The following is a 61931-nucleotide window of genomic DNA, read 5'->3' as shown; positions in this document are numbered from 1 at the left end:
ACGTATAATTTCAAGTTGTGTTAGCTGCTTTAGGAAACAAGAAAAATCAATCTAAAAGCCCCCGAAATTAGAAATTGAATTTTTTTTTTTTTTTTTTCAAGAAACAATGACTATAAAAAACTAAGTAGGTTTAAACTGATCACTATGAGAGCATGTCCAGCGCCGGTTTGGCGCCCCGGGTCGATCCGTGGCGAGGAGAAGGCAGCCGCACTGGAGACCTGGGCTGCGTCGAGAGGCCGAGTCTTAGCGGCGACACGGGGCGAAGGCTGAAGAGTTATGGTGCGGACGCGCCCCCAATTTTTTTTTTCAAAAATCAGATTTTTTTCAAATTTTTGAACGTTTGATTTTTTTTTAAATCGACCGTTTGTAAAAAAGGGCTAGTTTAGGTTTTTTTTTTTCTTTTTTTCTTTCTTTCCCTTATATAAATACCACACTTCCCCTACAACAAAATTCACTTCTCTTCTTCTCTCAATTACAATTCTCTCAACTAAAATTTTCTTGCAATGGATCACGAGTTCGATGAATATATATTCAACAACACGTCAGAGGTTCGAGCGTCCCTCCTCATCTCCGGATGATGGGGTTTGCTCCGTTGTCACAAGCCTCAAATATCTTGGCTACGGAAAATCTTCCAACGCCGGAGGTGTTCCCAAACATCCAAGAAGAGTCGAAGAAGAAGCCGAAGTCCAAGACCCGCGCCCAATACTCCGGTGAAGAGACCGAGCTCGTAGAAATATTGTGGGCGGAGGCTATCCATAATCCTATTTTGGGAACGTCCCAAAGATTGCTCCAATATTGGGGTTCAATCACCGAGAAGTACAACGACCTCAAATTGGTGGGAGCGCCGAGGTGTAAGCCCGATCATCTCAAATCCCACTTTGCACGCGTCCGAAAGGACGTGAAAATTTGGGAGGGCTTCTACAGCGCTTTCAAGGATAATTGGGGCAGCAATATGAGCGACGACCAAATCATCGAACAAGCTCAGACGATGTACGAGGCGAATCACATGAAGAGATTCGGCTACATCAAAGCTTGGAAAGTCCTGCGCGAGTGTGAAAGGTTCTCGTCGCAAGCCGCGGATGTCCACTCCGCGAAGAAGTCGAATGGCTCGATATGCACTCCGCGGATGTCCACTCCAAACGAGCCACATCGCCGAAGCCAAAAAAAAACAAGCCGAGTTGAAAAGGGAGGAGCTCGATAGCTCCTCAGCACGGATACTACAAACATGACGGATGCACAAAGGACATTGCACAACCACATGGTCCAAGAAATGCTCAAGCGTCGTGGACTTATTTAGAGTAGGATTTTAATTTATGTAATTTTTTTTCTTTAGTTTAAATTATGTAATTTTTATTTTTATTGCAATATTTGAATTTTAATTTTAATGAAATTTAGAATTTAAAATTAAAGTGTAGAATTGAGAATTTTGTGGAAATGAAAATCTAAGACACAAGCCTAAGACACAAGGGCTGTGAAGGGCTTGTGTCTTAGGTGGGAACCGCCTAATAAGACACCACCTAAGACACAAGCATTGAAGATGCTCTGAATCTCTGATATAGTACATTAGAAAATTGAAAAATTATGTGTATTTTTCGACAATTACTCCTTCTTATTAATATGGTAAACTTTAATTTAAATTTAAATGTGTTATTCAATGAATTGTGTTGATTTAAAAATTGATTGTCGTTAACTTATTGATTGAGATAAAAATTTTAAATTTTAATGGGACAACTTTTATATAGAGGCTTAGATAGATGGTAGTTATATGCGCGTTTTGAAAATCTGAATGTGAATGAGAAATTTGAATGACAGTCTTAGGCCGCCCCCGCCCACGCCCAAATGCCTGCCCCATCAACTACACTCTCTACGGCCGCCTCATCCAGCGCTGCACCGACCACCGCCTCACGCGCCAGGCTGAGCAGCTCCACGCCCGCCTCATCCTCTCCTCCACCACAGCCGACAACTTCCTCGCCTCCAAGCTCATCGCTTTCTACTCCAAGACCCGCCAGCTTTCCCGCGCCCGCCATGTGTTCGACCAAATTCCGCACAAGAACACCTTCGCCTACAACGCCCTCCTTATCGCCTGCACCGTGCATAACCACCACGCTCACGTGCTCGACCTCTTCACCTCCTTGTTGTCTCGACGACCCGATCGTCTGGATTTGGAGGATGTCAATCCGGATAGCTTTACATTGAGTTGCGTGCTCAAGTCCATGTCAGAGATGGCGTCCAACGGGCCTCTCCCCGCTCGGATCGTTCATTGCTACGTGGTTAAATGTGGGTTTGATTCGGATGTTTTCGTGGGAAATGGGTTGGTCACTTACTACTCAAGGTGTGATGATGTGGCTTCCGCGAGGGACTTGTTTGATGAAATGCCTGAGAGGGACTTGGTGTCTTGGAATTCCATGATCTCCGGGTATTCGCAAGGTGGGTTCTTTGAGGAATGCAAGGCTTTGTATAGAAGAATGTTGGATTTGGATGATATAAGGCCTGATGGGGTTACAGCTGTGAGCGTTTTGCAGGCGTGTGCGCAGTCGAGTGATCTTGTAACAGGGATGGCAGTGCATCAATACGTGATTGAAAATGAGATTGAAATGGAGCTTTCACTTTGTAACTCGATTGTTGGGGTTTATGCTAAATGCGGTAGCTTGGACTATGCTAGGGAGCTTTTTGAGGAGATGAGTGAGAAGGATGAGATAACTTATGGAACGATTATATCTGGCTACATGGTTCACGGGTTTACTGAGGAAGCTATGAGTGTATTTAGGGAAAAGAGGAAACCGGGATTGAGTTCTTGGAATGCTGTGATTTCAGGCAGTGTTCAGAACAATCAGTATGATAGAGTTTTAGTCCTAGTTCGTGAAATGCAAGATTTTGGTTTCAAGCCTAATGCTATGACTCTTTCGAGTATACTTCCAGCTATTCCATTTGTCTCACACTTGAAAGGAGGAAAAGAAGTCCATGCTTATGCTGTTAAAAACAATTACCATAGGAATATCTATGTGGTTACTGCCATGATTGATGTATATGCCAAACTTGGATTTCTAAGGGGAGCGCAGAGAATATTTGATCTTGCAAAGGATAGGAGTGTGATAGTTTGGACTGCAATAATCTCAGCATATGCAGCTCATGGAGATGCTAACCGGGCACTTAGTCTATTCGAGGAGATGCTAGATAGCAAAGTAAAGCCAGATGCTGTCACATTTACTTCTGTTTTGGCTGCTTGTGCTCATGCTGGCCTAGTTGATAAAGCTCGGGAATTATTTGATTCTTTGCTGCCAAAGTATGGAATTCAGCCACTCGCGAATCATTATGCTTGTGTGGTTGCATGCCTGAGCCGAGTAGGTAAGCTTTCTGAAGCAGTAGAGTTCGTAAATAAAATGCCTAGTGAACCTACGGCTCAAGTTTGGGGCGCACTGCTTAGCGGGGCTTCAGAGGCTGGTGATGTTGAGCTTGCCAAGTTTGTCTGTGATCATTTATTTGTATTGGAGCCTGAAAACCCAACCAATTACATTGTTATGGCAAATTTGTATTCGAAAGCTGGCAGGTGGGAGGAAGCCGAGAGTGTAAGGGAGAGATTGGTAAAGAGGGGATTTAAGAAAGTTGCTGGCAGTAGCCGGATAGAAACCTCTGGAAGATCGGAAAGCTACGTGGGAGGAAGTGTTATGAATGAAAAAACTGACAAATATTTTTAAATATTACTAGTTTGCTAAAGTTGATGGTCAAAGAAGGTGTATGATGATTGATGAATTTGACGAGGGAAGTTATTAAGAGTTAGACATTTTCAGTTCATTGATGGATGGAACTCCTGGATGCCGGAAGAAATTTGAAATGTAATGGTGTCTGCTAGTGAGAATTGTACAGGAGCTACTATAACAATAATAAGCCTAGTTCTGAACTCAAAGGCCGAGTGTGAGAACTAGGCTCACGCATTCGGAGGTGCTATGAAAGAGAACTGACAGAATTTTATGAAAGTTAGTTTCCAAAGTTGGTGGCCAAAGAAGGTATATGATGATTGTTTAAGGGAAGTTATTATGAAAAGAGATTTCTTGTTCACTGAAGGTCGCAACTCTGGGGTTGCTAGAAGAAATTCAAAATGTAATGGTGTCTGCTAGCAAGATTTCTACAGGAGGTGCACTGCAGCAACGACAAATAAGTTCAGTCCTACTGAAAGGCCCAGTCTGAGAGTTTGGCTCGTGCACGTGAGGTATCTTGCTCATTTCCTTCAATTGGTTAATTTTTAATGCAAATAATCTCAAAGAATTCAATAATCCCAAAAAGTTTTAGCCTCAGTAATTTGGTGAATCAAAATCATTGAGTTTCTTCTTGCTTCCTAATCTTGATTGTTGAAATTGAGGCATGTGATTTGAGTTCTTGAATTGTCGAAGTATAAACAACAAAAGTTTTCATGTCTTCATTTTTCTTTTTCCCTTAAAGGGATATTGGAGTTCTTCACAAGTCATATGTATTTGCTTGAGTTTTAACCAGGTTGGATCAATTGAGGCTTAGCTTGTAGTTAGATTACCATTTTTCTTTTAATCATCTCTGATCCATCTAGCTACTTTCTTTATGCTGATGGTATATTTGATACACTTCAATAGTCGAAGCCTAATTTCACTGCCTGAATTGCATTCTCTGCCTAGGATTCTCACAGCAGCATATATATCTTTGTCTGTTTTATATACATTAACAGGAGAAAAGATTCATTGCCCTAAAACTTTTTCCTTTTGCCTTAATTCATGATTCATACTGGTCCCACGTTAGGCCTTTGCTTGAATCAACACCACAGCCTACTTAACTTTTGCATTAACATCTTCCTTCAATCTTCTGTATCACCATTCAACTATTGTTCGCACAACCTTTTGTGATAAACCCGCAAATGGTATGTGCAATCCTTTATCATACAAGACGTAGAACCACCACATGCCACTACCAAATCCAACTAACATATAGAACCACCACTGCATGATCCCTAGAAAAATCGACGTTCAGAGCTGAAAGGTACAAGTTGCATTAATCTGGTGCAATCCTGCATTATTATTTTCCTAATACACTTTGTAGGACCACTAAATACACTGAGTAGATATATGGGCCAACTTGTTTTTATTTTCTTGTTATTTGTTCTTTTTCGTTTTAGTAAACAGATAGAACTGAAAAGTAGAAAAAATGTGTAACTGGACACAAAGTTCAGGACAAAGAGGCAAACATTTCCAGACACTTCCCTTCCATGTTACTCCATCACCTCAAGTTCCAATGTTTTTTTCCCGCACAATTGTTAATCATACTTGCCATGCTCAATAATGCAACTAGATGTGCATCTTTTTTGTCGAATGTGTACAGCTCTTGTGCAGTTTACTAGTATTTGATATGGCGATAATTTGTATTCTCTTTAAACCCTTTTTGTGAAATAGCTTGCAAACGGGGCTTACTCCGTGACATGTACTAAATCGTGGTTGCCCTAGATTTGCAAGCTCATGGGTTCAATCCTCTAGCTTATTTTAACTATATTTTGAGGGTGTTTGGTTAAGCTTATTTTTTAAAGAGCTTATAAGCTCCAACATGCTTATAAGATGTTTCAAGATCTTATAAGATGTAGTTTCTTAAGATCTTATAAGTTGTCAAAGTGTTTGGATAATTGAGCTTATAAGTTAGAGATGAGAATTTTTAGTTAGAAAGAGATAATCTTTGTTAAAGAGAGAAAATCGAAGAGAGATGAAATTATAATAATATATCATGAAAATAAAAAAATTATATTCTCTCCGTCCACAAAATGTTATCCTAATTTACCATTTTGGTCTGTCCACGAAATATTGTCCTAATCTATTTTTATAAATTTGTGGGTCCATTTCTCCACTCACTAACATGTGAGCCTCATTCTCCACTCACTAACTTAATTAGCATTTCGCGAACGGAGGGAGTACTTGATTTATTTTTGTAAAATTAAAGTTGCTTATAAAAAAATGAGAAAATAAGTTGGGATAGAGGAACTTATTTTTTGGTGAGCTTATGAGCTCTTAGAGCTTAATTTTACAGTTTATAAGTTTTTTAGGAGCTTATTTTGCCAAACACTTTCAAAGAGATTATAAACTCCTAAACAACTTATAAGCTTAGCCAAACACCCTCAAAATCACTGTTGAGAATATGAGAGAGTCTACTTTTTCTATCTATTTATTTAGAGGCATTCTTGTGTGCTCCATGACACTAACACTTGCATTAAATGACACTAACACTAACGCCATTTTGAAATGACACTTACACTATTTTGTTTTACAAATGACACTATTGCATTAAATGACACTAACACTATTTTGTTTTACAAATAACACGAACACTAACATTATCTTGAAATGACACTAACACTATTCTGTTTTACAAATGACACTATCATGTTATATAAATAACACTGTTGCGAAATGACACTAACACTCTAACATGATAGTGTCATTTGTAAAACAAAATAGTGTTAGTATTATTTCAAGATAATGTTAGTGTTGGTGTTATTTAATGCAAGTGTTAGTGTTATGGAGCACGGTACTCCATGGAGCACACAAGAATTTGCGATTTATTTAAGTGTAGAGAAGGAAATTGCATAATTTCATGTTTCTGACTTTGCCAGATAATTAGAGGAAAATTTGTATGACTTCGTATTTAATTTAGTTTCCTTAGGGACTTCATATTTAATTTTACTTTTGTTTTGTGAATTTTCTTGAATTTATAATTATGTTGAAAGGGTATTAAAATTTTGCAACATATTTATTTGGTGTCCCTGACCCTGATATAGAAAGTGTGTGTGAGGTGTAACATTTATCGGACTGTGGAAGTGGGGCTCATGTTTACGTTCTTTTTTTGGTTAAAATATCCATGGCTTTGGATCTGGTGTTTGCTTTCAACAACATTCCTAGGCTATTAAACTTTTTTGATATCTTTTGCCACTTTAGTACTTTACTACTGCAAGAATCTGTTGCACTTCCCTAAAATCTATTCCCCTTATTTCTTTTGATGATTCTCACCAATCAAAGTGATAATATAAGATATCCAAAAACTATTTTTAGTACCTGAAATAAATGAAGCAAATTTGACACACTCAAAATACAAGCAATATGCTATTATGAATTGCGTTCTAATCGTGTACGTCATTCTATTACAGCATATTTTGTTTGCACTGATCATTTATTATTCAGTGACACTTAATATAAATAGGCAAAACACATTGAGGTTCCTTATACTTTTATTTTTTATTTTACTAGATTCTTGTACAATTTTCTTGTTTTAATAGATTATTGTATTTTTATTATTAATTTCGTTGGATTCTTATTTAACAAATCTTATAAGTCCGTCAACTATTCCATTATCTGTAAACTTATTATGCATTGCTCAACATAAATTAATAGATTTCAATCGTCGACATGCTTCACATCCTAACTAATAAGCCAAAACCTGAGAGTCACATCTTCATTTGCATATCCGTGAAGGTTGCAAAATTTAAAAAAATTAATAATAAATTGAAATTTGTACACGTGTATAACCTAATTTTTTTTATATGCATATATAGTTAGTGCTCGCTTGGTTCACGTAGAAGAATGAAAAATGAATGGAATCAAATAAAGGAGATGAATTGTAACAATAAATGTTATTTTTGTTGAGTGTTTGGTTCAACAATAGAAATGAATCATTTGAAAGAGATTTCCTTTCTTTTGTTTCTCCTCTATTTTAAAAGATAACAAATTGAGCGATTGCGTTACCTTCAAATAAGGGTAATGATTAATTCATTACTCAAACTAAATAATAAGTAATTAATTCAATTAATTGAATCCCTTTTCAAGCTCCAAAAAACGCTAACCAAACATGGGTTAATATTAATATATACTAGATCCTAATTTTTTAGAAAAATATTTAAAGTCATTTTCTTTCTTTAGCATGTAGATATCGATAGTTATATGTCGGTGCTTACGTCCTCTAAAATCTGAAGAGGGAAAAATTGCAAATAATTTACTTTACTTTCTCGTTATAGTCAAACACCCTTTATTTTTTTTCCTAACATAAAACTGATTACATATATTTTGAGAGTAGAGCACATGGTTTGCAAGTTGTAAGATGGCAAATTACATGAACTCGACAGAAACCATAATCATGGCGGCTCTCTCCACTCTCTCTCCTCCCCATCTCTCTCATCTCTCCCACTCGATCTCCGCCCTCTTCCGGCGCCACCTCCGCCGCCTGGTGACCCTCCTCTCGTACCCCACCCTCTTCACCCTGACTCTCCGCCACCTCCAATCCCTCTCCCTCCACCAAAAGTCCCTCCTCATCGCCCGCCACCTCCTCTCCAACCTCACCCTCCTCAACCACGCCATACGGAACCCCATCGCCGCCGCCCCGCCGCCGACCTCCATGAGACTCAGGGACCTCGACGCCGTTCTCCTCCTCCTCCTCCTCTGCGAGCTCCACCAACACGACCGCGACTTCCTCGACGCCCCGCCGCCGCGGTGGCGCGCCATGCTCGCCGCCTACGCCTCCGACGCCGTTTTGAGGCTGTCGAGTTTCGGCGGATGCTCTAACGGAGAGGCTCTGATTCAGTTCGTTGAGTCCGCCCGGAGATGCTGGAATCTGGTGGGCGTGATGGGCTGCGGGGAGGGGAAGGAGGGGAGGGACGAGGCGGCGTCGGCGGCGGCGGTGGTGGCACTGCCGTCGGTGGCGGTGAGCGGAGGGGAGGAGTGTGTGATATGTAAGGAGGAGATGAAGGAAGGGAGAGATGTGTGTGAGTTGCCATGCACCCATTTGTTTCATTGGATTTGCATACTGCGCTGGCTCAAGAAGAGGAATACGTGCCCTTGTTGCCGCCACCGCCTCCCCACCGACGATCTCCGCCGCGAGATCCACCGCCTGTTGGAGGAGCTCGCCGTCATCGGTGGTGGTGGTGGTGGTGGTGGTGTAGGATTCAGTCAAGAATGGTACTTGTGAGAGTACATGATTTTTCCTTGTCTTTTTCAGTGGTTAAATATTAATATGTGATTTCCTCAAAAAAAAAAAAATATTAATATGTGAAAGGATCTTATGAAATTAATAGCGAAATCAATGTAGAGGAATAATAGATGATGTAAAATGCAATTATTAGAATTAAACAATGTAGGTGTATATGTGATTTGTTTTTTTACACTCATAAGGTTGGAGAAATGATATGATCACTCATACTTTACCAATTCTGTGATTAATTAGTAACATCTGAATTCACGACCACTTTTAGTTAATAGTTAATTTTAATAAAGATTTTATTGTACGTGTGTAAAACGAGAATTTGTTGAAAGATAATTTATATGCAATTAAACATAATTTATACTAGTATAAGAAGGTGCTCCCTCCGTCCCACCGAGCTTGAGCCATATTCTTTTTCAGGCTGTCCCGCCAGTTTGAGTCATTTCATTTTTTGACAAAAATTAGGCAATTTAAAGTACTCCCTCCGTCCCACGAATCTTGACACGTTTTCCTTTTTGGGCCGTCCCACGAATCTTGACACGTTTCCTTTTTGGGCAATAATTATTACATTCTCTCTCCTACTTTATCACATTTATTATATTCTCTCTCATACTTTATCACTTTTATTATCTTCTCTCTCCTACTTTATCAATTTTATACTTTATTAATTACACACTTAAAACACTAATCTACAACTCCTTAATTCCCGTGCCGAACCCAAACGTGTCAAGACTCGCGGGACGGAGGGAGTACTAATTTACAAAACTAATTGCACCCTTATTACCTTCTCTCTTACTTTATCACTTTATTACTTTCTCTCTCTTATTTTTTCACTTTATTACATTTTCTCTCCAACTTTATCACTTTTATACTACACACTTAAAACACTAATTTACAACTTCTTAATTCTCGTGCCCAAAAGAAACGCCTCAAGCTCGGCGGAACGGAGGAAATAGTAAATAATATAATTAGAATTTGTATTATGTATTCTACTATGAGGATGGTATATATAATCTCAATCATCTATATAACACATATCGAGCCCTTATTACTGTATAAAGGGCCTCATATTTTGAAGCAAACATAATATTAGGATGTCATAAGTAAATTATACATCCTAAACACTCTTAGTAAACAAGCCCTTATAAGAATATGTTAAATTTTAGTTATTTTTTGTATAAAATTACAAATAACCTCCAGTAGTTATATCTTACATGATTTACGCAAGTTCATGAACTTATTTTTGGGTTGAAATTGTGTAATAGCTCAAAATGGATTGTTGCACGATTTTGCAATTTTCTTAAACTCTTAACACTATTAAATAATTATATGAATGTTTAAACGTGTAATCATAAAGATGTTAATAATAGTGTAATATGATTGCGATTGAAATTCTGATCGTGTAATATTTTAAATGGTTAAATACCAAATACAACCTCAAGATTGACCCGTCTTGAGCAAAAATATCCCCAACGAAACGTAAGTGGCATGACAAACCTTATTGTAATATTTTTTAAAATTTTCCGTCCACGGACGTCAACCGCTCCGTCAATAAATTTATTTTAAAAATTTTATATGAAATGGGCCCTACTCTCACCCTCTCTCAGTACAGCCGGTCTGGTAGGGGCTCCAAGCTAGCCATGACGGCGGTACCACCACCGCGTTACAGCCCATTCGTCAGCGCCCCTTCCTTCATCGGCTGCTTACGAGACCGTGTTCCTCTCCAACGATTTCGGATCCTTGGAGTTTGAGTTTTCCTCCAGGTTCTTGATCACTAATTTCTTAGCAACAAATACCGCAATTAACACGGTGCAATTGTAGCAAATAATCAGTAACCGAGTATCGTATCTACAGGGACTGATAAACGAAATTACTCTATGTAATCCTAATATTTCCTATAGCAATATTCAGACAACCAAAAATATGAAGGAGAATAAAAACTAAACTCAAGACAAAACAAATAAAATCAAATAAAAAACAGATAAATAAAACGACTGATCCTAGGGATATAAATTCATTAATCAAATTCACATAATCAACCTATTATCCTAATTACCAGTTTAATCCATTTATGATGAGAGATCACTTAATTAATCAATTACTCTCGCTAGAGCAGCAACGATCGTAGATTAGTAAATTCTCTATCTCCGCTAGGTCTCAAGAAAATCTACTAACTTCCAATAGCTCCTAAGAATAGCTCCCTATGATCCACCTATCTCCGCTAGGTCTCAAGGTTAAAATCATATCATACATTCCTGAATCCGCTAAACAGTTATCTCCGCTAGGTCTCAAACCGAATAGCTAAACATGCAAACTATTGATCAGATAATTCACAAGAATTCAAGCACCAGGAATTATGAATCATAAACTGGAAGGCAAAAAAGTATTAACAAATTAATCACATAAATTCAATCAACTATTTACAAACCCTAGAATCAGATAAAGAACTAGCTAGACATCATAAAATAAAATAAAAGCATAAATAAAATAAAGCAATTGAAATAAATAAAATAGATAAAACCCAGAAGTATGTTGAATGACAGCTTGAATCTTGTAGGAAAATAAAGCTAATCTATGAAACAATAAAAGTCTAAGTCTAAAACTGAAAAGATGGAGAAAAGAGGTAAAGAGATGTAAAAAGATGTGTCTAATAGGTTAGGGAAAGGACCTATATATAAGCACAGGAGATAAATACAGTGTAGAACTCGAAAATACTGATAAAATCCAAAAATTCCCGAAAATTCGGAAATTCCCGTCGGACACTATTCATTGCTGCGCGCGACTTTCTTGTTCTTGCCATATCTTTCTCGTCCGAACTCGAATTTGCAAACCGTTTGCACCTTTTTTTTTTTTTATCAATAAAAAATTCATTAAAAAATGCAAACCGTTTGCACCTACGAACTCCTATCGAGACGAAGTACAACTTTATTAAGACCACTCGTCCAAATTCAGACTCCAGTTTTCTGTAAAATTCATCAAAGTTCAAGCAACTAACATATTTCACAAGATAAAGCAATTTAAGCATAAAACAATCATCCAACACTCAATTTCCTATAAAATTGACATCATAAGAACATTAAAAACCATGGAAACATGAGTGTTATCAGTTCTCCCCCAACAGTTATGGTGGAATCGACCATGACGTCGGCGGATGAGCTATTCTTCAACGGCCAGATCAGCCCGATGAAGCTGTCATCGCACCTAGCGACGCTACAGAACGATTTCCCACCGCTGTCGATGAATCTCAAAGGTGGTACGGCGAGCTCCAGAGGCAGAGATGCTACGGGGCGCGAAGCTCGCGAACTGCAGAGCTAGTTCCATGTCGTCGCTCCGCTTCGATTAGTGGTGAGTCGCCGAAGGATTGGATTCGCAGTGTGCCTCCACCGCCGCAAGCGCCACCATCAAGGTTGTCTTCCTCTGGGAAGAACTCGAAGAGTTGGATATTCCTCAAGGACCTTCTGCAATCGTAGCAAGGAGAGATTTTGGTCGGTGATTTCGTTCTCGGCGGCGAAGGAAAAAAAGACGCCGCTGTCTCCTCTGGTGTTGACTCTGTCGTCCTCGCGCGACGAGAAAAAGGGCGGAACGGATACGAAGAACAAGAAGACGAAAGCTCCAGCGTCCAGGAAACCAAACAACGTGTGGAGGAGGCCATTTCATATAAAATAAAAAAAAATATTGAAGAAAAGATAACGGACGTTAGTAGCGTGGACGGAAAATTTTAAAAAATATTACAATAAGGTTTGTCATGCCACCTACGTTTCGTTGGGGATGTTTTTGCTCAAGACGGGTCAACCCTGAGGTTGTATTTGGTATTTAACACTATTTTAAATTATATCGTTACACAATTAAGAGTATCATGAATTTATGATGAATGTAGATACTATTTACATAATTTTTTTAAGGATAGATACTTTTTTCTTTTACTATGGCAAATAGGATATATATAACACTAGAAAAAAAATTCTATCAGTGACATGAGGTTTGGTAGCTAATATTCGTGTCATAAAAATTAGTGACGTTTGAAAGTGTAACTATTAGTGATTAGTTACATCATCAAATGTCACTAATTTTTATGACACACATAACCAAGACTCATGTCATTAGTGATTTTTTTTTTTGTAATACTCCCTCCGTCCCATGAAGCATGATCCATTTTTTTGGCACGAGAATTAAGAAATTTGTTTTTTCTGTGTTAAGTGTGGTAGGTGAAAAAGTGAAAAGGTGAATAAAGAGTAAATTTTTTGCCATTTTTAGAAACAGGTCAAGCTTCGTGGGACAAACTAAAAAGGAAACTAGGTCATGCTTCGTAGGACAGAGGGAGTATGAGTTTGCTCTAAAATGAACTACTATGATATAACATACTTAGAGTGTGTTCGAAATTTTCTCATCATTTTGATTGAAAAGTATCATGAACCAAAAAAAAAAAACTATAAAAGCAACATTTTTTTATTTTATTTTTCTTTGAGAGCTATAAACGCAACAAAATTTATTCCTAAACGCGATACGCAAAACCTAAAACCCTAACCATAAAGAGAAATTAATTTAATGTACAAAAATGAAAAATATACTAAGCCAAATAAATGTGGGAAGTTTATCTTGGTTTCAACGGTGTTACCAAACACGGTGTTATAATATATTAGTAAATGAATAGTAGATTAGTAAATGAATAGAAAGAAGGGTCGAGAAGAAAGAGTTGCAAAAGGATGCAACATCACTCATTGTAGATTACAAACAATGTGTCGTTGTAGTTTGTGGTTTGTGTCATTGTTAGCTGGTGGCCTAGAGAGCGATGCCCAAAAATCTTTGAATGTTGTAAGTGATGTCAACCACAATAATATATGTGTTCAGTAATTCACTCACCCATCTTATTTATTGATTTAGTTCAAACGAAAATACTTGACTATATGTAAATACAAATTTATGTATTCAAGTTAATAACACTTTTACAACTTTAAAACCTGTGAATTAAAATGTATTTACACGATGTTTATAATCTCTATCTTGTCCTTTCATTCTTCTCCTCAAAATACTTATGTGTTATTCGAATTTCTTGAAATCTTTGAAAAGAAAGTGTTATGATCTCGTTTGAGTTTGTATTTTAAATTTGATGATGTCAATCCAATTTTTTCTCCTCAAAATACTTATGTGTTATTCGAATTTCTTGAAATCTTTGAAAAGAAAGTATTATGATCTCGTTTGAGTTTGTATTTTAAATTTGATGATGTCAATCCAATTTTTTCACCTTATTTCTAAATTAAACGTTAGCTTCGAGATAATGAATGATTCAGGATGATAGATGATTTCAGTGAAGAACGCATTTGTATTTTTGTATAACACCCTGATTATCCAAAATGATTTCGTAATAATGAATTTTTTCTTCAATTTGATTAGTATGATTTGTTTGTAAAAGGAGTGGACTTGTGGACTTTTGGAAAGTCATGCTGAGCTTTTAGATATAAGATGACACAATTTCATTGGCTCCTCAAAATGTGTATATATACATCTGCATGGAATTTTTTATTTGTGTGCATATTTAACATTTGTCCGTCTTTCGGTTGGTCAATAAATTCATACAATCAAATATTAATTATATATAAATTTAATCTTAAAATTATAGTATTTAATTTAATGGAAAAGGTGTTGATCCACCCCTATAGTAGAGGCCCCTATAGCGTATTGCTCCCCATAGTCGACATTGGATCAAATAGGCCCCCGAAGTCCGAAAAATCGATCAATTAAGCCAGTTTGACTAACTGCAGTGGCCGAAGTGGTCGTGGGGTCGAAGAAGGAAGAGCGGCGATGCTTCGCTGGATGAGAAGCAGCCGCGGTGGTCGTGCCGTCTCAATCTCTCTTTCGTCGTTCGACAGTTTTGGAGAATCAGCTTGCGAAATCTTAGACCAGAAAATTGAGCTTTAGAAATAGAGAGAGGGAGATATCTCTCTCTCCCGTCTCACTCCTTCAGTCGAAAATTACAGCAGCCATTGCAGTCTGCCGGCGCCGTTCTAGCTTCATTGGAAAATGGAAGCTTCTACTTTGAAGAAGGAAGGTCAGTGTTGATTTGGACGGCTCATTTCAGGCTTTCAGCAGAGAGAGAGAGAGAGAGAGAGAGAGAGAGAGTTGGATTGAGGGAGAGGTGACCGGCGGTGACGGCCTCGTCGTCGCCGAAAGAGAAGAGAGGCCGAGGGAGATGTCGGCGATGGCTGAATTGGAATTGGGGTAGAAATTGGAAGAAGAAAGAAATTGGGAGTGAAAAAAAAAAGGAAAAAAGTATCAAATAAGCCCCAATCATAGTGACCCTTATCATGTTTAGATCCCTATAATTGAAGTTGGACCAACTAAACCATCAAAGTGCCTAATTTTTAACAATCGAGCCCTCCGCCCTAACGGCTGTTTAACACCGTTAAGATTTTTATTTTATTTTTAATTTCGTTAAAGTCGCCGGAAACTCGCCAAAAAATACATCTCTCATTTTCTCTTCCGCTTTTCCAGATTCCGGCGGTATCAACCGCTCATTTCCAGATTTTGCCATTAATATAGGCCTCTCTTTTCAGATTCGCAGCGCCTTCTCTCTGAAAATCCTTCCGCGGACCTTCCCTCCGGTGAGAAGCCGCTGCCTTCTCTTGAATCTGTGGCGAGCCGCCACCTCGGGAAGACCAGTGAGTCGGCACCTTCCATCCCTCGATCTCTATCTCTCTAAAAAATCGAATGAACAAGGAAAGCCCTCTCTAAAATCTCTTCTCTCCACACGACTTCCCTAGACAAGGGAGCAGGGGACGAATCGATGTGTTGGAGGAATGTGCCACCACCATTGGGAGTTGGCGACATTGTGATGGAATTCACGAGCTTCTCACCAAAAATCTCCAAGAGGTGGTCGTATTTGGAGTCGAGTATGGGGTCGAGGGCCTCCTTGTTGTTGTACTTGTGCCCGCGCTGCTGCTTGTCCTTGAAGACCTCCCACCACTTCCCTAGACGCTTGGCAGTGTAGCCGTGCATCGCACGTGCATCGCACGGGTAGGCGTACTTATATTTATTTAACATGTTTATTCTGATGCTCGCCGTGCATCGCACGGGTAGGCGTACTAATAAATAAGATGGAGAGAGTAGTATACGTCCAAACATAATATGCACGATAAAATAGAAGACAAAAAATGCAATACTATGAACTTTTGTTATTAGGCAGCACTAGAGTTTTAATTTTGCAATTCCCATTTTAGGTCTATATACGAGCATCAAAGCATGGTACTTCTGAAACATATTTGATTTTATTTGATTTAAAAATATATATATTCAAAAACCAAACAGCATATTAACTGTCAAGGCTTCATTCAAGCACACCTAATTGGGCCCTGCTTTAACATCATGCCACTTAGCCCAACTAAATATATTTGCCGGAAAGTAAATCCAAATAGTTCAAGCGTAATCAAGAGTAAATTTGTTATGGTTTCATATTTCCAATCTGGGTAAATTCTATTCGCCGCCTTTTACTCAGTAATCAGCCCCTATTTAAAATAATAATAATAAATAATTGTAAAATTACTATTTTACTCTATAGCCCCCAAATTAAATACCCTATAATCTATAACCCTCAAATTAAATACTCATATACCATAATAGCCTCTAAATAATGTTGGATTGGCTAAAATCGTCTGTGACCTGCAAGATTTTAGCCATGGACAAAGTATGTATCTTGTTGTTTGGGAACAATATTCAGGATCGACGTCGATGCCACTTGTATTAAGACCAAGTTTCTGATCTAGCCTTTTCTACCTCTTCTCTAAGAATAAATATAAAAGTAGAGACATGGTGAAAATGGATGAACAAATCACAAGTATTAGTACAACTAGTATTTTGCCCGTGCGATGCACGGGTATTATATTTTTTTAGATATTATAATTTTTATTTTTTTCTTTAAAAAAATTATTATATTTTTTATTTTATATTAGTATTAATTAAATTATATATTATATAAAAATAATGTAATTGTGATGAGTTAATATTTTTTTTAAGTGGTATAAATTTAAGAATATATCTTTGTAAGTGACATGAAATCACCAATCATATACTATATCAATAATTTGAAGTGAAATTGTCTAAAAAATGATTAAAGTGAAATTAACTAAACGATGAGTTGCGATCATATTTATTAAGCTTCACTATTATGTACACATCATTCATTTTATACACTTATTTTAAAATTTAATAATAATTATGCAAACAATAATTTATTATTGAAATCCATAAAATTAAACATATTTTGTTGTTGATTTTATCATAGCCATTAAAAATAATGTATTTACAATTTTTTCAATGAACACATGATCTGCTTTTATATATAAATGTAGCTTTCTGATTAGACGGTTGCACTCGCGTTCAAACTCTGACCCGCGCTCAAATACAAACCCGCTTCCTGATTCTAACTTTGTAAATGACACTATTCAACTATACAAATGACAGTGTCTGTAATTGACTCTATTCGGTTATACAAATACACCGCGTATAATTGACATTATAATATTGTAAATGACATTGTGTATAATTGACACTATTCATAAATATAAACGACACTTCATGTCATTGACATCATAAAATTGTAAATGACACTATAATGTTTCAAAATGTTATAGTGTAATTTGTATAACTGAATAATGTTAATTATAGGCAGTGACATTTGTATAACTGAATAGTGTCATTTACATGATTTGAATCAAGATGCAGGTTAAAGTCTGAGTGCGGGTATAACCCGATTCTACAGTGCACCCAATAGCACCTAAGTTTTTGTGTTCTGATTAATTGTTTACCTATTTTTATAAAGGACAAATTAGTGTTGCTGATTATTTTGTTACAAAATCTAAACAATTTAACAATTATCATCTAATTTCATGAAGAAAATGCATATTACCTAAAAAAAATACTCCATCTTAACTATTTTTTTCCATGTCATCGTTTTCAATTTTAGGGTGAAATTGATTTTTTAATTTTTTTAATCTTTTAACCTATATAAATAATTAAAAAAAATTAATTTTATTTATGTCTCACTAAACATATTTTCAACTAACTTCCTATCCATACAATCATTTTACACAAAAACAATTTTTTTATATATATTTTGACGATAATTATTAAGTTTAGAATAAATTAATGTGGTTTAAGAACCTAATGTTATTAGTGTATTATATGAGAGATTATTTTTTACCAAAAAAATATCATTATACTTTTGTAGTATTAATTCTTATGAAATCCAATATTTTAAGATAAATATAAATGCTAATTCAATTGAGCATTTATATTGAAAATGAGAACAAATTATAGTCGTAATTTAATAGATCACAAATAGAACTTGCTAGTATAAATAAAAATCAGCATTAATTATGTAAATAAATGTTGAAATTAATATTGAATTATGTAAATTAAGGTTAAAATTAATGCTACACTTTGGGCGGGAAAATAGTATAGGCATATTGGTTCCACTTTTATATAGATATATAGATATAGATATAGATATAGATATAGATGACTCTCTTCTTATTTCTCCTATCTTTTGCCAGAGGCAAATTGTTGGTCGAGGCGGCTGAGCAAGAATGCTGCAAGATACGGCCGCGTAGCTATGGATTCCCTTGGAAGCTTAAGATTGGGAAAGTGTCCTCTTGTGGGGATTGGGCCTTCAAGATTGTTGTCCGTAACACTGAAAGAGGAGAGGAAATGAAGGTTTCGGAGTGATGATGAGGTTTGGCCGGAGAAATGGTTTATATATGTCTAGTTTCTCCAAGTTCCTGAGATTAGAGATTAATTATTAAGAATATTGCAGCGATTTAATTTGGGAATTATGAGTTATAAGGTAAAATAGTAATTTTACATTTATTTATTTATTTATTATTATTTTAAATGAGGGGCTATACTGAGTAAACAGGGGCAATGAATAGAATTACTCTTCCGATCTTAATTCTGTAGTTTAATTAATAAATAAACATTTTTGTTAAAAATCAAGCACACAAAAAAAATGTAAGTAACTAGAAAAATCTATTATGCTAGATTAACAGACCAAAAAGAAAGACGATGAAGCGCAGTCTGTTGGTAAGACGCTTCTCCTCCAACCAATAGGTCGGAGGTTCGAGTCACCCTAGGAGCTAGAGTGTGAGTGAGTTTTTTTTCTTTCTTTGATTGTATTTAAAAAAAAAAAAGACCAAAAAGAAATAGTGAGATAATGTTTATTGGGCTTATTCTGAATTTATTTGTTCGGGTCCAATAGGATAGGCCACCACCTGCAATTTTGTCGACTTTATTTAACTGTAAGTTAAAAATAAAACAGTATGCTGATTAAGTGATTATAAGATAACTAAATAATACTACAACAAGTACAAGACTTTTTTTTTTTTAAGGTTGCGTCTATTTTGATGGAAAAGAAGAGAAAACAATATATTTTCATCAATTTTACATCATTTTCACATATTTATTATGATGAAAAAAAAAATTCGGGACAAGATGAAATATTTTTTCGGGTAACCTCTTTTCACTCATTTTCTCTCCAACGTTGGATAATATTATTCTACGGTAGAAGTGTGAAAATATTTTCCAATATTTTCTCATCTTTTTATCTCTAATAAAAATATTATTGATTGCAAAATATATATACGTGAGTGTGGTTGTGGTGGGGGATGTGTCCACCTGCATCTGAACTTCCTTTTGAAAAAATGAAGGAACTCACGTATAAATCCTCTAAGGAATTGTCTACCAAAAATATAGTAAATCTGCTTAAACTCTTCTTTTTCAGTGTGTGCGATCTAGCAATCGACTCCATCGTGATTATCGTATCTCAAGATCAAAAGACAATGAATTAAAATGGGAAGCCAGTGTGCTAGTCAGCGAATATATATTCCATCTGAATGTGCATAGAGTGAGTCCCCTCATTACGTACTCAGATGAAATTAATATTCACTGACTTGCATTAACCTTGCGGTTTTGAATCATTATCTTTTGATTGTGGGTTATAATACTTGTAAGCACCGGATACACGTTCAAACTTTTACTAATAAATGGAACGACAAACAGTGACGTAGCCAGGATTTTTTTTTTGGGGGGAGGGTGGCAATTTATAATAATTTTAATATATAATTAATTAAAATTTATAATAAATATTATAATAGTTTTTGAAATATTTATATATGACTATCACACGTCCTAATAACTTCCATGTTTAAAATTATAAATATTTAATAAAATTATAAATATTTATATATGACTATCACATGTCCTATTATATAAAAAATTCATAGAGAATTCAAGATAAAATAAATAAATTACAAGTGTGTTTGTAAAAGATTCAACATTTAAACTCAAATTTTATATTTTTATAAGTCCACTACAAAAAATTACCCTATAAAAAAGTCCACTATAAAAAATTACCCTATAAAAAAAATTAATTTAATCTCACCTAATAGATAAAGAAAAATAAACAAAGAGATATGAAATAATAATAAAACTACAGTATATAATACTATGAGAAAAAATTATAGTATATAATATTAATCAAAATGAATTCTCAATTAAATAATTAATAAAAAATACATATTATATATATACTATTCCCTCCGTGCCACTTATCTTGGCACATTTGCTTTGAACACGAAAATTAAGAATAAACGGTTAAAAGTGCAAATTTTCTGTGTAATGCTATACTTTCTAAACAGTTCTATTTATAGGCTGCTCATGCATGAGGGATATTAAAACTTGATTAAAAGAATTAATCAGCATAGGGATGTTACAAAATTCAAATGAATTGAATTCAGATGTTACAGAATTCAAAAGAATTCAATTTGGTAGTTTCAGAATCAAGACTGTGTCCAGATTCATTCCAGCTACGCGCATGGCTTGTGGTTGATATGCATGAGGCTTTTGTGATTGGGGGGTGTTACATAATTCTAGTTGGGCCAAGTAACCTAGCCCAAAAGTATTTTGTGCAAAAAAAAAAAAAATAGTTTAGATTTAAACATCAATTGTCAAGATCCAAGTCCTTGACCGTAATCCATAACCAACCCGTCGGCACGCGAGGCCAAGTCCTTTATCCAAGTCCACAAGTATCCAAATCCACAAGTTATTAAGTCCTTGCACTTAACAACTTATATACAAGAGTCAACTTCTCTTCTTTTCCAATACATAACATCCGAACTTTGACATACAATATATCACTCTCCGAAAATCAGTTTTGAGACTTCAAGTATACCACGTTCATTTAGTCACGACGTAAATTAACATTTAATAATTATTTTAATTAAATAATAAATATTTAATAAAATAATATAAAATATACTAACACAACCATATTTCCTAACAATACTCGTGATAGAGTCAATTACTAAATTGTGAATAACTATTGGGGAAGAAAGTGGGGATGGATGACTACGTTTAGGAAAGTTCAAAAGGGAGTCTATTTTGGAAGGGGGTTAGATTCTTGCATATATGTTTTTGAATTATGATCATGTGTAGTTTAATAAGTTATTCCTTCGTACATGCAGACGAGACGAGAGCAACTTCTTATTTCCGGAAAATAGAAGCACATACGAATCATTTTCAAGAGGCAGAACCACGTACGAATATAATCAAGTATTACAAGCCTTTTCCGCTGCAATTATATATGTTAGTAAGATAAATAAATTGTTGGGCCGAGGATCAATTCACGAATCAAATATTACAACCTATCAACACTTATCCTAAAATAGATAACAGAGGATTATGGCATTCTTTTTTGTTCGCACTATACAGTGGATTTAATTGAAGCTAATTAGACCAACAAACAATTAAATATTTCAATTAAAATAATAAGTCTTTTTGTCAGACAAATATAGAAATTAAAGTTGCTATTATAATATAGTACTCCCTTCCTCTGAAAAATATTTGGTGTTGTGGGTGACACTAATTTTAAGAAATGCTATGAGTGTATTATGAGTGGAGAACGAGTCCCGCTTTATATAGGTTTATGTTACTTTAACAAAAAGTAATGGTAGATCATGATGATCTTTTTGTGAAAAAAAAAAAAAAAGGTATAAAAAATAAAGGGATATTCAAAAATGAAAAATACATGATTTCATAAGATGGGCCAAAATAACAAAATATGCATGTTTTTCAAAGGCGGAGGGAGTATGTATGTATGTATGTATATATATATATATATATATATATATATATATATATATATATATAGGGTGCGGTTATAGTGAGAACCACACTTATCGTGAGAACATAAGAACCATTAAAATCAATGCATCTACTATATAAATTAATGCATTCGCTATTAAATTTAATGCATCCAAAAATAATAAATTTTTTGCTCCATTCAGGATTCGAACCTAGGATCTGCATTCATCCATCAAGATGATGCATCCACCGTAGATCTTGATGATCGAATGGTTTAAAATGGTTCTCTGTTCTAATTTTATTTAGTGGTTCTTATTTAAACCTCTCCCTATATATATATATATATATATATATATATATATATATATATATATATATAGGGGAGGGCTAGAATAAAAGCACTCTTAAGTGTATAAAATATAAATGATTTTCAGCCCTTAGATCATCAAGATCTACGGTTGATTCGTAACCCTTTTGGATGAATTTGTGGTCCTGGGTTCGAATCCCAAAGGTAGCAAAAATTTATTTTTCACAATTCGTAACCATATTGGATGAATTCGTAACCCTGTTGAATAAAATTCGTACATTAAAAAACGTTTATATTTATATTTTAAGAACTGTTTTTACTGTCGCCCTCCCATATATATATATATATATATATATATATATTAAATCAATTTACACATATTATATTAGTTAGATGCATCTAATTTTATTACCACATTTTAATACATATACACAGGTACATATTATAATTAAAATATATATACACCCTCCGTCCCAATAATCTTGTCCCCTTTCTTTTGGGCACGGAGATTAAGGAGTGTTGAGTTAGTGTTGTAAATTGTAAGGTCCCACTTGTTTTAGAAAAAGTAAGTATGAACTAATTATCTTTGTGTTTGACTTCATTAAAATATTGACTAACTTATTTTAAATTTAACAATTTAGTTTATTTTTAAATTCAATTAAATTATAAATATAATTCAGTTTTTTTTTTTTTTACTGAAATTCAATTAAACTCAAACTGAATGAAAGAGTGGAACATTTGGCTGAAACAGTTCTTTCGGCTGTAATGAAAAAGTGGCGCCAATTATAGACTTCAATCCCAAAAATAAAAGAGAGGGAACATTTGGCTGAAAATTAAAATTTCATTCAAGGAGCAAAGTTTCGGCTGACAAGTATTCCCACCAAAACACAAGTTCCAACATCTATAAAATCTGCCATTCACAATGCCTATTACATTCACAATCTAAAAATTGAAGAACCTACTACAAAATCACCAAAATCACTTCAAAATCAACCATAGTGAGGCGCAACGATCTAACCACGGGAGAGAGAAACTCCATCGTCCAATTTGTGCCTATTATATTTAAATGTCTAAAAAATTATTATATTTTGATGGGTTAATTTGTTTTAAATCCATAAACTTTACATAAATTTTGGTTTTTCCCAAAAAAAAATGTTGAAAATACACAAACTTTCACATTTTTTGGAATTTCCCACGAAAGTCAATTCATATAAAATTAAATATGTCGTGGAGTCGGATTTTGTTATCATGGAATATCTTAAAGGTTTAATTTGGTACAAATTATTTAGTAATAATTAAACTATCCAAGTTTTATAGTATATAACATCATATATATTTTCCACGTCAGCAAAATTAAACATCACGCCATATTTACTTTTATTGGAAATTCCAAAAAATATGAAAGTTTATGTATTTAGAGCTAATTTTTATTTATTTTGGGAAAAATAAAAAATTGTGTAAAGTTTATTTATGAATTTAAAACAAATTAACCCTACTTTGATTATTTACAAAATTCTATCTCTTCCAACTATTTTGAAAATATTAAAATATCCCGTTCCGTGAAGGTAGGAAGTAGCGGTAGAGGTAAAGATGACTTAGAGTGCAATGCAATCTATCAACTACTACTACAAATCAAGGGTAAGGATCCTCTACTGTGCACAGCATGGTGCTGTGCACAAAAACAGGGGGAATTGGTATTTTTGGATTTTTTATTTTTATTAAAATTTTAATTATTTACTTACAATTTGAATGCACTTGAATGCACATCACCCTGCTGTGCACAGCAGGGGATCTTTTTCCTACAAATCTATGATTAACTATAGAACCACGAAAAGTAAATATAACAATCTTCCCGAATTTTATTTCAAAGAAATAAAATTAATGATTACAGCAAGGCCCAAATTGTATTTTAAAGAATTGGAGTTAATGATTGCAGCAAGGCCCAGTTATACATTGCTTCTGAGTTAAGGCTGGAGCTCTCAAAAATTAAAATTATTACCCAAATCATAACAATGTATCATGCCCATTTCATCCACACGTCGCCAAACAATTGGGCCCCACATGCTTATTCATCATCAACTGTTATGTGCGCGCAACAAAATCGACAATCGATTGAAAAATAAGTATAATTTTCCAACCTAAATTATTATCCTAGACTCGTAGTTTCAATATTAGATTTCATTATAAATATTTATAAAAATAAATTCTACAAACCTAATTTGGTTCGGATCTAGAACCAATTCACGCTCTCATTGATGTAATAGCTCGAGAATTAAATACAAATTATTTCCACATCCACATGTAGGGGTGATGAATGAATAGTATATAAGTAACTCTGAATTTAAAATGTGCGTACTAAGAGCACTCCCAGCAGAAATCCCAAAATTATGCTCCTATATTCCTCCCTAAAGCTTCCCTATTTAATTTTAGGATCTCGATTTTATAAATGCATACACCAGATCTCCTATTTTCTATATAAAAATAATAATTATGTGTGGGCTCTACTAATTATAAGCTTAAAATAAATTTAGGGTGGGTGTAAATTTAAGATTGAATTTAGGTAGGTGTAAAAAATTTTGTGGGCCCCATCCAATTTAGGGGATCTGCTGGATGCATTTTTTATCTCATTTTCAATTGTTTTAGCCTAAATTTAAAGTTAGTGATGCATTTAAGTGATCTGCTGGGAGTGCTCTAATATTCAAATTTATTTGATTTTTGTTGTCCAATTCGAATATCCATATAATAGGCCGGGTTAAACGGACCGATTATATGGGTAACCGTTATACAGCAAGGAAAAACAATCACCTCAATTTATTTCGATTTTCCCACATCTTTAAACCCAAAAAGTAAACATCAATGTTTTATTAATTAATAATCAAACATTATTCTTAAATCGCAATTCACATCAACATATTTCAAAAATATTACTACAATTTATTCTTGAAAAGGAAAAACATTATAATCTATTCTTAAATTACATTCAATTATATACGAAATTATAATACTTTAAAAACGAACAAAAAAACTCATTAACACCTAATAATCAATTAGTCTATTGTCAATGAGGCCTAGCTCAAATAGACAAAATTGAGATATTTAAAAAAAAAATTGTGAGAGATTTTGGGTTCAAGTGATACGTTCAGATTGGACTAATTTTGCTTCAAAAGAAAAAAAGATTGGGTTAACCAAGCATAGCTCGTTCCAAGGCCTGGCCAATTTATTAGGCCCAATTAAATTAAATAATCCTTCTTCAATTTATATAATAACCTATTAGTCTATTCACCTTATAAAAGACATGTTTATTTAAAAATGTATTTTTCATATAAAACTTAAGAAAGTAAGTATTTTAAAATTGGAATAATTGCAACAAATTTTCACACTTTCCCGCATATAAACTTAAAATTCTAACTTTCAAATACACAAACTTTCATTACGTTATGATTTTGTACATGATGTATATTTTTGCGAATGATTCATTAATACATTTTTATATTTTTATACTGAAATTTACCTAATGTCCAATTAGATCATTTAGGAAAACTTTTGTTACAACTTCGACTTATACTTCAATATTTATTTGTCGAAAACGTTCATCGTACATAAACTAAGAAGGAAATGAAAGTTTGTACATGTAAAAACAAAAATATAAATTTATATACAAGACTAAAAATATGTGAAAATTCATATATTTTGATGTTATTATTTTTTTCAATTTTTTTTAAATTACAAGAGATATCTAATATATAATCAAATAAGAAACCTGCACGTAGACGGGACCTCTACACCACATAAATATAAGAAATTAATCGTACGCAGGCGGGACCACTACTCACATAAAAGTGAAAACAATACTCACATAAAAGTGAAAAAATATGAGATTGAACCTAAATTCTCTGACAAATGAGAGTTTTTGACTGGCTCAATTTATCACTTAAGCTTAGACCTCAAGAACTATCTTTTTCAAATTTTTATCTTTTACTAGTTATTTACATTTCTTTAAATTTGCGCAAGGGAAATGTAACACGGGCATAGAGTGAAAGAGCGGTGGGGCACCGGCTACCACGTGACTAAACGTAGTCTCAGATCTTGCCGGTATCTACTGTCATTTTCCTATTTAATACTCCCTCCGTCCCATTATTTATGGGACGTTGCTTTCCGGCACGGAGATTAAGGAGAGTTGAATTAAAGGAAATTTGTTATTTTAATTAAGCACACACGCACACAGTCACACACTCACACACACTCCATCTCTCTCGGCCCCTCTCTTTCGCCGGACCGGTACACGGCGGTGGCGCCGGCGAACGCCGCCTTGTCGGCCCCTCTCCGTGCTTCCCCTGTCCTCTCTCTCCCTTCCCTCTCTCCCTCTCTCCATCTCTTTCTTCGTTTTGGCAGAAAAGGGAACGGCAGCGGCTCTGCCACCATGCCCTCACCGGCATCGAGCAGTCACCAGGCTTTCCTCGCCGGCATCGAGCAGTCACCAGATTCATAATTTAAATTACCAGATTCACCGGCGTCGAGCAGTCACCAGATTCACCAAATTACCAAACCAAAAAACAAGATCTAAATTCACCAAATTCACCAAAAAACAAGATCTAAATTCACCGGCGTCGGAGCCCTAAATCCTTCATCCTCCAGCGCCGCCGGGCTCCGTCGTCGGCCAGCTCGATTCACCAGCAAAACCCACAAACCAAAAATCGAAACAAAAGCCACAAACAAAATCAAAACAAAACCCACAAAAATCGAAATTCAGTTATTGAAGACGAGACCTACACATCCCAAACCTACAAAAAAAATTCGAACTCCGCCGCCGCTGCTTCGTCGCTGCTATTCACCGGTGAGATGAGGCGGTGGAGATATGGGGGAAAAGACGGTGGAGGCGTCGTGCAGAGGAGGGAGAAGGCGGCGTGCAGAGAGGGGGAGCCGGTGGAGACGTCGCACAGAGGAGGGAGAAGACGGTGTGCAGAGGGAGGAGACGGGCACCGGCGTCGCACAGAGAGGCCGGCGGCCGGAACCCAAGAAAGCCGACGAGAGAGTGGAGGTTTCAGGTGGAACGTGAGAGAGAGAGGTTCAGATTTTGAAAACATTTTCAAGTCCCTAAACACATTTAAGAGTAATTAGCGAATATATTAATGCTTAAATGCCCCCTGATTTTTTCCAAAAAAGGAAATGTGTCATGTAGGTTGGGACAGCCCAAAAAGGAATACGTGTCATGAATAATGGGACGGAGGGAGTAATTAAATTCAAATATTAATGTTTATTTATTCTAATAATATTCTCATCTTTCTTAGTACTACTCTACATCGAGTCGTCGGGAAGAATGATCGAATAAATACGGATGTATACATAATTCGAGATTTTAAATCGTGAGACAATTTTACTAGCTAGATTGAATTAGATTCGACTATAGATCGTTCTTAATTTTATTTAATGATTTATAGAGCATGTTATGTTTTTGGATAAGAACTAAAAAGTAAAAACTATCTTAGAGGTTTCTAGGATAAGAGTCTAAATTAATAAGGCTATAAAATGCCTAGGCCTTTTGATGCCATAAAATAAAAGTATGTCAACTCCCTCTAGCTTCTATAAATATATCTTATCATCAAATTACACATATATATTAAGGGCTACAAAAATAAATATTACACATATTAAGAAAATAAAAGAAATTATTTATACAAAAAATATTATTTTGACGGGTGACAAAAAGTATTAAAGAAGGTAAAAGAAAGAAAAATTATACTCTTAACTTTGAAATAGAACACTTATTTAAAAAAATCAAAATCAAATAAAACAATTATTAAAAATATGAAAGATCCAAATCATGATCATAGTAATTTTTCACTCTTGTATTTTCTTTGAGTTGTACTTCAATCTTCGTACTAACTAAATAGTCCAAATTATATAGGAAGTATGTATAAATTTAATGAAAATCGCCATTTCAAATTTCACTAAATTAAAATCTAATTTCGAAAGAAAAAATCTAAAATTGGCGTTAATGCGGTAATCTTATCTTCATAAAGTTGTTCAAAAAAATTAAAAGTTGGGCAGTAATTGCTGCAATAAATGAACAGTTATAAGACTGTAGCGAATACAGTTACATCTTCATCTAATAGAATTGAAAACTTAAAAATAAAAAAAACCCTATAAATATTACTCGTAACATATACTATAATAATAGAAATATAATATGCGAGTTACTTCAGTGTGGATGAATTGTAACTATGTTATAGTAGCTAGTTTAATATTCACATCTATATACACTATTTACAATACGCATACATATTTTAAAAATTCAATATAATACAATTTTCGATTCTTCTCTAATTTCTACTGTCCCGTTTCTAGATTTTCGTTAAAAAAATTGATCATAACTTTGCGTTTAATATATTTTTAAATGATGAGATATAAAATTAATAGTAACATTAATGTTGAGAAGAGTCCAAAAGCTCCCTGACATGTAAAACCCAATGATTTTGTAAGCTACTTTATTTCTCTTTTAGAAATATGTATTTTATTTCAAAAGTTGATATTTTTTAAAAATTCTATAAATTCCTCAATATTTTCAACTGTATAACAGTGTAAGCTTTTTTTCTGCCAACAAAACCGGACAAAGCTACTGCGGAGATGGAGATGTTCAAGAACTGAAGTCAAGATGAGGTGGAGGAGGCAATGCAGATAAGTAATGGGTGAGTTTTTCTCTGAATTTCACGGCATTTGTGTGTGTGTGTGTGTGTGTGTGCTTTTTTTCAATCCACCAATGTGATTGTTCGTGGCTGCGGATGATGTCTGAGAATGGGATATTTCTTGTTTTAGTGAGAGAAAGATGGAAGGAGAAGATAGTGTGAAAACAGTAGATTGCTTGAGAGGAAGGCTGCTTGCAGAAAGAGCTGCTTCCAAAAATGCTAAAGCGGAGGCACAACAATTGGAAATTAAGGTCTCTCTCTCTCTCTCTGTCTCTCTCTCTCTCTCTCTCTATATATATATATATATATATATCTGTGTGTGTGTGTGTGTATTATAGAAATGCTTGAGGACTTTTCATCTATGGTGTCCGTGGGTGTGTGTTTTTGTGTGTGGATGTCAAATGTGGAAAAGCCTAGCAAATTTTGGCATTGTTTTGATGAGGTTGAATTTAACTGGTTAATGTGGTTTCAATTCATCCAAAACATCTCTTTCAATTGAATTATTTTTTTTTAAATGTCCGAAAAAATCACAGTTGATGGAACTAGAAAAACTGTTGACACAAGAGGCAAAATCAAGAAACAAAGCTGAGAAGAAGCTGAAATTCTTGACGAAGAAGCTTGAATCCATCAACATTTTTCATTTATCAGATGAGTCAGAATACATTTCCTCCATTTCATCCACAATTACCAAAGAAGAAGAAGAAGAGGGCAATCGAAATCAGCAGGCGAGAATTTCTGAGGCATTTGAAAATCAAGAATTGAAAGGGGAAGCCATATTTCAGAAGGATTTGGGAAATTTGAAGCAAATTGATTCTTCATTTAGTCTGAGTGATGACAACAGCTCCACAGCTGAAGGGGCTTCAACCTCTTGTGCATTTGAAGTCCATTTGCCTGAATTCAAAGGCCTCGAATGTGAAATGAGACGCGACAAAGATGTAAAGTCGCCAAGAATAGGCAAGATTGTTGAGCAAAGAAATGCCACATTTGAGGATTCTTTATCCTCTGCTAGTGGAAAATCGAGTTCAAACATGGATCAACAGAGGTGAACTTCCATTCAAGAAAGATCTTGTTGAATACCTTTGAGCTTACAAGTAATGCATATAGAAAGAATGTTATAGTGAAACTTGTTTCTTGCAGTGATTTCTGCTGGCGTAGCATTGACGAGGGCGAGGGCGAGGGCGAGGGCATCAACCAAAGAAATGCCTTATTTGAGGATTCTTTATCCTCTGCTAGTGATCAGCAGAGGTGAACTTCATTCATGCTTCATTTTGGAACTATAATCTTTCTTGAATATATATACCTCTTAAGCTTACAACTAACTAATGAATTTTTGGGTTATATACAATATAAGTATGTTGTAGTTTAAACTTGTACTAGTTGTTTTCTTGCAGTGGTGATAGCATTAGCATTAGATCTTGTGCTGATGAACAAGGCCAAGATTCCGACAGTCAAATAGATGATTCCATGGCTCTAGTTGTGGTTGATACGTCTCAAAAGATTCATAGGATTGATCCGGATGCTCTTGATGCTACGGTGAGGGAAGTGCTCGACACACTGAGGCGCGCAAAGGAGCAACTTCGGAGTTCAATGGAGAGACGACGGATGAAGGTGATCGGAGTTGGTCGGACCAATCTTGCTGTTAAAACTAGTACCATTTTCATATAGAGCTCACTATATGTATTTTGCCTATATTGTGTGTTTTTTTAGATGGATGAGTGATGGTATAGGTAGAGAGTTGGTGTTCAAAATGAATAAAATGGCACTTGATTTAGATATTGCTAAATTAATGATAAACCTTCTTGGATTATGCTTGGATACTACTCAATCAGTTTAGATCTTCAGTTTTATTTTTTTGAATTAAATTTTGATCTTCAGTTTTTGAATTTATAAGTGAGAAATTTGAAGTTGTATCTTCTACTTTCATGATAATATTTTCTAAAAAAAAAATCTTTCAAGTCTCCTGTGAGAGGCTCTCACGATTAGCTATTTGCCTTTGCAAATCATTTTAACACTAGTTTATAGGTTATAGCCTATCGAAAATCAATGAAAATTATTAGTTAATAATATTAATAAATTATTAAATATATATCATAAAAGAGAGTATTTACTGAAAATTATGACTTTCTTAATTTAAAAATAATATTTTTAATTTTTAATTCCATTCTTCAATATATACAACAAAATCACTTTCAAAATAATAAAAAAAATTATATATATGTAAATTAACATGTAAATCTTTCAAAATTTCATTACAGACACCACATGTAAGATTGAAAAATCAACAAAGAGTCCACATGATCCACTTATATATTAATTGCATCTACCAAAACTATTTATTGGGTTTGAGAAAATATACAATAAATTCATCGTACATATAATAATTCTTTGACCAAAATAACTAAAATAACATTGAAAAATATAATCATATCTAATTATTTCATACTCCCTCCGTCCCATTATTCATGGCTCGTATTCCTTTTTGAGCCGTCCCAAGCTACTTGGCTCGTTTCCTTTTTTAGCCATAATTAGGGAACTATTAATAACTTAATTAAGTTCACTATATAAAGATAATTAGAAACCCTAAATCTACCCAACCCCTCCTCAATTCACTCTGCCGCTCTCTATTCTCTAGTTCTTTCTCATATGCGTAGCCCTCCTGTGGCTGAAACCCTAAATTGCGCCGCCCTCTACCGCCTCTATTGCCGCCCTTAATCGCAGTGATGAAACGTTCCTTCCCTTGGAAAGAGTATCTGAGCGACGAGTACATCCCCGATACCGAAGATTCGCTCGGCTTCATCGACGATCCGCCGCCTGTGTACTTCCCGTTCTCCATGTCAGAGGCGTTGACGGCGGCCTCCCAGGAGTCGTGGCTCGGTGCATCTGAGGTTGAACATGAAGGAGAGCTTAGGTGCGACGAGAGTCCATCCCCTCCGCTTCGACCTCCGATCTATCGCCGCCTTTGTCCCGCAAGGCTCAGAAAGTATGAAACCCCCTCCTTACCTCTCTCATTTACTCAGTCCCCTGATTTAGGTCAATATACTGATCTTCTCTGTTACGAATCATGGGCATCGGTTTTTCTGAGCGAGGAAACCCCTAGATCTGATGCCAAATCAAAAGATTTGGCAGCGAAATCAGGGGTCAAATCGGAGGAATCAGGGGCCAAAACGAAGGAATTGGGAGGGAAATCCGACGAGTGGTGGCTCACGGCATCCGAAGGCCACCGTAGACTACTCGCCACACTGCTTCCTGCCTTGTTTTGGGTGAGATCTTCCATGTTTTTGGTGAATGTGTGCTGATTTGAAACTGTAATCTTGTTGGATTTTGGTGATTATGTGGCTGCATGTGAGAGTACTAGGGTTGATGGTTTATTTGGGATCTGAAATGATAAAAAATTACTCGTACTAAAAAATTAGTGCACATCTATGAATTTATCTTGAGATGTGTGAGTATGAATGTGTGTTGTAGGTGAATTGTGGTGAATGTGTGCTGATTAGGTTGGTGAATGGTGGTGATTGTGATCTGAATTTGGTGGTGAATGTGTGCTGATTTTGTTGGTGAATGGTGGTGAATTTGGTGGTGAATGTGTGCTAATTTTGTTGGTGAATGGTGGTGAATGTCTGCTGCCAAATACTTTTAATTCATCTTGCATATTTTATTTTTTTATTTATGCTAGAAACCACTTTATTAAGAAAGAAAGTTAAGGAATAAAATAATTGAAATAAATACTTTAATCTTGTGGTCCCTACTACTTTTACAACTACTTTAACTCTCCTAAATACCTGTGCCCAAAAGGTTTGAGCCATGAATGTTGGGACGGAGGGAGTAGTAGTTATCCAATTAATGAAGGCAACAAAGATTGAAATTCAAATAATGTTAAAAAAATACATATCATGCGTATATCCTTTGATATAAGTTCTACAATTGGTGAGGATATGAGGCTAATGATTTTAGATATACTCCTTGTTGAACTCTAAGCTAAACTAGGAGAAAAAGGATGAAAGAAGAGGAAGATCGAGGCAGTAGAGAGAGATGAGATACTTTGTGAACTGATTTCTCATTATGCAAAAACTGATTATAACTAAAGGAGACTCATACAAAATCTTGGGTACACCCGGGTGTACCGTATAACCGGGTTGACTCGTACCCAAAATAATACTATTTATATGATTTAGGTCAGGATATGTTTTTTGTTTCTGAGCTCTCCCTCCATTGGTTTTGGCTTTCCCGTTGAGTTCTCATGTTTGTGAGACTCGTGCTTGGTCTTTGTATGTTTTTTGTATCATTTTCTTTCTAATAAAATTTTCAATTCAACAGTATATGATTTAGGTCAGGATATGGGTTTAAATCAGGGTACGGGTCAAAGTCTAAGTGAAGGTGCAATCCAGTTGTACGGTATACCCGGGTGTACCTAAGACCACCTCGAAGACTCAAGCTCATATGCAAGGGGGAAAGGCGGAAGCTTCTAGCTACTTGCTTAATAAAGTTCCTAACTGTGAAACTGCATAACTATGTTTAACTAATTTTCAATGACCTGACTCATCAAGCTCATAACATAAACAAAAACTAAAAATATTAATATGCTCTGAATCGAATAATTCGAAAAGGACATCGAATATCAAATCAAATTTAATATTTGAAATCGAATCGAATACCCGATCGAATATTAGAATATTTTCATGAATACGAAGAAAATATGATGATATACGCTTAGATGGTCCCAAACAATACTAAAAACTACTCCCTCCGTCCCACTAATGAAGACACACTTTCCTTTTTGGGTTGTCCCAATAATAAAGACACATTTCTAAAAAAGGAAATAATTAGAGCATAAGATACACTAATTAATTGAACCTTAATTAAAGTATAAATAAGAGACAAAAACCCTAATCTTATTATTTCTGCCAATCCAGCTTCTCTCCGCCTCTCTCACTCTCTCGTCTCTCTCTCTCTCTCAATCCAGCTTCTCCGGCGAGCCTCCGACCACCGCCGAGCACCCCTCGCCTCTCCGACCACCGAACGCCCCTCGCCCCTCCGGTGAGCCTTCGATCGCTCGCGCACACACTGACGGGGGCAGAGGGCTGAGACCTAGCCCTAGCCCCGCCGAATAGCGTGGCGCCCCTCCCCCTTCTCTTCTCCTTCTCCGGCCGACAGACGGCTCTGGGGCCGCGCCGCGACCGCCTTCCTTCTTCCCCTCGCATCTCTCTCTGTCCGACTCCTCTCTCTTCCCCTCTCGGTTCTCCCTCATCTCTCTCTCCCTAGACTCTGTGTTTGCCGCGATTCGATTTTTGGGTTAGGGGCTAGGGTTTGCCACGATTCAATTTTTGGGTTCGATTTTGGGTTTGATTTCTGGGTTTGATTTGGGGGTTGAATTTCTGAGGTGGTGGTGGTTGTCGTAGGCGGCGGTGGTGGTTGTAGGAGGCGGCGGTGGTGGTTGTCGGAGGTGGTGGTTGGATTTGGGGGTTGAATTTCTGGGTTTGATTTCTGGGTTTGATTTGGGGGTTGAATTTGGGTTTCGATTTTGGGTATGAATTGGGGGTTGAATTTGTGAGGTGGCGGTGGTGTCGGAGGTGGCGGTGGTGGTTGTCGGAGGCGGCGGTGGTGGTTGTCGGAGGTGGTGGTTGGACAATTTTTTTTATTTAATTCATTTAAATTAATTAAAATTTTTGAAATTAATGAAATTACAAAAATTTAAAATTCATCTAAAACATTAAATAGAAATAAATAAATACACTAAATTAAAACTAATCAACTACACTAATAGTGGTGGGCCACAACACTTTAATAACTAATCTACCTCTCCTTAATCTCCGTGCCCAAAAGACCTATGTCTTTATTAATGGGACGGAGGGAGTAATACTCAATAATTACAAAAAGTTCAACTATTCGAACTCGTTTAAAATTTATATACATACTTTTCGCCTCAATCTTAATTAATAAGTGATTTTACCACTCGTTCTCGTCAAATTCATGTAGTAATACACACTAATTTGCCGAATCACTTTAAAATTTATAAAGATTTACACACACACACACACACACACACATATATATATATATATATATATATATATATAATCGAATATAAATTGTAAATTGTAATAGTTATTGTTGGGTCCCCTGAGGGTTGAAAGGACAGGTGTATGAGGGGGAATACACATGTAGGCTATTTTTGAATCAATGTTACTTAAAACAAACACCTTTTTACTGAAATACAATTTTATTGATTTGAAAATACGAGCTTCAGTTAACAAGAGGTGGCGACTGATACTGAAACAGAGGTTCAGTAGGTGACTTCAGTTAATCGAGCTGGTCAACTAACTTCAGTCTAATTTCAGAATAATGTTCTTCAATTTTTGGGTGTCTGCTGCCATTTATCTATTTTAGCCGCTTGGTTTTTGCCAATTTAATTCAATTCATTTAAATGAAGAAGTTTAAAATGAGGAAAAGAAGTAAATGTGATTAAGGGAAAAAATAAGGGAATACTTAAAAGCTTTAAATTTTGTGGACCACACCATTTATCTATCAAAAAGTGAGTTTCTTAATCTCCGTGCCGAAAAGAACTGAGCCCATTGGTTTGGGACTGAGGGAGTATAACACATTTTTTACCACTTTCAATACTAATTATAAGAGCATCTGTAGTGGGTGCTCGGGAGTCGGTGTGCATCGAGCTCATCCGAGCTTCCCCCATCCCCCTGATATTGCTCCACCTTGGCTTGCTCTGGACTCCTTCCTGCGTGCTCGACTCGAAAGGAGAAATTGATGGCTCGTCAGAAGCACCGCCCAATCAGAAAAAGTGTTAGATTTAAAAACAAAAAAAATTAAAATGGCTATTGTGAACATAAAATCTGGAGCCCATGGGAGCTCTCCACTACGGGGGAGGGAAGCTCTCTTGAGGTGGGCTCTCTTTAATGAGCTAATTTCGGTGTGCCACTACAGATGCTCTAATATTTTTTCTCCACTACCAATACACTTAACAATTTTTTCATAAAACTCATACCGTCCCCTACAAGGAAGTTATTTAGGGGACAAATGGAGTAATTTCAAGGGACTACATGACAAAGTCAGTTATAACAGATTCTCGAATTAGTATCGAGAGTGGTTGAAGTGTTTTTTATTCACCTGTATAAATAGAGTTTGTAAGTTATAATTTTTGAAGGTGTTGCTTCGTCAGGATCAAACATTGTGCAAGATGTTGGAAAAACATGCACAATAACACAGAGTATATAGCAGCAAAAAAACAGAAATGGAGACACAAGGATATGAAAAAAATTCTTCAACTTATAAATTATAACTTGAAGACGCCTTATGGCAAAATAACTAAATCGAAAATGAACAACTCACATTCAATACCTTTAAAATGACCTAGGTATTGAACAAACGACACTCTCACAAAAGAACAAAAACTGAGTTTAAGAGCTAGACTCCAAAACTCGACAAAAACAATGAGTCGCTATGAAAAATGTTATCCTAGCACAATATACTGCACTCGTACACAAATCGCACTAAACTCTTGATTTCTCTCTCAAAGTTCGTGATCTGAATTGAGGACTCTTCCTCAATATTTATAGACTTATTCAGATTGTTCTCCAAGCTTGCAAGTCGTGGGTTTGAGTTTTTGAAGATGTGGCCGTTGTGGTTTGTTCGAGACACTTCACTTAGTCCACTCTTCCCTTGTTTTTAGGAACTACTAACCACATTCCTTCTCTCTCTTTCCTCTATTCATTTAGCTCCAACTCTTCCAGATTTTGAATCTTGACTTGGTCCAAACCTACAAAGCAAAAACGTGGATAAAAGGCAAAACAAATAATAAAGATGACTTTATTATGGAGTTAAAAATTAACCCAACAAGCTCCCCCTTTTTGTCTTTCTTCACAAAACCAACAAGCAAACTCCCCCTTTCTGCGAACTCCCCCTGCACAAGTAACAATCAACATAACAGCTACCTCAACAAGCAAGGAGCACAAGGTAAAACAAGCAAACATATATCCATGCCATAACAAACCATCATAAGTTCAAAAACCAACACCAAGTCATAAAAAAACAAATAAAGATCATTGTTTAAACAAGCCCATCAAAAAACGATGTTTTTTCAAAAACAAACTGCCATAGAACTCCCCATGTTTCCAGCTCCTCCTACCTTGGTCAGCTCCCTCTGCTTTGGTCATTCTGCTCGTTCCTTTGCTTCCTCTGCTGATGTTGCAGCATCACCTTTTACTCTCCCTTTTTGGGAAGAAAGAAGGGTCGTGATTTCTTCTTTAGCTGTTGCAAGGGTGGCAGTGGACTCGGCGTAGTTCTTCCTTACATTAAAATGAAAGACTTCCATTTCTTATATACGCTGCAGGAGTGATTGGAGAACTACCACCGGGACTGGGACCATTGCATCTACGGCAACAGTGGACGCCGCAGGATTAGTTGCATGAAGATTGACCTATGGAAGGTCAACAACTTTGGTTCCGCTAAACAACAGGTTGTTGATCGCGTACTCCGGGATGGCTTCCAACTGATCATCCGGCAGGTCTTCTTTTAGTCCTTGGCTTCTTTAAGACCCTGTAAATCAAAGATGGAAATGGCAAGGCAAACAGTTGGGACTTAGAAGCAATTTGATCAAAGATTATTTGACCCAGATTGAAGGGAAGTCCTTCTCCGATGCACGATGTTGGCTCTGATACCTATTGAAAGTGTTGCTTCGTCTGGATCAAACGTTGTGTACGATGTTGGAACAACACGCACAATAACATAGAGTATATAGCAGCGGAAAAAAAAAATGAAGACACACGGATATGGAAAAAAATTTCAAGTTATAATTTATAACTTGAAGACGCCTTATGGCAAAATAACTAAATCGAGAATGAACAACTCACGTTCAATACCTTTACAATGACCTAAGTATTGAACAAATGACACTCTCACAAAAGAACGGAAACTGAGTTCAAGAGCTAAACTTCGAAACTCGACAAAAACAATGAGTGCTATGAAATATGTTATCCTAGCACCATATACCGCACTCGTACACAGATCGCCCTAAACTCTTGATTTCTCTCTCAAAGTTGGTGATCTGAACTGAGGACTCTTCCTTAGTATTATAGACTTCTCCAGCTTGCTCTCCAACCTTGCAAGTCTTGGGTTTGAGTTGTTGAAGATGTGGCCGTTGTGGTTTGTTGGAGACACTCCACTTAGTCCACTCTTCCCTTGTTTTTAGGAACTACTAACCACATTCTTTCTCTCTCTATCTCGCTCTCTCTCTTTCCTCTATCCGTTTAGCTCCAACTCTTCCAGATTTTGAATCTTGACTTGGTCCAAACCTACAAAGCAAAAACGTGGAGAAAAGACAACACAAATAATAAAGATGAGTTTATTATGGAGTTAAAAATTAACTCCAACAATTTTGTAACAATGTATTATCTGGAAATATAAAGTGCAGAAGAGACTTTAGAGGGGGGGGGGGAAGAGATCAGTTGGTTGAGGGCTATATTTTACGTCTTCATTGCGGAAATCTTGTAGTTTGTTGTAACACTCCTCATACATGAAATCTAATATAGCGACTCTCTCATGGATGTAGAATTCATTGGTCGAACCACATAAAATATTTTTTGTTTGTTCTCTTAATTTGCAATTTGATCAACGAAGCAATTGATGGAGTCAGGGAAGGGGCGGTGGTACTATGGGGGCATTAGGCCCATGACAACACCCATTTCTCCATATTTTTAATGTATCGATTTTGTAAGGAATTGAGTGTTTGATATATGTTTCGTGCTTGAATTTTTTTTATCTTGTAAAATGTGATACTTGCTCATATTTGATGGAATTTGTAGAAATATTAGGCTAAACTAGATTGAATGATCTGAAGAAAAGTTGAAGTTCATCTTGATACGAGTTCATGAGCGCAAACAAATCTCACACTGAAGTTCAAACGAGGTAGTTATTATCAAAACAAGAAACTTGGGCGCAGATGTAAAAACGGCACCAAAAGAGTTATTCGTCGTTTTTGCAAAGAAATCTCATGAACAAAAACGGTTGGAACTGTTATTGCATTAGGGAGGACCGTTTTTATTTTGAAAAAATCGGCAAGAACAACGAAAACGGTGAGCACCATTTTTACATAGTTTCATGAACAAAAATGGCTCTACGTGGAATTGGTCACTGTTTTCGTCTAAGATTGAGTTTTATCTATTTTTCTCAGTATATTTTTATTTATTCCCATGATAAGTTCAATAAAATATCAATGTTATAACAATGATAAGCTAATATATGAATGGAGATTAAATCTTTTATTTAGATATATCATTATGAAATTAATGTGGGAATGAAGATTTATTTCAAATTATTTTACATGACCTAATTAAATTGAAGAAATAATTTGTTTCATATATTTGTTTGTATCATTTTCTTTATTTTATATGACCAAATTAAATTGAATAACTTATGTATTTAAAATACATTAAGTAGAATTTTATTTATTTTATATGATCAAATTCAATTAAAGAACCTATTTATTTCAAAAACATCTACTCCCTCCGTCCCCAAAATAAATTCCTCTTTGGGGACGGCACGAGTATTAAGGAAAAATGGTAAAGTGTATTGATAGTGGAGAAAAATATGTTATACTATTGAGAATGGTGAAAAGGTGAAAAAGTGTTATAGTAATTAGTATTGAGAGTGGTGAAAAAGTGAAAATTAAGAATAAATAAAGTATTATTAGCGGTGGGGTAGTTGTCCAAAAATGGAAAGAAAGAAAGAAGAACTTATTTGGGGGACGTCCCAAAAAGGAAAAAGAGGAACTTATTTCTGGGACGGGGGGAATATATTTTTATTTAGGTTTGCAAATATTGAAATCTAATTACAATTCTTTTAGATTTTGAATTATGAAGTTTAATATAAATTTAACGTGGAAAAGTATTGCAATTATAGAAAATGTGAAAAACTATTTATTTGAAATACTCTCTCCGTCCACAAAAAATAGTCAACTTTTGTCATTTTGGGATGTCCACAAAAATTAGCTCATTTCCATTTTTAGAAACTTTCTATCACATGGTGGGCTCCATTCTTCCCCCACAATACAATTAATTATCATTATAAATACTACGTTTAAGTAAGCCCCTTTCTCCACTCACAATACAATAACTATTTTTATTAAAACTTGTGCCGTCCACCTTTAGGACTATTTTTGGTGAATGGAGGGAGTACTACATATTCTAAGTATTTCTTTATCTAATTTTTACATGATTAAATTTAACAGGGTACCAATTTGGGAAAGATAGATGAGCTAATATATCCATGGAGATTGAGCCTTTTATTTAGAAGATGAATTGATGAAGTTTATAATAAATTCAACGTGGGATATATGAAGATAAATGTAAAAATGCCATATAGTGTAGCATTGAGAATGAGACAAATATTAAATTGTGAGAGTGCTACATAGGACATAGAATAATGAAGAGCTTTTCAATATGTAGCTCTTTATATGACGATGAAGCGCAGTCTGTTGATAAAACGTTTCTCCTCCAACCAATAGATCGGAGGTTCGAGCCACCTAAAAGGCCACAGTGTGAGTGTGTTGTTCCTTTTTTTGGGTGTAACAGTTTTTTTATTTATTTTTAAATATAGCTCTTTATATAGATAGGTAGATTGGTGGCTAAAAATCGGGGCCGAAAAAAAAAAAAAAAAAAAAAAAAAAACATAAGCCAGACCAAATGAAAATTTATAGCCTGAACTGCCTAAGTGATAATTGTGGTGCCATAAACCTATAATTATTAGGAAAGAGTTGGAATTGGTCCATGTTTCAATAATTACATGTATTATGGTTTCTCAATCTTGAGTACGACTATCTAAATACTAACATTGAACGAGTTTTGTTTAATTTTATTTTTCTCAATCTTGAGCATAAGTCGGACGATGGACTACACTAGTTGTAACTTGTAACGTTAAAACTTTTCTTCAGCATTTCTCAGAATTTAATCATTAACCAAAATTTCTCCCCTTCAATAATTTCACATGATCTCACCTGTTTTCCACCCCCACCAATAAATCTCACCTATGGAGATAAATAAAGTTCAAGAAATATATCAATGAATTGGATGAATTTCGTGATCGAGTTCAATACCATCATAAATGTAGATTTGTATATTAATTATTTTATGTCGTCTCGTGAAAATATAAATTACTTCATGACAACTCGGTGTATATTTGTGAAGATACAACGATATCAAATACAGCGGTAGAGGTAGGTGTGTAAACAAACCAAGCCGCTCGCGAACTATTCGGAGCTCGGAACGAAAAAGCTCATTCAAGTTCGTTTAGAGAAGCTCGATAAATAAACAAACCAAACTTGAGCTTAGTAGTATTCGGCTTGTTAGCTCGTAAACATGTTCGTCAAGTGATTCAGCTTGAAAAATATAAATTATTAGTAAATACAACTTATATTTATCCATTAAAATTAATAATAATTATATTGAATCTCTAATTAATTTTATTTGTCATAAGAAAATAATTAATATATTATTATTTTAAATAAAATAATTTATTTTTAAATTAAAATAATCAATATTTTGAATATAAATATAAATTTGGAAAGTTCATATAGGTTCGATTAGGCTCTGAGCCGCTCGTGAGCCTCAAAGTATTCGGTAAGTAAAGTTCGAGATTCGATTCGATACTAAACAAATCAAATTTGAGCACACCACTATTCGGTTCGGCTCGTTTCGATTTATACCCCTAGGTAGAGGCAAAAAAATTGTTGGAGTGAGCTTACCGTTCAAATTTTCAATTATTAGGCGAAAATGGATCATACAAAAAAGAAATTTGATTTGGGGAGTGGGGGTACATCTTAAATTTTGGTTTCCAATAACTTAGGGAAAACAAAAGTTATAGTTTTTTTTTTTACATAATTAAATAAAAAAAATTTAAAACTATGTGATGGAGAACTTGAACCTAAGACCTCAAATTTTAGGCATTAACCTTCTACCTCTAGACCAACACATACACATAATTAGAATATAATTTACGTCTAAGATGTGGGGCATTTTTCCAAAAAGAACTTGAATTTTTATCAACTTTTAAATACTTTAAACTTTATAGAAAATTGTAATTTCAACCAGTGATTGCGAATTCGATGTCTGAAGGCTAAACAAACAAATAAGCTACCAACACGTAAGCAGGACCTCTATACCACATAAAAGTGAAAAAATAATTGCACGCATGTGAAGTCACTATCCACACAAAGGTACAATGATGAAAGTGAGAAGAGGAGAAGAGGAGAAGAGGCCAAGAAAAACGCACGCACCAAGAACAACTCTTCCGGCAGGAGAAGAAGAGTCATGAGCGTGTCGACAAACAAAATTAAGAGCAGAGATATGTGCGAACGGGGCACAAATTTCTCAAAAGAATCTCACAAAATAGAAGTGCACACATAGTTATAGTGGAAAGATTACACCGTAGGCAAGTGAAATTGAACCAAAATTTTTTTAGAGTCTTTAAGTACCTCAATTTTACTACTTAAGTTAGACTTCATCGACGACAAAAGGCTGAATAGACTTTTGCGATTTCTCGCGTAGAATATCCAATATTTGACATCCAAAGTTGATTCCGCGCGTGAAATAAGTGGGTATTATTATTCTTGAATGTTTCCAATAATTGAAACTTTAGAAAAGTTCAAACTTTGTAAACTAAATTAAAGAAAGTTCAGATTATTTTGGAAAAAGACTCCAAAAATTCGGGCCGTAACCAAAACTTAACCCAAAATATAATATCTTTGAAAAGGGGATAAATCTATTCATAACCTCCATTTTACTTAGTATAGCCCTCATTCATAAAGTGTAATGATAATTATAGTCATTGAATAAATGTTAAAATTATTCAATAATGAAAATTAACATTATGCATTATTATTAGAGTTAATTGCACCAAATATCACCAACTTTGTCCGAATTCCATTTTTCCCATAATTTTTTTTAAAAAAATCATTTTTATCACAGATTGAATTAGTCGTTCATTTTTCCCACCATTATTATTATTATTGTAGAATATTACGCATGACAATAAATAAATATTTATTTCCATAAACATAAATAAAAAGTTATAAAATTTAAACGAAGAAAGAAGGTAAAATATTTTAAATTTTCACAACTTATTTATTTTAAATTCATTTTTGATGATTTTTATACTATATTAAATTTAAGATACACATTGAATATTTTTTTTATGAATTAAATTTGACCATGTTTTTTAAAAAAGAATTAAATATTAAAAAAATGACGAAAAATTGTTGGATGAAGAGAGGGAATAAATGAAGGGGGAAAAACTCATCTTTTATATTATTTAAAAAATGTTTGATGTAAATAATTTAGAGATTATAGTCTATAAGGTATTTAGTTTGGGAGTGTGGATTATAGGGTAAGTTAATAAATTTATAATTATTTATTATAATTATAATTATTATAAATATTATTATTATTTTAAATGAGATTTTATATTGAATAAAATAGGGGTATGAATAGAATTATATTTGAGAAGGACAATATTGAGACTGAAAATACGGTCCAATTCGTTTGGGTAGCCCAAACAATTACATTAGATTTGTGGGCCGATTTATGTAAGATAGGCGTCGCAGTAGCAAAAAGCTTACAGAAAGCCCGCGCGACCACTGTTTTTCAAAGCACCACAAATTACAAAATGCAAGCGGTCAACTCTAGAGAGAGAGCGCGAAAGAGAGGGAAAATCAGTTAACTGTTAGAAGAGATGACCAATCGATCACTACGGAAACTGCACTCTGCGTCGTCACGTATATTGTCGCATGCAATATGCTTCAACTCTATACGTCTGATTTTTCTGCGACTTTTGAGCTCGACACGTGTGGCTATGCCCTGCGTTTCCGCGGTTTTCAGGATTCGATATTTGAGGAAATTCTTAAGTTTTCTGAGATAGAGTGGGAGAATTATGACCGATGAGCTCGAGAATTAACTCGGATAGTCGTTGATGTTGGTTGGTATTGTAGGATCATCAGAGGATTTTGAATTCTGAGACTGTAAATTTATCGTCATCTGATTCTTCTTCCTTCCGTGTTGGTTAAATTTTGAATTTCTAGGGTAGGATTTCGTAAATTTATGTAGATATAGATCTGGAGTCGAATTAGGGAATGGTGGACAGTGTTTTTATTGGAGGGTGGGTTGATTGAAAGGTAGAGCGATATGGGCGGTGGTATTAGAATTATTGTGAAGTATGTTGTTGTCCTTGTTGAGCAAGCGTACATTATATGATGATTCCAGGTAAATTTCTAATTAATATAATTTGTATTCTAGCTTTGCAAATTCAATAAAATGAAGATGTATATATGATATACAAGCATACGCATGTGTGATTCTCTGGGAGATAAAAACAATTGAAACTTTGGCAGGGATTCCTATGGATTTACTGTGAGACCTCAACATGCCCATAGGTATCGAGAGTATTCCAATATCTATAAGGTAATCCCATGCGTATGTTATTTATCATATTTGGTGAAATGGCAATGTGACTCAGTTTCCCTTTTGTTTTTTGTGGCTTGTAGTTGAATTCTTACATTTTCTTATTACAGAACCTGTGAAGTTGATTTGTTATTTATCGTATTTGTTTGATAAACGTAAGAAAAATCTGTAAGATTAGTGGAGCAGAGTCACGCGTGCTCTACTAAAATCAATAACACGTAAAATTCCAGGAAGAAGAAGAGGAGAGATTGGCAAAATGGAAGGGATTTCTTGTGCAGCAAGAAGAGTCTACAAGGGCTAGTCATGCTAAGGAAGATGAAACTGAACCTGTGGTTTCTGAGGTTGCAGAGCAGTCACGTGATCTCGGTCAAACAGCAAGTGAGGAAAGGGATGATTCAGCTGAACAATCTGCTGCCATTTCTGAAGTTACTGCTGTTGAAAAGGTGAGCGGAGATGATGGAAATTCTAGTGAAAAGAGGTCTGAGGGAAGTGTACCTCCCAAGGAAGCTCCAAGTAACCAAAATAGAAAGCCCCGTGAGGTGAAAACATGGGCTGATATTAGTCAATCATTAAATTGCATAGACCATTTGATGAGTTTAAGAATAAAAAAGAAAGGAAGCGTGAAGCGTGAAAATAAAAGATGCGAAAATAATGACCTTCCATCAATAGACGAGGCAAGATCAGATAGTGGAGGATCTGAAGACGACAATGAGAGAAATGATAGTGCAGATGCTCCTACAGTAGAAACTAGTGCCAACGATAAACTACCCCCAGAAACAAGTTTTCCTTGGAAAGAAGAACTAGCAGCCCTTGTTCGACTAGGAGTACCTAAGGAACTTAGAGGGGAGGTACTATTACCCTTGCACCAAATGTAAGGTTCTTGAAAATACTTTTCCAGCTATGAAGCTTCTTCATGTGTTTGCACTTGATTGGGCAGGTGTGGCAAGCATTTGTTGGTGTTAGAACTCGCCGAGTGGATGGATATTACCAAGATTTGCTGTCTGTAGAATGTGATTCTAGTAGTGATGGCAAAGAGCATGATAAATCAGCATATGAAGGGAAGAAAGGAGATTTGCCAGAAAAGTTGAAGAAGCAGATTGAGAAGGTCGTTAGCTGCATGGCTCCTGGACTTTATCGTTCAATCTTTTCGATTCGTAGGTGCTACTTCTTTTAGGATTCATCTAGGATGGTCTTCAATTGCAATACCCTGCCGGATGGATGCTTAAACTTTGGCGTAGAATTCCATCCATTGTTGAACATTTTTGTTCTTTCTCCAATTCTATCCAACAATGTGTTACTAAAGGCTAATTTTCTTGTTCACTTGCTGCAGGATCTGCCTCGAACATTTCCTGGCCATCCTGCATTAAATGAAAATGGCAGGAACTCGTTACGGCGTGTGCTTTCAGCATATGCTCTACATAACCCCTCAGTTGGGTATTGTCAGGTGACTGCCTGCTGTAGGTGTTATCTGATTTTCTTCTTCTCCTCCTTCTATATTTTAAACTTTGGAGTCAAATGACTAAGAAAAAAAGATGGAAAATCTTCACAGAGAGATGGTATGAGGTGAAGCATGAACATTGAGGAAGAAATTAGAAAGCAAGATAGTAATTTATTTTTTTAGCAAGCAATGGTTTACAAACTATACATGTTAAAGGGTAAGTTTGTGAATAGAAGAGACTGGAAAAATTCTGTGTATTATAATCTATTAGATGACCTTCATACGGACATATAGACAACAGGTTGCTATCAATGAATTTTAAAGCAGATGGAAAAGTCACAAATTAGGAAACTGGGAGACAAATGTTATTTGCAATAAATACTTCAGATGGTTGCTTGATATAATCTGGATATCAGCAGAAAAGTTGAGAAGAAATGTTAGTGGTTCGAGAGCTTAGATGAAAAAGAAAACAAGACCTGTAACAAGATGGGAAAATACAAGTTTGTGGAGATATACTTTATATACTTCAATTTGCATGAATAATAACATCAATTCTGGCATCTGCATCATTAAAGTCAAACAATACTAAAAAAAAAAAAATTCTTGTTGTTTCTTAACTTTAATATTCATTTCTTGCTCTCTGTTACTACCATCACAATTTCAGGCAATGAATTTTTTTGCTGGCTTATTACTTCTGATGATGCCAGAGGAAAATGCTTTCTGGTAACCTTCAAGCTTTTATTTTTCATCATCCTGTTGGACGCATGAACTCTGATAACTTAAGGAGGGAGAAAATCAGTCATCATCATGTAGTGATTTTCAGTATTCCCTCTAGGATGATTTCTCCCTTTGTTATTGTTGGAGTTACATAACGTATTTTAGTAGTATTAGGTTTTGATTATGTTTCCTAGAAAATTATGGGAAATATATTTGGGAGTAATTTTCTGAATATTCATCAACTCCATAAAGAACCTATTTATAATACAAGAGTCCTAACTAAACTAGGAAACATAATCAGAACCTAATACTAAATACCATATATAACTCCATCAGTTATTTAGCATAGAGTAAGTATGGACATCATCTTATGTTCCTGCTTGACAAGTCAGAACTAAAGTAATTCAGTAAACCAAACATTCAAAGTGTATTTTGGCAGAAGCTGATTTCCTTGCTACAAAACCAGTAATATTATTGTTCTATTGTTTTGAGAACAGTCACAAACCATCACCAGTGTTCTTATTGAGCTATATATTCTTACACTGAAATTGTTATTAAAAAGAATACTTTAGTTTCCATGTCTGCAAGGAATAAATTATTTACCCCGTATTCTTCATGAAAGAGGATGGTCAGGATCTGGAGCTCTTTGCATCTTATTATTTTTGTATCAGTTGAGTACAAAATCATTTCATCAGAGACCACAGATCGGATAACTCTATCATGCACATTCATCTTTAAGCAAGAAATTTCATGCTAACGGATACCTGTACTTCAGCATGTGAATGCAAATTTTTGAATTTAGAACAACATATACTCATGCAGAAAATAGTAGTTAATGAGCTAATATTACCTTCTAATCTCTCACAAACCTTTCAGGACATTGGTGGGTATAATCGATGAATACTTTGAGGGTTATTTCTCACTAGAAATGATAGAATCCCAGGTTTGTGTCTCAACGAATATCATTTCTGGAAAAGTGCTATATGCTCATGTTAACAGAACCCTTAAATTTTTATTACTTGATAGGTTGACCAGCTTGTTTTTGAGGACTTGATGCGTGAAAGGTTCCCTAAACTAGGTTTGTCCTCTATAAAAAGCCTTCATCCTTTGGCTTTGTCACTCATATTAGATATACAAAGTCCCTCATCTAATCCAGTTGGCTGCAGTAAATCATCTTGATTACCTGGGAGTTGAAGTGGCATGGGTATCTGGGCCTTGGTTCCTCTCAATCTTTGTAAACACGCTTCCATGGGAAAGTGGTGTGTGTTTTTGATTGTTTTGCATAACGGGCTGAAATATATTTCTTTCCAACATAGCTCAAATTCTACACCATCTTGCCCTAATTTCAGTTCTTCGAGTGTGGGATGTGATCCTGTTTGAAGGAAACCGTGTCATGCTCTTTCGAACTGCACTTGCTTTGATGGATTTATATGGTAAATGCTACATGTTTTCTGAATAATTTCAAGTGAGACACATTAAATTATCTTCCCTTTTGATCTACAGGACCCGCTCTAGTTACAACGAAGGATGCTGGAGATGTTATAACTTTATTGCAAACACTTACTGGTTCCACATTTGATAGCAGCCAACTTGTCTTAACTGCTTGTATGGGTTTCTTGACCATTACTGAAGATCGACTGCAGGAACTGAGACAGAAGCATAGGCCATCTGTAGTTTCGACAATCAAAGAAAGAGCCAAAGGGTGTAAAAGTTTTAAAGATCCTAAAGGTCTCGCAACTAAGTTATACAGCTTCAAGCATGATCGTGGACCAATAGTAAAAGAAAACGAGACAGAAGCAGGCTTGAATGATAATTCGGATTTAGGTGAAATTCCAAGTTTGGATTCTCATTCTGCCAGCCTGGATGAGTTTCTTAAAGGCATGACCATTGATTCCGAAGTAGATTCACTTCCAGATCTTCAGGAACAGGTAGTTTGTTATCCATTTGAGTAGCACCTACTTTTCTGCTGTTTTAGAGAATTCAAATGCACGTGGCTTTTCTTTTTTTGACTAATCTAGGAACTGAGATTGTCATTAATATAATCTCTCTGTTAGAAACTCACCTTTTTAGTGTATTTTCTTTAGGTGGTTTGGTTAAAGGTTGAGCTCTGCAGATTGCTAGAGGAAAAGAGATCTGCTGTGCTCAGGTTAGACAAATAGAGAGAGATAATTTGGGTTCCTAAACTGAATTCTTGGTTTTAAAGTTTCATTTTTTTCGAGTAATATATTCCTTTTTTATCAGTTTATACTATTCATTCAGAGTTGAAGCTGAACGTTGAGGTGTTGGATTGGAATAATTATGTCATTGTTAAGGCCACACAATCGTTGCACGTTGGCACCATTTTGTTTTTGACATATTTGTTAGAAAGTCTGAATGTTTCCTTTCATACTTGGAGAGTTGTATTGATCTTCCAAGAGTCAAAGATCAATCACTAATATTCCAATTTGGTGGTCACTTTCAATGATAATCTAAAATGTTAATTTTCCTTCCCTATTTTGAAATTTCAGAAAAATGTGTTTTATCTTTTGTAGGTCTGAAGAATTAGAATCTGCATTTATGGAAATGGTTCAAGAAGATAATCGAATGGAACTAGCTGCAAAGGTTTTACAACTATTTGTCCCTTGTTACGTAGTACATATGAAAATCATGAAGCATTCATTCAATCGTGCTGTATTTCTAGTTCAATTCAATTATAACCATGACAGATGACACAGATGGATTTTCAAAGTACGCATATGATTGTTCAAAATTTTCTGCAGGTTGAGAAATTGGAGAAGGAGGTTGCTGAACTACGGCAAGTTCTAGCTGATAAGAAAGAAGGGGAGAAAGCAGTGCTTGAGGTCATTTTCCCCACTTCTCTTTCAAACATTTGCTACAGAGCTAATAATTATCTTGTTAGTGTGCATGTGTTGGCCTAGCGGTAGGAGGTTTAATGCTCAAGACCTGAGGTCCTGGGTTTGAGTCCTCCATCGCGCGGTCTTTAAAATTTTCTTTATTTACTTATGAAATTTATCAAAAAAAGAAATAAAAAAAATCATCTTGTTAGAATTAATAGTTATGAGTGCTCTTCCTTTTAAACGTTTTTGTAGGTTCTATTGAAGGTTGAACAAGAACAGAGGGTAGCTGAAGAAGCTCGACGTTTTGCAGAACAAAAACTGCAAACTCTTCAGGTTCTATACAACGTTCAAGTCCTTTGTTTTTAATAGTACGCTTGTTTACTTTGATGATTCGTTTTGGTGGTAGATAGTTTTATTGATAGAATGATGGATATAATAGAATCGATTAATATGTCATACTCCCTCCGTCCCAACGAAGATGCTACATATTCTTTTTTGGGCCGTCCCAACGAAGATGCTACATTTCTAAATGTGGAAAAAATAAGGGATTTTAATTACAGAATTACAACTAATTAATCACTCCCTTATTACCTTTTTTCTCCTACATTATCACTTTATTACATTTTCTCTCCTACTTTATCACTTTTATACTACATACTTAAAACACTAATTTACAACTCCTTAAATCCCTTGCCGAAAAGAAATGTATCATCTTGGCTGGGACAAAGGGAGTATTACTTAAATACATTACGAAGAAAGAGATGCCTAAATCATATCCCATTTCTTAAAATGGGGATATATGTTAATATATTATCCTTTGTCACTCAAAACAAATTTATCAAGGGGCATGGTTATCCCGATTTTATATGAAGAGAAGTAGATTTTGGGACAAAAATGGAAGGCCTCTCATAATACACTTTTATCCACCAAACTAAACAAGGCCTTAGGACTGTTTTTTGCTCTTCATGACAAAATCAAATGATACTTTTGTTATAATATAATATATATGTGCACAGGAAAAGTATGACAAGGCCATGGCTGCCCTAGATGATAAGGAGAAGCGGGTTGTTATGGCAGAGACAATGCTAGAAGCAACATTGCAGTATGAATCTGGGCAAAGTAAAGCCTCGTCTTCGCCTAAGTGAGTAAGCACCCTTCTTTAACTTCTTTTTCAAACTTCTCTATAGATCCATTTCTGTTAACAACAACTTGCATTAGTTTTATCTGAATTACAGCAAGATTCATCACCTTATTCTCAAGTAGTTTGGAAAAGCTAATGACTTCACGTTTATACTATTGTAGAAGTGTGTTACCTATAACTTCTCTTACATATTTTAAATTTCTAAGGATAACTTTTTAATTTATATATATATTTATTTGATATAAGGACCCTCCAAAAAAATATATCTGATATAAGGGCGAAACATGCGATATTTAACAATTTGATTTGCTTTACTTTTGTGAATCATCTTAGTAGTGTAATAATCGTATTGCAGTTTTGCACAGATTCACATAAACAAGTTGGTGTTGGTGATGATTTTTTGCAATAGTGAAACAAGTCGTACATATAAGGACTTCTATACTAGAAAGTATGCTGATTTCTCTGGTCCACGTTTCTAAACAAACTTTGTCCTAATAAAGATGTTGTGATTATTCTTTTTTTAATTATCTTCCTCTTTTTGTATAATTTAATCTCATTTTCTAACATCATACTTAATTTTTCCTACTAGTTCAACAAAAAAGACTGGTCTACTCTCGTTTGGCCTTGGTTGGAGAAAGGTAAGTCTTAAGCTTCTTTCTCCAAATATTTTATTTATGTGCTGGTGTAGGTGTAAACAATCAAAGTGTGTTGACAGGGGAAAGACGATACTGACAATAATGTGCCTGATGATAGCGATGGCCATCAAGAATAGAGAAGAAGAAAATTACGAAAAACTTACTATAGTGAAATTTATGTTGATAGAAATGATGTACATGATGAAAATTGAAAGGGATACGCTCATACACTACAATAGTCTTTTTACATTCTTCTAGTTTGTATGTGTACGATGTGGTAATAAACACTAGTTGTTTGGCATTGTTATTGATTGCTTGCATTTTTTATCACAATTTACAGCTACTAATTGGTTGGAGAATATGGATGCTGCCTCTAAATTCGTGTTTGTATATGTAAGGATAGAGAAAACTATATATTAGAGTCATCTCATAATTTTGCTACCAGACTTTTTTGTTTAAGACAAAAATCGAACTTATATTTCACTTCAAATCGATATGTACAATATCAAGAAGCCAAGACGGAATTCGACTTTCAAATCATTACAGTCCAATAATACAAAGCAAAATTCGCAAGCGCATGAGCTGCGCCATTTGCTTCTCTGTGGGCATGAAGAAAAAAAAATCAAGAATCAAGTGCTTCCCAACATGCTTGAAAACCTCCCATAAATCATCACATAGGGAATCCGATCCACGATAGGTTGTTAGAACCGGGTACACGATCGAGATATTACAAAATAAATAATTTGAGAAAATACAACTCAAATAATTGTATACAACTGAAATATACTGTATAAATAAATTATACGTATAGACTAAGTCGAGTCGAGATAAATCTCTTCCCGCAAGAAGATTATCGCCCCGGTAGTGCTCTTCGGTTTAGGCGTATCTTCCCCAAAGGTAAAACGACTTCGTCTCGTCGGATGTAGCACCACAATCCGGCGAGCTCCGGCGAACTGAATAGGATCAAGAACTGAGCACAAGTGTTGTGCAGAGAGTGTGTGCGTAGAAATGGCAGAATACAGTATTTCTTAGTGTATTACTGCAAGCTCTCTCAGAGGCCTATTTATAGGCACTGTTGGTAAAGTATGATTCAAGACCCTTGATTCTACTCCGACGGCTGGAAGGCCGTAAATCGTTGAAGATGATGGCCAGGTGGGCTCAGTCATTGAAGAAACTTAGCTGCAAAATTGAAGTTGCCATCAAAGTCGTAGCTGGGCGTGTTTTCTGCTCTCTGCCTCTTCTGGGCTGCTGCTGTCACTGTTGCTAGTGGGCTGGGGCTTGGGTAAACATCATTTGGCAAAATAATAAATCCTGTTGTGCTAAAAAAAAAAAGCCCAATGGAGTTGGTCCAAAAAATAGTTTGGGCCCAACACCACCCAAAAGCACCATTGCCAAATCCAAGTCCTTTCCCCGGCCGTACTACGCCCGCCCCGTCCGGCGGAATTATCTTGGGGCAGACTACTTACCAGCAGATCGTAGCCGGCCTACTGCCTCTTCTGCTGCTGCTGTCAACTGTTGCTGTGGGCTGGGCTTGGGTAAAACAATCAGTTGGGCCAAAATAATAAATCATGTTGGGCTAAAAAAAAAAGCCCAATGGAGTTGGTCCAAAAAATAGTTTGGGCCCCAAACACCACCCCAAAGCACCAATTGCCAAGATCCAAGTCCTTGGCCCCGGCCCGTACCCGACCCGCCCGTCCGGCGGCGGCGACGTCGTCGTCCGTCCGTCCGTCCGATCGATCGTCGGCGGCGCGCGTGTGTGTGTGCGCGCGAGGCTAGTACTTAGATCAAGTCCACTAGCAAGCCCACAAGTCAATTTATCAACTCCATGTGCTTTGCTATTCTTATACATGAAAAACATCTCTATGTTTTCCAATGTGGGATAACATAGCATAAATGTTATTTTCCCTCTTCAACATCCAAACTTTGACATACAATATCTCACTCATCGGAAATCGGTTTTGAGACTTCAAGTATATCACGTTGATCTACTCGAGATGTAGATTAACATCCAATAATTATTTTAATTAAATAATAAATATTTAATTAAATAATAATTTTCAGATACGGCTTAAAACCATATTTCCAACAATCCCCCACATGAGTGAGAAATCAGTATGCGAAAGTATGCAAACACTTAGCTCAGTCCTCTTAAGATACAACATTGCATTTGGAAAGGTAGCTTGTGGCTTTGAACCTGCCATAGTCAATATTATCGAGTATATCGGCGGCCTAGTGGATTGTGTTCCTTGAACTAGTCCTCCTCGGTGTATACTGAGTCAACAATATTGACACAATATTGCTTCAATCCTTATTCGTTCTCACGTTTGTGTCCATTACAGGCCTTGGAACACCTCTTTGGATTCATAAGTGTTTCAATCGAAGCGGCCCCACTTCACACTTACATAGGTAACTCTTAACTCAAGTATCCTGCTATACTTGTCCTCTTCGAGGAGTTCTAGAGTCATTAAAAGTCAAAGACTTAACCTCACCACGTGCAGGTTTCCGAACACTCACTGTTCTACAAGGAATAGGCAATTCGAGTGTTCAACACACGGATTTTCATAGCTTAGTTGTCCCATTGAACCAAGTTCTTGGGATCCTCCAGTCATCATGGTTGGGTTGCCACTATAATTATCCTTAATTTGTGGACTTCAAACCCATTCCCCCTAACAGTTTATACATCTGATCTCAATGGATACTTTTTGTCAAAGGATCCGCTATGTTATCAATTGATCTTATATAATCAATTGAGATAACTCCACTAGTGATCAAATGTCTCACGGTATTATGACGTCGACGAATATGTCTCGACTTACCGTTATACAAATGGTTTTGTGCTCGTCCGATAGCAGCTTGACTATCACAATGAATTATTACGGACGACACAGGTTTCGACCAACATGGAATATCCTCGAGGAAATTTTTAAGCCACTCGGCTTCTTCACCAGCTTTATCCAAAGCTATGAATTCTGATTCCATGGTCGATCTAGCAATACATGTTTGCTTCTTGGATTTCCAAGACACAGCACCACCCCCCACAGTGAATACATAACCGCTCGTTGAAAACGAGTCTTTGACATCAGATATCCAATTTGCATCACAGTACCCTTCAAGTACAGATGGTTCCCTAGTATAATGAATCGCATAGTTTTGAGTATATTTCAAATATCTCAAAACCCTTTCAAGAGCTTTCCAATGTTCATTATTAGGGTTAGCTGTAAAGCTGCCCAACTTGTTGACCGAGCATGCTATATCGGGACGAGTGCAATTTGTTAGATACAACAAGCTCCTAATAATCTTCGCATATTCTATCGCGTCAACAGGTTCTCCCTTGTGTACACTCAAATGCACACTAGGTTCCCATGGTGTCTTAGCTATTGGCTTGTCAAAAGCGTTGAATTTCTTTAACACTTTCTCAACGTAGTGAGATTGTGTTATAGTAATACCATCAGGTCTTCTTAGAATTTTAATTCCAAGGATAACATCAGCTAAGCCCATATCTTTCATGCTAAAATTTTTACTTAGCATGCCTTTGGTTTCTTGAATCACTCGGGAATTACTTCCCATGATGAGCATGTCATCTACATAAAGACAAACAATAACAAATCCGTTATTAGAATTCTTAATGTAGACACATTTATCGCACTCATTGATTCTGAATCCATTTGACAACATTACACTGTCAAATTTTAAATGCCATTGAAGCGGTGCTTGCTTCAACCCATATAAAGACCTTTGAAGTTTGCATACTTTGTGCTCTTGCCCAGGTACTACAAACCCTTCAGGTTGCTTCATATATATTTCATCTTCCAACTCGCCATACAAGAACGCAGTTTTCACATCCATTTGGTGAATCTCGAGATTGTGCAAGGCAGCAATAGCGAGAAGCATCCGAATAGATGTTAGTCTGGTCACAGGTGAATAGGTATCGAAGAAATCGTACCCTTCTTTCTGCCTGAAACCTTGAATGACAAGTCGGGCTTTGTACTTATCTATAGTACCATCAGATTTGTACTTCTTCTTTAGGATCCATTTGCATCCTAAAGCTTTACTTCCAGGTGGTAGATCCACTAACACCCAAGTATGATTCTGCATAATGGAATCAATCTCAATATCGATGGCTTCTTTCCAGAGAGCTGCATCTGAGCCAGACATAGCTTCTTTAATCGTCACCGGTTCGCCATCTAGCATCAAGACAACATAATCCGGTCCATAGACATTAGCTTTTCTAACTCGTTCCCCACGTCTCGGTTCTACATCCATAGGTTTAGACCTTGGTCTTTTCCTGTTAGGTGGTACATGATTAGAACCCGTGGCATCATCTACTTGAGTAGAATTACTAGCTACTTCCATAGGTTTAGAACCTGTAGCATCACCATCAACTCCATCATTAGAGTTCGATGTACCTTTATCCTTGTTAGGATAGATATTTTCAAAGAATATAGCATTCCTTGATTCTATCGTTGTCCCAACATGTATATCAGGTATCTCCGATCTGTGCACTATAAAACGATAGACACTGCTATTAAGTGCATGACCAATGAAGATACAATCCACCGTTTTAGGTCCTATTGTAACTTGCTTTGGTAAAGGCACTTCTACCTTGGCTAAACACCCCCACACTTTGAGGTATTTATACGAAGGTTTCCTTCCTTTCCATAGCTCATAGGGAGTTACATCTTTCCCTTTGAGTGGAATCTTGTTCAAGATATAGTTGGCCGTTAAGACAGCTTCCCCCCACATGTTCTGGGGTAATCCTGAACTAATCAACAAGGCATTCATCATCTCCTTAAGAGTTCGATTCTTGCGTTCAGCAACGCCGTTAGATTGTGGTGAATAAGGAGCCGTCGTTTGATGGATTATACCACTTTCGTTGCATAATTCAGCAAACGGAGCTACATATTCTCCACCTCTATCACTTCGAACCATCTTAATTCGACATCCAAGTTGATTCTCGGCTTCATTTTTGAAGTTTCTAAAAGCTTCAATAGCCTCATCTTTACTTTTCAATAAGTAAAGGTAACAATACTTTGTGCAATCGTCTATAAAGGTGATAAAGTACTTCTTGCCACCTCTAGTTTGCACGAACTTTAAATCACAAACATCGGTGTGAATAAGTTCCAATGGTTGAGTGCTCCTTTATACCGATTTAAACGGTAACTTAGCCATTTTGGCTTCAACACAAACTTCACATTTTTCTTGTGAGTTGTATTCATCAACTTTTAGTAAATTCATTTTTACTAATCTCTTTATAGCATTTAGATTAACATGTCCAAGTCTACAATGCCATAAATCTGAACACTCAATCAAGTAAGCAGAAGAGGTTGATGCATCTTTATTGATTTTAGCCTTGGCAGGCTTACAAGCTCTTACACCAAGTTTGAAAAGTCCTTCGGAGGCATAGCCTTTCCCTAGGAACTTTCCCCACTTGCGTATTACAACATAGTCAGATTTGAAAAACAATTCAAAATCCTTATTCGTAAGCCTAAAGCCCGAAATTAAATTCTTTCGGACAGTTGGAACGTGTAATACGTCTTTTAATGTGATCTCCACGCCCGACGTGAGTTGAAGAATCACATCTCCCATGCCAAGGACTTGGGATGTCCGCTCGCTAGCCTCCATTATCGTTTTGTTTTCCACTTCTTTGTAGTTGTGGAACAACTCACGATTTATGCATATATGGACGGTAGCGCCGGTGTCCACGAACCAAGCGTTAGGATTGTCCACATGATACACCTCGGAGATCATGGCAGCAAAGTCATCGTGGTTCCAATCGTCGAAGTCCTTCTCGACGTTGTTCACGTTGCTCTTTGCCTTCTTCCGCTTTGGCTTGCGGCAATCCTTAGCCATGTGACCTTGTTTGTCACAATTATAACATACACCATCAAACTTTGATGGTTGATGTCCGCCTTGCTTCCCTTTACCCTTATTATTAGGGTTAGGGCGACCACGTTTGTTGGAGGGACCGCCTTTCTCGGTGAGATTGGCCTTTGCCTCCATTGGAGCTTTTCCCTTTTGATCACGACTTCTCACGTGATCCTCCATTTGAAGCTTGGATAACAATATCGGCACGGACATCTCCGAGCGCTCATGCTTCAAAAGGTTTTGAAATTTCCTCCAACTAGGAGGTAATTTCTCTATGATGATTGCAACGAGCAATGCATCCGCCAAGGGCATCCCTTCGGCTTGAACCTCATGTGAAAGATTTTGGAGCTCTTCCACTTGGTCCATCAATGGTCGGGAGTCAACCATTTTATATTCCAACCATTTGGCAACGACATACTTGGTAGTATTCGCCTTGTCCACTTGATACTTTAGATCAAGGGCCTCCCACAATTGTTTCGCGGTTTCATGAACCTTGAAAACACGGTAGAGCCGTTCGTCCAGAGACATGAGAACGGTGTTACGGCACAAGTAGTCGCCGCGACACCAGTTCAAATATCCGGCACGAATTTCTTGGCTTGTCTCCCCTTCCCCTTCACTCGGGGTTGGAGGTTTATCCTCCATTAAGAATCCGGCAAACCCCACGGTTGTGAGGTAGAATAGCATCTTCTCTTGCCAATATTTGAAGTTCTTGCCTGAGAACGTTGATGGTTTCTCGGCAAGACCAATAGTTCTAGATGTTGACGATGAAGCCCCCGTTGATGCAAACGAGGAAAATATTGACGACGTGGTTGAACCGATGGTTGCAGAGGTGGTGGAGCCATCCATATTGACGTCGGTGTGAGCCATTTCTCGAACGTGTATCAACGGCAGAGAAATAATCTTCTTGCGATTGTTAGAACCGGGTACACGATCGAGATATTACAAAATAAATAATTTGAGAAAATACAACTCAAATAATTGTATACAACTGAAATATACTGTATAAATAAATTATACGTATAGACTAAGTCGAGTCGAGATAAATCTCTTCCCGCAAGAAGATTATCGCCCCGGTAGTGCTCTTCGGTTTAGGCGTATCTTCCCCAAAGGTAAAACGACTTCGTCTCGTCGGATGTAGCACCACAATCCGGCGAGCTCCGGCGAACTGAATAGGATCAAGAACTGAGCACAAGTGTTGTGCAGAGAGTGTGTGCGTAGAAATGGCAGAATACAGTATTTCTTAGTGAGGCCTATTTATAGGCATGTGGTAAGTATGAATTCAAGACCTTGAATTCTACTCTGACGGCTGGAAGCCGTAAATGTTGAAGATGATGGCCGGTGGGCGCAGTCATTGAAGAAACTTAGCTGCAAAATTGAAGTTGCCATGCAGAAGTCGTAGCTGGCGTGTTTCTGCTACTGCCTCTTCTGCTGCTGCTGTCAACTGTTGCTGTGGGCTGGGCTTGGGTAAAACAATCAGTTGGGCCAAAATAATAAATCATGTTGGGCTAAAAAAAAAGCCCAATGGAGTTGGTCCAAAAAATAGTTTGGGCCCCAAACACCACCCCAAAGCACCAATTGCCAAGATCCAAGTCCTTGGCCCCGGCCCGTACCCGACCCGCCCGTCCGGCGGCGGCGACGTCGTCGTCCGTCCGTCCGATCGATCGTCGGCGGCGGCGCGCGTGTGTGTGTGCGCGCGAGGCTAGTACTTAGATCAAGCCCACTAGCAAGCCCACAAGTCAATTTATCAACTCCATGTGCTTTGCTATTCTTATACATGAAAAACATCTCTATGTTTTCCAATGTAGCATAAATGTTATTTTCCCTCTTCAACATCCAAACTTTGACATACAATATCTCACTCATCGGAAATCGGTTTTGAGACTTCAAGTATATCACGTTGATCTACTCGAGATGTAGATTAACATCCAATAATTATTTTAATTAAATAATAAATATTTAATTAAATAATAATTTTCAGATACGGCTTAAAACCATATTTCCAACATAGGTGTCGTGCAAGACATGGATAGCCAAAAGAGAATCGGTAAAGAGAGTAATCGGTCCAAATCATTTTCAAGACAGAAACCAATGCCCAGAATAGCGTGGAGCTCACCCATGAGTATCGTAGTAATAAATCCGACAGGCTTGCCCAAATGGTTCCGGATAGTCAACATCGAGTCTAAGTATGACATAGAACCCGTGGTGGAATAGCTCGATTCTGAATCAACATCTGCGATGAAGCTTCTTGAAAGTTAGGAAACATCACCCCACTATCCTCCCAATTCAATTTGTGATCTCCACTCAGCTTTCCATGTTTCAGCTCACACAGATGCCTCATTGATTTGATAATATACACATACCAGAACTCAATGGTCTTCCAAGCTTCACACACTCCATCACAAAAAATCAGACAATGGACGCTAGAACCCCAGTCCTTTCGACACCACGAGCAATCCCTCTACCAGACTCGTTCTCCTTTTCTTTTTTCTTTTTGTAATGCACAATTTGTATTTAAATCATGGGTTATTTGTTACAGTTAACACAATATTTACGGTTTTATCCCCCTATCCTAATTTGCCAAGGTAATGTTGCAATAACAACTTACCTTTTGGAATTTAACATCTCTAATTCCTTTAGCGATATCATTTTATAGATGAAAATGATATAGCACCAAACATAAATTTCAATTCAGGAAAATGATTACATCTTATATGAATTCTCAAATCTCTCAATCTCCTTCATTTGCAATCATTCCCATTATATTTAGAAAATGATTACATCTTGTGTTAAATTCAATAGTGCATTCCGTGCACCACTATGTGCTTATATGGCATCATCCCCGTTCTCATTTCTATTTATTTTAAGTTCTCATTATATATATTTTTAATTTATATTTTTAACTTATATTTTAACTCTTGTTTGTTTGTAAATGCCTCCAACAACATATGTGCATCAGAATCTTCTGAGTACACCTTCAAGTCTCTAACGTAGTTCTTGAAATTGGTGCTAGTACAACAAACTGCTTCGTAACTGCCTACGATCTCCTTGAACATGCGAAATGCACGCATGGGGCCAATATTCGCCTCGATGCTGGAGATAATGAATAGTTGATAGGGTTTACCAACTTTTCTGCTACTAGGCATACGATGTCGGGTGGGAGCACGAACCATCAGATGCGTGTGACCTTCATTGAATGTACAGATCCTGTAACGTCCGCCACATACAATTTGAAAGATAACTCTAGCACGACAATCAACCCTGCAAGATGTTGTCTTCCATTTCTTCGACTTAGAATTTTTAGGTGACATAACTTGTCCATCGACCTTCTCTTATACTCCTTATCTATTACTTAAAATATACTTAGTTCAAATGGTATCATCATCCGCATATATAATGGTGCTTATACGAACGGAAAATCCACATGCAGTGGCATATTCCTTGTAAAATGTAATACCTTCAAGTAACATATCAAACATCTGCCCAATATGATTTTAACGATTCCTCGCATGCAAGGAAACATAGTTGATGTTCGGTCGTGTTTATGATGATATTATCTAGAAAAAAATGAGATTAATAGAATAAAAAATCATAGTTCACTATGTAAACCGCAAAGTTCAATAAAACGACAATAAAAAAACGCAAAATATAAACAATACAGTAACACATTATTATTCTGTTTTGGCCTTGTGTTGATAAAATTCAAAATGTTGTTCAATATGTTCACACGAATATAACTAAACAATGATTTAAATATGAACAATGAATTCTAAACCTCAACTGCGATGTCGTGAACAATTATTTTGAAAGAGTAAATTATTAGAGTTAATCATATTATTCATGATATACAATATCAATTTCAAGAATTAGTGTTGGGCTACTATGCATCATTCATACAAATTATTTTAAGACATACATGTAGGTTCCATAGTAATCAACAAGCGTTATTCAGAAAAACCCTTATATGAAGGTCACTAATGGGTTCGCGTGAAAAATGATGAACATTTACGAGTCTACGACACATACAATACTTTGTTAAAGTTGTTATTAATGATATAATAATTACCTAACATATGAAGATTACATATGCGTGATTATAGGTGTGCTTCCCTTTAGAATAAAAGTTCAATTACCAAAGTAGCCTTTCGAGTTTATTTGTTAATTACAATCATATTAAATCTTGTTCGTCCGATGATATCATTTATGTTGGAAAATAAAAAGAAATATCCTACTCTTAGTTTTGATGATCCCAAAACTCTTAAATCTTAATTTTACTAGACTAGAATTCCTTTTGAACTTAGCTGTTGGAGTTCATTTTTCTAGTGTAGACTGAAGACCAAAGCACTGAAGTCTTAATGACTGAAGACCGAAGAACTGAAGTCTTGAAGACTGAAGTATGAAGGACTTAAGCTACACTGCATACCATACTGAAGACTGAAGTCCACCTGAATTAAATGCTGAATTCAATATAGGATATGTACTAAAGTATAAGTGTTAGGAAAAAACTTCAGTACACCTGATCAGTCAAGAGTATTCAATGCAACTGAATGGCATACATCGAATAGAAACCTCAAACTGATAGTGTAGATACGGACTGAAGCTGGAGTAATGTATAACACACTCAGTGTTAACGAATGACAACTTGAATACTTCCAGTACACGCCGCATTTAATGCAAAGGACGGTGCATTCAATGTAAAGATATGGTGAATCGTCCTTCACCCTGCAGAGTTTTTCTTTCCTGTGTTACCTTACA

The 61931-nt window shown here is 36.0% G+C and overlaps 4 protein-coding genes and 1 pseudogene across 5 annotated transcripts; all 5 read left to right on the top strand.

The window, feature by feature from the left end:
- The first annotated feature begins 1769 nt into the window (after positions 1-1769).
- LOC131016710 (pentatricopeptide repeat-containing protein At2g37310) lies at positions 1770-4498 on the top strand. Its single transcript, XM_057945409.1, has one exon. It carries the CDS (start codon positions 1806-1808, stop codon positions 3693-3695), a length of 1890 nt encoding a protein of 629 aa, XP_057801392.1. The 5' UTR covers positions 1770-1805; the 3' UTR covers positions 3696-4498.
- A 3464-nt stretch (positions 4499-7962) lies between these two features.
- LOC131016711 (E3 ubiquitin-protein ligase SGR9, amyloplastic) lies at positions 7963-9197 on the top strand. The gene has a single exon (XM_057945410.1). It carries the CDS (start codon positions 8095-8097, stop codon positions 8956-8958), a length of 864 nt encoding a protein of 287 aa, XP_057801393.1. The 5' UTR covers positions 7963-8094; the 3' UTR covers positions 8959-9197.
- Positions 9198-11879: 2682 nt separating this feature from the next.
- LOC131018805 (uncharacterized) lies at positions 11880-12440 on the top strand (annotated as a pseudogene).
- Positions 12441-28923: 16483 nt separating this feature from the next.
- On the top strand, positions 28924-30895 carry LOC131016709 (uncharacterized). Its single transcript, XM_057945408.1, has 5 exons — positions 28924-29091; positions 29219-29339; positions 29622-30130; positions 30226-30333; positions 30480-30895. The coding sequence occupies exons 1-5, from the start codon at positions 29075-29077 to the stop codon at positions 30751-30753; spliced, it is 1029 nt and encodes a 342-aa protein (XP_057801391.1). The 5' UTR covers positions 28924-29074; the 3' UTR covers positions 30754-30895.
- Positions 30896-43735: 12840 nt separating this feature from the next.
- Positions 43736-51621, top strand: LOC131016707 (uncharacterized). Of its 2 annotated transcripts, none has more exons than XM_057945406.1 (18): positions 43736-44348; positions 44477-44546; positions 44777-45394; positions 45484-45651; positions 45877-45990; positions 46649-46707; positions 47578-47644; positions 47728-47779; positions 47868-47960; positions 48051-48134; positions 48205-48629; positions 48786-48847; positions 49233-49302; positions 49461-49541; positions 49791-49871; positions 50555-50679; positions 51269-51317; positions 51395-51621. In XM_057945406.1, exons 1-18 carry the CDS (start codon positions 44302-44304, stop codon positions 51449-51451), a joined length of 2322 nt encoding a protein of 773 aa, XP_057801389.1. In that variant the 5' UTR covers positions 43736-44301; the 3' UTR covers positions 51452-51621. The 2 variants fall into 2 exon arrangements, with proteins under 2 accessions (XP_057801389.1, XP_057801390.1); XM_057945407.1 differs by having other exon boundaries at positions 50555-50683.
- The last annotated feature ends 10310 nt before the right edge of the window (positions 51622-61931 follow it).

The sequence above is a fragment of the Salvia miltiorrhiza genome, chromosome 3 (genome assembly GCF_028751815.1).
Source record: "Salvia miltiorrhiza cultivar Shanhuang (shh) chromosome 3, IMPLAD_Smil_shh, whole genome shotgun sequence".
Lineage (NCBI taxonomy): Eukaryota > Viridiplantae > Streptophyta > Magnoliopsida > Lamiales > Lamiaceae > Salvia > Salvia miltiorrhiza.
Note: the sequence above shows the minus strand (reverse complement) of the source record. Positions and strands in the feature narration are given on the sequence as shown.

Excerpts from the sequence above, each read along its gene's own strand:
- LOC131016707 (XM_057945406.1), top strand. The coding sequence starts at position 44,302 with ATGTTGTTGTCCTTGTTGAGCAAGCGTACATTATATGATGATTCCAG. Across the intron at positions 45,652-45,876 it reads TGAAGAAGCAGATTGAGAAG|GATCTGCCTCGAACATTTCC; the intron begins GTCGTTAGCTGC and ends CACTTGCTGCAG. Across the intron at positions 48,135-48,204 it reads TGCTTTGATGGATTTATATG|GACCCGCTCTAGTTACAACG; the intron begins GTAAATGCTACA and ends TTTGATCTACAG.
- LOC131016709 (XM_057945408.1), top strand. Across the intron at positions 29,340-29,621 it reads CACAACAATTGGAAATTAAG|TTGATGGAACTAGAAAAACT; the intron begins GTCTCTCTCTCT and ends AAAAAATCACAG. Across the intron at positions 30,131-30,225 it reads TCAAACATGGATCAACAGAG|TGATTTCTGCTGGCGTAGCA; the intron begins GTGAACTTCCAT and ends TGTTTCTTGCAG.
- LOC131016711 (XM_057945410.1), top strand. The coding sequence starts at position 8,095 with ATGGCAAATTACATGAACTCGACAGAAACCATAATCATGGCGGCTCTC.
- LOC131016710 (XM_057945409.1), top strand. The coding sequence starts at position 1,806 with ATGACAGTCTTAGGCCGCCCCCGCCCACGCCCAAATGCCTGCCCCATC.